This window comes from Crotalus tigris, unplaced genomic scaffold (genome assembly GCF_016545835.1).
Source record: "Crotalus tigris isolate CLP2741 ecotype Arizona unplaced genomic scaffold, ASM1654583v1 scf7180000018544.1747854, whole genome shotgun sequence".
Taxonomy (NCBI): Eukaryota; Metazoa; Chordata; class Lepidosauria; order Squamata; family Viperidae; genus Crotalus; species Crotalus tigris.
This window is the reverse complement of record NW_024097068.1, coordinates 691686-763774: the sequence shown is the minus strand read 5'-3', so window position 1 is coordinate 763774 and position 72089 is coordinate 691686. Positions and strand designations below refer to the sequence as shown.

Genomic DNA, 72089 nt, shown 5'->3' with positions numbered 1-72089 from the left:
AGGGGTGACATAGCAGTGATCCAATATTTGAGGGGCTGCCACAAGGAAAAGGAGGTTAACCTATTCTCTACAGCACGTGAAGGTCGGACAAGAAGCAATGGATGGAAACTAATCTAGGAGAGAATCAACCTAAAACTAAGGACAAATTTCCTGACAGTTAGAACAATTAATCACTGGAATGACTTCCTTCTAGAAGTTGTGAATGCTCCAACACTGGAAGTTTTTAAGAAGAGATTGGACAACCATTTGTCTGAAATGGTATAGGGCAGTGGTTCTCAACCTTTTTAATGCCGCGACCCCAACCGGTCGTAAGACGAGGACTACCCAACTGATCGTAAGTTGAGGACTACCCAACCGGTTGTAAGGACTTTCCCTGCCTGGGAACGCTGTGCATGTGTGGTGCCGCCCCCTGTGCCGGCCGAGGTGTAGCTGGCAAGCGGCAGAGACGGCACATGCCGACCACCAACTGGGCCACCAGCTGGCCCAGCCCAAGGAGGTAAGGCACCCGCCGGGCCCCACGCATGCCAGCAACCCTCCTGCATCCGCTGGTCTCCCACCTCCCACCCCTGGCCCTCTTTTACTTACATTTTTAGTAGTTGCTCAGCAGGGAGGGGTGGAAGCTTCCAGACAGCTCACCTTCGCTTCAGACAACTTGCAGCACCGTTTGCAGAATGGGACTTTTGGCAGGCTCAGCAGGGCAGAGACAGCCTGGACAATTCCTATTGGCTTTCGAAAGCCAATAGAATTAGACTCTATTCAAGAGAGTCTATTCTATTGGCTTTCAAAAGCCAATAGAATAAAAGAGAGTAGCACAGCTAAGGAAAAGGGGGAAAAAATGGTGGACTGCGTTGTTTGGCGACCCCCGTGAAATGGTCATTCGACCCCAAATGGGGTCCCAACCCACAGGTTGAGAACCACTGGTATAGGGTTTCCTGTCCCTTCTAATTCTGTTCTGTTACCTCATATTAATATTGTGAACATTTTATAAAGATCTATTGACTATGCACAGAGTTTCTGCTAATAACAATTTGGAAATACTATTCCCTAAAAATAACATGGTCAAACTATTGCTTATTATAGAGAATCTGGACAAAGAAGTAGCAAAGATCTGGGATCACAAAATCTGGGATCTGAAAAAGGTTCAGGATTAAGAGCTTCAGGCTCTGATGTAAGAGGTACAAAGACTGGCACAGAGACCAGTTCTAGAAAAAGTGAAGCCAGAAACATTGAATCCACTACTGAAGATAAAGGTAAATATTTTCGGAATTCAATATTGCGATTGTTTCTGATTCAATGCAGAGTTTTTGTTCTCTACTTCTATTTCCTCACCACATAAGTGATTTTTTTCTAGAATTCTAAACTGAATAACTCCTTATAGCCTTTCCCAACATGCTAAAATTTGTACAGACCTTATCATCTTTTCTTAAAATGTGATAAATGATCTCTTCTTCCCATATCCCATCTCTTATCTATAAACAAATCCATAAAAACCTTGTTATTTCAGTCCTGATGTCAGCAAGTCTATTAAGGGTTACCAGAGATAACAATCTACTATTTTATCCCCACAATTTGTATTACTTTTTACTGTTGCAATTATAACTGTTAATAAAATTACTATTTAAAAATAGAAATGCCTTATATGGACAGGCTAGTACAGGGGTAGGCAACCTTGGCTCTTTTATGACTCGTGGACTTCAACTCCCAGAATTCCTGAGCCAGCGATGCTGAGGGGAAAAGGAGAGGTTTCCAAGCTGAGCCATGTTGGCTCAGGAATTCTGGGAGTTGAAGTCCACGAGTCATAAAAGAGCCAAGGTTGCCTACCCCTGGGCTAGTATCTAACACACCCTACTTTTGTTAGCAAGACCTGAGTGGTCCTGGAGGGAGGGTTGTTCTCCTTTCAGAAATGTGCCTGTTTGTGTTTTGGGCCTGGCACTAGCCATGACTCCAGGAGAGAGGAAGGATGACAGCAGTTGTTACTAGGGAGGTGTTGTGGGCTTTCAGAGGCTTTGCTCTGCAGATAAACAGATGAAGTTGGCTCTATAGAACAGTTGGGGTTGAAACTCATGTATTGTCTCCAAACTCCTGTTATCATTCATTTGAGTTCCTGTATTCTATTGCAGGACTGGCAACAGAGCTCCCAAGGCTGAAGATGCTTAGCAAAATTATATATGTAGTAACACAGAAAAAAAGCAAGCTTTTAAACATTTTAAGAAAGTTCTTCAATTTCTTCATTTTGCCACCTGGTGGCATTATGTCTGGGGTAGCTCAGGAGCTTGTGGTCTCCATTACAACCATTATGGTCCCCATATATATTAGGGGCTGCACATTAGACCTGTTTTTTGTCTCAGAACAGTTGCAATATGATCTCATTTTGAGGAACACTACCATCTGTCCATTGCCTGGACATGCTCTGGTTGTTTTTCAGCTTGTTTGTGTCATGGGAAGAGAAGGCCTGATGAACCAGCCAGTTCCAGGGGAGCTTGGTGTTTTACCTGGGAATCTAGTGGGGCAGTCCGACTGTTCTCACAGGCCTTGGATTAAGATGGTGGTTGAGCTCTATTCATTTTTTTTCCTCTTTTCTGTTTTGACTTATTTATTTGATAGATTTATATAGGTGCCTAAATCACACATTAGTGACTCTGATCAGTGTACAACATTACAATTAATTTAAAAATGTAAAACCTCAGGAGCAAGGTAGTCTAAGAGCACGTACCCTTTTCTCTCGGATGAGAGACACCAAAGGAAGTGAGGTAATACTGGCAACCACTTCAGTAAAGGTCAGGCACAGTGACAGACAAAGGGGAAGTACAAACAAAATCCTTACATATCCACAGTCTCTCTCTGCTCAATAAGTCATGACATGCTGAAGACTCAGTGTTAATGGATTAATATTTCCAAAATTCATCTTCATGAGTAAATGTTATGCTCTAGCAGTGGAATAATGTAGTGTTTGCATAGCAAATATATCTTTTCCTTCTTTCTGTCCTTCCATTTACCATGTATATTTAACATGTGATAAATAATTATCATGATTTGGGCAATGCATATTTAGTAAATGAACATGAATAGTGTGTGATTGACCCTAATTTAATAATTTGTCTCCCAATTATGAATCCAAAAATCATATTTGTTATTATGAGAATTTAAAGACATAGCAAAATTATATCTGTAGTAACATGGAAAATATGCAAGCTTTTAAACTTCTTAAGAAATTTAGAATAGAATAGAGCTGGAAGGGACCTTGGAGATCTTCTAGTCCAGCCCCCCACACAAGCAAGAAAACCTATACCATCTCCAAAGTGACTGTCCAGTCTCTTCTTAAAAGCCTCCAGTGATGGAGCACCCAGGATTTCTGAAGGCAAGCTGTTCCACTGGTTAATTGTCCTCACTGTTAGGAAGTTTCTCCTTAATTCCAGGTTGCTTCTCTTTAATTTCTTTAAACACAGCTATCTCTCCAAGAAGGTAAGAGATGTAAATTTTGTGTATCATTTTCAAAATGAAATCTCTGAAAAATGTTGCTGTAAAATTATGTAATGTAGCTTCCAGAAATAGTACAGAAACTTCTTTTTTTCTCCAGCATCATTTAGCACAATTGAAAGCATATATCAAAATCCATGGTTTCTAATTTCTTATATCAAAAAAAGAGTTCATTATTTAATTGCTTCAAACAAGAAGAAAAGGCTTCAAAATCTAAGGGATTGGTTTGGACAAAACTCTGCAGCACTTTTTCGTATGGCTGCTGATAAAAACAGGATGGCTAACATGATTGCCAACGTCCGATAATGGATATGGCAGAAGAAGAAGAAGAAGAAGAAGAAGAAGAAGAAGAAGAAGAAGAAGAAGAAGAAGAAGAAGAAGAAGAAGAAGAAGAAGAAGAAGAAGAAGAAGAAGAAGAAGAAGAAGAAGAAGAAAGTTGAAGTGTCTTGTGTACAGCTACAGTCCCTAGACAGCCTGCACCAAATAGGCACAAAACCTAGAAAATAACTCGATTTAAAGAAAGAAATAATTAAAATCAGTTGGGCTTATGGCAGAGCATGTTATATATTTGACAAGTACATTTATATGTTCTGATATAGATATGAAGTTAGAAGCCTAAAAATGTTTTTTCCTATTAATGAAATTTCTTAAGTAAATAATGTTGCCATTTACATTTTTTATATTCTTGCTTTTCTTTCCTTTATTTTATTTTTAGAGATAAAGAAAACCAGAGTAATTAAAACAATCATTGAAGAATTAGATGAATATGGGAGAGTAACTTCCTCCAAAGTCCAATCTGTTGAAGAAACTCAGGGATAAAAAAAAATAGCAAGATTTTTTTCAAAAGCATTTCTTGGTTTCAGGTGATGCTGCAAGCAGAAGAAGAAACATACATTTATATTAGCAGGATAATATCTCAATAGAACTGTTTTCTTTGCTTATTATGTAATCACTTTATAGCTAGCTTATATCAGTATTGCGTTTGACTTTAATTCTGATGAACACTAATCAACTTACTGGCTTCAGGATTATGGAACAGGCAACATCAGATTGAGGAAGGTTATGTTAAATATTCAGATACTTATAGTAGGTTCTTTCTTTAATGTCTGTTGGTTAATGGTGCAATTTCTGCATGTAAAATCACTTGATTATTAATATATAAAGGTATTTCCAATTTAACTTTGCAGTTTGCAACTATTTATCCATTCCCACATACATTTCCAAGGATATCTCTTATTTCAAAAGATTCATATTATTTTCTATTATAATCTAGACTAATTTCATTCTGAGTGAAATTCAGTTTGGTACAGTGGTTAAGGTTTCAGGCTAGGACCCAGGAGACAATGAGTTCTAATTCTGCCTTAAAATGGATGACCTTGAACCAATCACTTTCTCTCAGCCTAAGAAAGAGGCAGTGGCAAACCTCTTCTGAAATCTTGCCAAGCAAAGTACAGGGACCTGTCCAGGCAATCTTTGATTTCTGGGTGAATAACCTATTAACACTATGGAAGAGGACTGATTTAACGCAGCCTTGCTTACTATATGACCACTTTAACCCTACATGTTACTCTACATACTTATTAGGAAGTTATCACTCATTTCTATGAATTGTTATGCCAGTCCAAAAGTCTACAGTATGGCAGTTTCGACAAACTTCCAGTAGGACTTCTGATTTCCAAAGACAAATAATATTTAAGATAGAAGTGGGAATCAACTGCAAATAGGCAACATAGTCAATGCTGTTAGGAATTGTAATTTACAACAGCTGAAAGACTGTAAGTTCTCTGTTTGTAGTCTAACAGAATATCTGAGCAGCAAATTGATATCTTCTCTAAAATACACCTTATGATTTTGTCCACACCAAAGCACAGGAGAGCCTGTAATAATAAAATGTGAAAACAAATATTATTGCAGCAAAATGCACAGAAGTAGTATCCACACACACACAAAGTATTTTTTTTTTATCATTTCCAGATCAGATCCATGCCTGCGTAATCTCACACATACCTGACACCTATTTCCACTTCTAACATTCTTCAGTAGGAAACACTACTGACTACATAGTTATTTCCCTGCAATGACTATGATTTATGCTATGATTTTTCTGCTGTTGCACAAAACTGAGCAAATAATGAAAGGCACCATGGCAGCAAAGCTCCATGGTATTTTTGCAGGGCCCATATAGAGAACATGGAAGATGGCAAGAATTATGCAATTACTATCAGGTAAGCAAAAGGGGCAAAATATTTTTTTTAATGCAGAAAAATAGAATAACATTTGGAAATGGCTGAGGCAGACATTGCCATGATTCACTTGACTTTACGAAGCAGGAAGGAGTACAGCACAGTCAGATCTGCACAATTCTGTTATCAGAGCTAAATCTCAATAAAATTAGTTTTAGCCTTCCTGTAGAGTTGTTTTTGTGGTGTAGTATATCTAGTGGGGTTGACACCCAAATTGCAAGCATTCAGAAGTACTTTTCTTGATTATTTATTTGCATCCAACATCCAGAGAAGTAAGAAACAGAAAAGATAAACAATCAGAGAAGGGAAAAAAATATCAAAATCAAGGAATCATCAGAAAGAAATCATACTGCAACCAAGACTGGCTATCAAGCTGCTGCACAGAACCAACTAGCAAGCTCTTTCACACACTGATGCATCTAGATCAAAAATTAAAGCAAAATAAAAACTATATTAAACTATTAAAGCCAAATACATAAGAACAAAACCTGGTGGCAACCTAGTTTCTGATGTGCAGCCACCATCTTATCCTAACTAGGGGGAGGCAAAGCTGGGCTTTCAGTGCTTTACAGAGACCCATGGAACTTCAGGGGCAAAGTATTCCATAAGGCAAGGGCTGCCACAGATAAGGCATATTTCTTAGTTCCTATCAGATGGCAGTGTCTGAAATAAGGGACTAAGAGTATAACTATCTAATCCATTAGGATGGGCAGATGTCCTTAGAGGCATCTGGCCATGTGCCATATAGTGCTTTAAAGGTGATGGCCAGCACCTTGAATTGCAGCTGAAGCTCACACAACAAATGTATTACTTTGTATTACTAGAGGCACCCACCACACTGACGCATTCCAGATCAGATGAAGTTTGCCATGTAGAGTACACTGCAGTAATCCAAATGGGAGGTGACCAAGACATGAGTAACTATAAGCACGGGCCCCTAGTCCAGGAAAGATTGCAATTAGCACAGTAGACAAATTTGTGCAATGAATAATATAGATTCTTCCAAATCTTAACCACCTCACTAGTTTTGCAAATACCCCTGGGAACTAATTCACATTTACAACATTGCATGCAACCAAAAACTTTATCATTTAGCAATTTATTCAGATATTAGGGACACACATTTACAGAAAATATTTTCTGAAAATAAACAGCTTAATAAAATTCAGTGCATCAATTACACTTGTTGGTGCAAATTGTAGAATAAATTTAACCTCACATAACTTAAGCTTACTATTTCCAAGACCAAACACAGCAAGAAACTTAACATAAATAGTAAACATTTATAATGCATAGATAGATTAATCAGTATATAATTCTCAGCAATTGCATTTTAGTATAGAACAATAGATTGTCAGCAAAAGGCTGAAAGTATACCTAGAACAAATCTAGACAAGGAGAAATAATAATTACTTAGGCATATAGACATTTCTTTGGCCCTTGAGAAAAAAGTATTTTGTTTTACACTCTAAGGCATTCTTTACAAGCAAGTATCATGATGCAACGTGCTACAACTCAACAGTACTGCAATAAAAAAGGGTGTCACTTTCCCCTCTTTGCCTAATGGATACTTGAAATGCTCCTTTGATCTTATGCAGCTGAGAAAAAGTGTTGATAAATGGCCAAGACTGCTTACAAGGAGAGCAGTGAAGTGGGGAAATGCTGTACATGTTTCTAGAATGGACTATTTTTTCCCCAAAAGTGAAGTAAATGGAAAGAGACAAAGAGCTAATTCATTAAAGAGAGCTTCTATCATCTTACTCAAATCCAGTCCTGGCTACTCAATATAAAAAAGAAGAAACTGATTAGAGAGAAGCCAAATGTGATTTCTGAGGCATGGAAAGAAACCAAAAGGAATATAAATCAACTATTATGCAGGCCTCTAACTTTTTTCTTCCACAATGGAAGCAGAAAAAATATGCTGCAAAGATGGGATGCTTCTGAATGAAGTTTTTAAGAGACAATTACCTTGTTTGATTTATCTCCTATATCATCCCATGAGCATGTTTTGTTTACGCCATGGATGAGCCATGTGGCCATCCAACTATTGTTGGATTGCAGCTTGCATCATTCCTCACAATTGACCCTGGTGGCTATAGCTGATATGCATAAGAGTTCAACAAGATATACACTCTCCTGTTGCACATCCCTATCTTAACTGATATCATATTTAGCATATCATTCCTAATATCTCCAGACACAAGCGATACTTCAGAATGTGGAATTTTCAAATCTCAAGGCAAACAGGTTAGAAAACATTTATATCTTTCCAGAGGTTTCTGATTACTTAATTCAAATGTGTAGATATTTTGACTTTTCTTCCTATCCATTTTATTTTGGTAAGCAAATAAACATGGAAAAGGCTAGGAAGACCCTTGATGATTCCTAATGTAAGGTAACAAGATCCAGAAGCTCCTTTAAAGTAAAATGTCATGGCAGTGCTACAACAAAGATCTTATGTAGAAGTACCCATAATGATTAAACTATCTTTAGTATATGCATTTAAACTGTTTTTAACACATGATGTCAGCATTAAGGAAGACACATACCCCTCCTTACGGGTGAGAAGGAGTTTTTTCTTCCTTCCTTTCTTTTTTTTTCTATATATCCCAATTTAGCTTGATTTCAAGAGCAACATAAGAGCTAATATGAAATAAAAAGGAGAAATTTAAGAATAGATGATCTGGGATACAAAGCTTTCTAAAATGTTGGCCAGAACATTAAAACCAAGACACATAACATAGTGAAGCAAAGGAAGAAACTGCAATATTAAAGATGATTTGCTGGAAAATGCTGAAAATAGTATCTGCAGAAGAATTAGTGGAAATAAAATATTGGTGATCCACCATCTAAAATAACTCATTCTGTTCCATCTTAGAGTTACAGTGAGAGAAAAATTCTTGAGTCTATTAATCTCAGTTCCCATCCCATCTCCAAGAACTTGCAAAGACAGGCTGCACATCAAATTATGAATTCCAATATAACATCAAAGATTTTTAATATCAGCTATGAAGGTCTGAGCCAAAGTAATGACAAGGTATTTAAGATCTGTATTTCTGTTAGATTAAAAAAGAAGGGGGAAATAAATCCTTACCAAATGTAATGGAATACTATTGGTGTTGTTCATACACGTTCCTTGAAGCTTTGTTTGGCTTCCTCTTTCAGTTAAAAGAGCTATGCCTTGGGGCTGGAGCTGTTGAGCAGAAATGCAATCTAAAGTTAAAAGAAAGTGTTGCTGAGGAGCAAAAGACAAAAAGAGTAGCTCATCAATTTTAAGGATAAAAAGAAAAGTAAAACAGATCTGGCTTTTTTCCATCCCACTTGATCCAGAAAGCTGGCACAACAAATAACCCAAGGGAACATATTTCTGAAAAGTTGGAGCTGATAACATCACTTTTTAATTAGAAAAAATAATTATCTGGTCATGGACGTTACACTTTTGGCTTGGCAAAAGATCCTTTTTGCTGTGATAGGGTGGAAACAATACACCCCATTAGCTTGATATATAAACTTCAAAAGCCCACCAACCCAAGGCACTCTTTCTAAATCAGCTTGCTTACTGGCACAGCATAGGCCATCCTTCTTGCTCAAGCACTATGGCTCTCTCTGTCCTCACCTCGGGTTCTTCTCGGCAGATTTCGTCCTATAGTATTGGAGGTGGAGGTGGAGGATCTGTTAGACTGTCAAGTGGTGTAGGCTTTAGTGGTGGTTCCAAGTTTGCTGGAGGTTACAGTGGAGGGGGTTTTGGTGGAGGAAGCCTTGCTGGAGGATATGGTGCTGGCATGGGTGGTGGCTTTGCCAGCAGCAGTTTTGTAGGTGGCTTTGGTGGTGGCTTTGGCATGGGAGGAGGAGATGGAGGTCTCCTCACAGGTGATGAGAAGCAAACCATGCAGAATCTTAATGACCGCCTTGCTAACTATTTGGGCAAAGTGCATGCTCTTGAAGAGGCAAATGCTGAGCTAGAACTCAGAATCAAGGAATGGTATGGCAAATTCAGTGCCACGGACACTGATCGTGATTACAGCAAGTATTTTAAAATCATTGAAGATCTTCGGAACCAGGTAAGTAGCTAAAGTACTTTCACAAAGTATTCTGACTTCAGTTGACACTCTTTCCAGACTCAGTAAATAGTCAGTAACTTTCCACAATACCTTTTTACACTTCCTAATTAAGTTACTATAGTAATGGTTCACTTTTGCAGCATGGAATAGCTAGCTAGTAAAGCTTCCTACATCCCTCAAGTAGCCATTTCTTTCAGGCAACAGGAGAATAATACACGATTGAATGCCTGCTGCATTTCATTCACACTCTGTCTTCCTTGGACATTTTAAAATTAAACTTGGTTTTTTGACAATTATGGTGTGAAAATCAAGTTCCAGAATAGATAGATTCATATTCTTATTTTATATATATATTATTTATTATATTTGTGTTACTGACATAAAGTTTATTTTTTATTCTAACTGATATTTAATACCTGTAAATTTCCTAGAGCCTGTGAAAGTTGAAGTGGTAGATTAACTGCACACATCAATTGAGCACACTAAGGGCTAGGTGAAGACAGAATGAGGTCATTTATGATTCAGCCTTTGGTGGGAGTCCAGTTCTTGGTTTAGCATATTTTGATTTAGATTTTTTAATTTAGTTACTGAACTTAACTCCTGAATTGAAATAAGTTAGCTATCCCCATGTATATTTTGTGTGCATGCTGAATTTAAATAACTTAGATAGCAAGAGTAAATATGATTCTTGTGTGTCTATGTCTCTGTATCTGTGTATCTGTGTGTATGCATGTGTATGTATATCTGTGTGCATGCCTATGTTCTTTTATTCTTTCAATCTTAGATGCAAAGTGTTCAGAATTTCAGGGAATGAATGTATTTCTTTTAAACATTTGATTACAGATAAGTCGATATACAGTTGAGAATGCTGGGATTGTATTACAAGTTGATAATGCTCGACTAGCTGCTGATGATTTCAAACTTAAGTAAGTAGAACAATTTTACTCAGGAAAGGAAAAGAAAAGGCATGTATTTAAACAATGCTTTTTTTGTAAAAAAAAAAAAAAAAAAGGTGCTGGAACTCACACACGTCATACAACCTGCCTTGCCTACCCTACAAGGTTCCATCCAAAAAAGGTGCCGGAACTCCGTTCTGGGCGTTCTATGACAAAAAAAGCCCTGTGTTTACCCCAACCTACGACCTATTCAGTTTTTTAAATCGTACTTGATTATAAATCCATCTGTATTCTTTAAATGATGACTATAAATGAAAATGAGCTGTGGTAGTGCAGTGTAGGCTAACTCACTGCCCACTGCCAGGAGTTTGATCCTGACCAGCTGAAGGTTGACTCAGCCTTCCATTCTTCTCAAGGTCGGTAAAATGAGGGCCCAGATTGTTAGGGGCCATACGCTGATTCTGCAAACCGGTCAGAGAGGGCTGTAAAGCACTATGAAGCAGTATATAAGTCTAAGTGCTATTGCTATTGCTAAAATGTCATTCTTCTATCAACTTTAAAGGTATGAAAATGAGTTGTTCCTGCTCCAAAGTGTGGAGAATGATATCAATGGCTTACGCAGAGTCTTGGATGATTTAGCTTTGAATAAAGCAGATCTAGAGTTGCAGGTTGAGAGCCTGTCTGAGGAACTTGTCTACCTGAAGAAGAACCATGAAGAGGTGGGAGAAAGGTTCTTCTAAAGCTTCTGGGAGATATTTTATTGGGGATATATTCCTGACACTGGTGATAGCTGGTGTTAGATTTTAAGTCTAACAGGAACGCTTCCCTTTTGTTGAAAAGGAACAGTGACAGTGTCACTTTCCAGATCTTCCTGCTCATGCAGATGAATTTCTGTCCCCAGCTCTTATCCCAATGATAGGGAGTGATCTCTGGCAACCGGGTTTTGGGGAGAAAGCAGGGAAGTTTTGGTACTGAGTAGAATTTAGTTACAATTCTCCACAAATAATTCTTTTTTATAGCACTATTTCAACACACTGAAACAATGATTAAATGCATATGCCTGAGAAAACTCAAATGCTCAGCACTTTTGCTGCAGCTGCACACACTTGTTGCAGGTTTTCAGGTTTCTGTCTCATGAAGAAGCGAATGCCCTGTGTCCAGGATTTTTCCAAACCTGGAAACGAATCTGCCACTGGCAATACTGCACCCTTGGTAGCAAATGGCATTCACCTCTTGAATTTGGAGAGAAGGGGAAAAGGGGGGAAAGGACTTTTACTAGGCAAGGTGCAAAGTAGATTAATGACAGACAATAAACAGATATTAGTTTTAAGTGTTTATTTAAGAAGATAGTGTACAAAGACATAAAGTGTGTTAATTGTCTTTGCTTCTAAATATGTTCTCAAGGGTTTTCCATGCCAAATGTTGATGCTTTGAAAAATCCTAGTTGTTGAAAAACTACAACCACAATAGAGTGTGTAGATACTAATGTGTTGCTTTGAAATGGTAAATTTATACACTGCTAAAATGAACTGTAGGAGATTCTCATTCTAACCTCTTCTCCCCTTTCTAAAAAGCAATGACAATTCTCTACTCCAGCTTTGCCTGCCATCTAGTGGCTAAATGAAAACATTTTAAAGGAAAATATTTGTAGCACAGAGTAGAAATGAGGGACCTTGGTGCTCTCTGAGCTTTGTTGTTGTTTTTTTCATTATGCAAACTAGGTAACATCATACTGACTAGTTTGTGTAAAGAAATGTCTGCAAGTAAACATCCAAGTCCAGAGAGCACCAAGAACCCCTGAAAACGTTGCTTTGGTTTCCCTCTATAAATCTGCCCTTTCTTTATTCACAGCTTCTATACTCCCTCTCTAGTTATATCACTTAGAACAGTGGTGGGGAACCCATGATCTTCAAATATTACAACAGAATTCAGTCACAGCTTAGATAGATGATAGATGATAGACAGACAGACAGACAGACAGACAGACAGACAGATAGATAGATCCACAAATAAAACCAATGCCTCTTTAGGAATGAATCTTCAAATTCAGTAAAAGTAGAGTCAAATTTTTTACAGGACGGATAGAGAAAACTGTAATTCAGGATCAAAATATTTTCCCTGGTTAAACTATTTTCTTAAGACTGCTGACAGTTCACTGAGAGTATAAAAAAAGAATTCAGTGAAAAACTGAATTGCAAAGCAAAATTCTCCAGTAGTTTCTGCCCATTCCATAATAAATGAGGATTCATTTATCATGCTCCAGATTCCTTAAACAACAGTGTCACACTGGACCCTCAGTGCCTCAGCCCTTCTAGGCCTATTGCCTCTGAACCCTGGAAGGCCAGCTATTTTTTAGGAATCCTGTTCTTCCAGTAGGATCTGGTCCATGGTAATTTGTGAACTCATATGAACTATGAGTTTTGATTTTATTTATTTATTTAGGACTGTTTTTAAATTTAGAATCTTGTCTTAGATCATAATGATTTGGTAGCTTACTAACTGAATAAATAAAAAACCCATAATCATTTAAATGGGTTTTGCTAAACCTAACGTGGCAATTGCCTCAGACAGCAGATGCCAAAAGGTAGCAGTTGCTATTTCCCTCTGTGGTAGGATGTAGCTATATGTGGCACACTGTTAGTACTCTCTAAATTGTTGTTCTTCCATTAGATGCTAGATATCACCCATAGGAAGGAAGATTCATCTAGGAATGTTTTTCTATATATAAAATGGGGAAGATGCATAAGAATAAAAATAGCATTAGAACTATCCAGAATACAACATCTCCTTTGTTGTCCATCAATTCCATCATATAATTGTCACAATGTGACAAATCTACTTATTAAAAATTCCCCACACTTCTCTACCACAGGAATTGAAGAGTTTCCGAGGAGTGGTCAGTGGTGATGTCACTGTGGAAATGGATGCTGCTCCTGGAGTTGATTTGACTAAACTTCTGAATGACATGAGATCCCAATATGAAGAACTTGCAGACAAAAACCGGAGAGAAGCAGAAGAACAGTTCAACAAACAGGCAAGAGCCATCTACTTGAATGTCAAACATGGGAAATGTTCTATCTATCCCACTAAATATTGTTCTCTGACCTCCCTAGGTTGGAGCATTGAGGCAAGAGATATCTGCCAACGTGGACCAATTGAGTTCAGGCAAAAGTGAAATTACTGAACTGAGGCGCACCATGCAAGGCTTGGAACTGGAGCTTCAGGCTCAGATGGCCATGGTAAGTGTACTTCCATACAGCTTGATTTCTTTTTCATGAAAACATTGGAGTGGTACAACTTCTCTGCCTAACCTACAGCCTGGTAGTCCATCTTCCCCCTCAGTTTTCTGGAATTAACCAGAGTTGATTAGCTTAATCAACTACCTGTGGATTATATCCACTTATCTGGAACTAAATCACACTGAAATTAATAAGATTTATTTCCATGTTAACATGAGATTACAGCTTTGTCCTGGTAAATGTCCTTCCAACTGACAAATTATAGATAAGGACATTTTGCATGATTCATTTGAAAGGATGTATATCAATCAAATTTTACTCCAGCCAGAGGCCAGCACACTTAAAAACAAATAAACAGACAAACAAAACATCAGAGTCCTTATGACATATATACCTACAAATTAAAATTTATTATGATTAATTAAGAATGTAAGTAATAATCTTAAAGTTCATGCCAAAGAAGTCGTCATCCACTGTGTTTGAAAAGCTAGCAAGCAAAATTTGGAGATGATATATAAAGTATATAGAGTAGTAATTCCAATTGGCCAAAATAAAAGTTATATAAAATCTGTCCTAGTGGTAGAGTTACTACTAAAGAAAGAAAAATTAGCTTAAAAGTGCAATAGAACATGAATGATTCTTTCAACCACTCACTACCACATAGAATCATAAGTCATAATATTATTTTAAATATTGACTTGCAATCCAGACCTTCCTTCCAATTGTTTATTTCAGTAATTGATGCTTTATTTTTCCTCTGCCTGTCTCTCAACAGAAACAATCTCTTGAAGGCACTTTAGCAGAAACAGAACGAAATTACTGTGATCAGCTTGGCCAAATACAGCTTCAGATCAGTAGTTTTGAAGAACAACTCCTACAGATCCGGTCAGATATGGAAAACCAAAACGCCGAATATCAGCAACTGTTAGGAATAAAGTCACGTCTGGAAAAGGAGATTGAGACCTACCACTGCCTATTGGATGGAGAAGGGGGGTAAGGAGTTTGCAGCATATATAATTGAAAAAAATACATTCTTACATCATAATAGAGTAAAATGTGTGATAGCATCTGGAAAACACATTTATTACGACATTTGATCTCACTATATATAAATACCAGCCCCACCATCTGATTAGTTTCAGAACAAATTTGAAGCTTTGAGCCTGTAGTATGTTCCACGTGACAATTTACACGGTACACATGAATCACTTCTATTTTCTGTAGGAGAAACCCTTTCCAAAATAACTGAAACATGAATAATAAGATGATGATTTATTAGATTTAATATACCCACTCATTCTAATGGACTCCGGATGGCTTACAAAATATAATACTAAATTAAAACAATTAAAACATAAAACAAGGCAGTTCAGATCAAAGAAAACCATTTAAACAAAGCACAACACCCCCACCCCCCACCCCAGACCCAAACATTAACCCTAAGCAGAGACCAATCAGACTATTATAACAGAAAAAGCATGTTTCTTGGGTCCCATAAGATGACAACATTTAATAAATGGGACTTGGAGAGCATCTATTCTGTTCAAATATACTGAATGTACTGGTATAATAATTACTCTCAAAATTTGGTCATAGTAATGTTATTCCTATCTTTAGCTACATGCTGAAAAGCCAAACATAGCATATACAAGAACTCCTACCCTACAGGGGTTATACTTCATCCATCATCATAAAACCGCACTTGCACATTTTAAACACATACAAATCGACCCATTCTGATAGAGAGAGAAGTTCCCGGAGGATGGGCTCCAGCATGGGTCCAAAAGCTCAGAAGACTAAACCTCTGATCCTGGTGAAGAACCCAGATTGGATCCTGCCACATTATCCTGGGACATGTATATTTTGACTTCATTTGTGACAAATCCATCCCTTCGCTACCTCAGAAGGTTAGCTGTTTGTTCTGAGCTGTTGACATGTTTGGAACAAATGCTCCACAGTATAACTTTGCTGTGGTTCCCTCTACCCAATTCATACTTTTTTTCCATAGAGGGGAAGCATAGACTGGTTGACCATACCAAAATTCCCACCTCCCATTTTCCCTGGTGATCTCAAAAGAGTCTCTCTCCCAAAGTTAGTCCCAGGCCTTCCATGATCGGGCAGCTCCAGATCACCTTTTCCCTCTTGCATCTAATCTCAGCTCATAAGTGCCCTAACAATATAATTATCCTGCTATGTCCCTATAGCATGTTCCCAACCCATACGTGAGCAGGCTTAGTTGTACTGTCAATCTTAGCTGTCTGATGCTAAAAAATATTTTCCCTGTTCTTCCAACACCATCCAAAACTCAAGATATAGAAAATCTATTAGGCTTTGTCACCTTAGACAGAAGCAGTAATTAAACTGATTTAAAACAGATGCAATAAGGGCAGAACAGGGATCAGCAATAGGGACAGTCAATGTCAAGCTGATAAGAATTTTCTAGCAATTCAAGATAGTAGATAGTTGGAGAAAAGATAATTGATGAGAATGAATGAGCTTGGAAGAAATGCCAGCACTGTGATATCCACATTTGGAAGTTGACAATGATGAGGATCACACAGGGGAAGAACAAGATTTTTATAAAGCCCAAATGCTTTGCAAAAAAGAGAAAGAGCTATATATTTACAAAAAATAAATTCTTTCTTTACAGAAGATATTCAACAACTGTCTACAGTTCAGGACTTCCTGTGAAAGGTAATGCATATATTTCTATAAAATCTTGCTTGCAGTACTGACTTCCTGCTATTTTCTTTCATATTAACAGTATACTGCCTCTCCTATGCCCAAATACCTTGCAGTATTTTTGTAATTTCCCCTTTCATCTTGATGTTTCCTATTCCAGATCTGCTTTGAATGGAGGCTCTCACACAGTGGAGCTAGGTCCTCCCCCCCCCCCCCAAAGGGTGAAGCTAGGTGTGTTGGAGACCATGGCTGCAAGGAAGCTGGGCATACAGGGGTAACCCCTTTGCTGGCATGACCATGTCATTTAGAAGACCCTAACCTACCCCAGGGAAAAACAATAATTATCAAATTCATACATATTATACTTCTGCCTCTCATCATTACCAAATCATTACCAAATAATAGATGCTTCTCTGTTGAGTATTGAAGCTATGTGTAAAGGAATATGGTACAGAGTTAGCAATGGACATACTAAGGGACTAAACAAGCCACCAAGGAGGTATTAGTAAAATAGAGTATATAATCCTGAGAAGAGAAATTCAAAACAACCCTGCCTTGAGTTTGTTTAGTATAAGATGGGAAGAGAGGAACTAGAACTGGCTTTCAACTCTGGTATTGTATCTTATTAAAATAAAGAGCATTACCTTTACTATGCCTCTTTCCTGATCTGCTCACCTTGGAAAATGGTATAATACCTGTTCCATATACTTGAGACTTATGAAAATACTGCAGATTTGCCCATATTAATGAGTTTGGTTTTAGATACTTTAACTACTCATCCTTATTATTAATGCAATACCAAAACCTATTTTTTTAGTGTTGAATAAAATATTGGCTGAATTACCACATGACACTGAGTCGTCGTTCTTTTTAACTATATCTTGTGGAACAGGATATATTGACCAGATTCACACATAACAGTAATCAAAAATATAAAAGTATATATTATATCTTAATGTTTGAACCTAGCAAAAGCAGAAGTATCCAATTCAAACCAGACGTGGAATTTTTTTTTTAATAGAGTGTAACACATATCCTTGCCTGCATTTTTCTGCAGCTATTTTTCTCCCCAGTGGACTTATTTACACTAACAGAAAAAAGTGGTGGAGAAGTAATTTTTTTTAATATTGGACCCAGTAACTATGACTAATAGCTGTTGATAACCGCTATGACAGCCTTATTCTTTCATTCCTCCACAGTTTCAGGTGGAACTGGCAACCCAGGTCTTATTCACCATAATGAGTCTGCTAATTATCACATATTGTTAGGAGAATTAACCTCTGATATTTGATAATGGTCTATATCTATAGACTGTAAAATGAATATGAAAAAAAAATAAAAGCATGTCATTGTCTAGAGCACCCATATGATTATTTCTGATCAGTTTGCTTCCAAGTCCAATTCAAGGTGTTTTAACCTTTAAAGCCCTACATGATATGGGACTGGGTTGCTTGAGGGACTGCCTCTCCTTGCTTCTATCAACCTACCTCTTTAGATCTTACAGAGAAGGAATGCTGTGGGTACCATCGGCTGCGATCTACATTTAGTGGGTCCCAGGACATGTGCCTTCTCTGCCATGGCACCTGCCTTATAGAACATCTCCCCTACCAAAAAAAAAAAAAAAATTGGCCTCATCTCTTTTGCTATTCCAAAAGGCCCACAATACAGTTATGGGACCATGCCTGGAGCTTCCCACAGAGCTATAGATTGTCTAGAGGCCTCCATTGTTGCGCTATTTTTCATTCTCTCTTCATCTATGGTTTTTATTTTTGGGTTTTATGATATTTATTACTATGGCTTTTATATTTGTTTTTGGTGCTTTTATATTTTCTGTTTTTATCCACTGTTGTCCACTGCCCAGAATTGCCTTTGGTGAGTTATGTGGCTATATAAATTTAATAAAGAAATAAATAACATTGTGCTGTATGTATTTTATTTCAGAGTCAACAAAAACCAGAATGGTTAAGACAATCGTAGAGGAAATGGTCGATGGCAGAGTTGTTTCTTCCCAAGTCAAATCAGTCGAAGAGAAGCCATCTAAATAAATACCAGTAAACTGCAAAAATAACTTTCCATTTTATAAACTTTCTAACACAGAAGTAAGAAAGAGCTTCTTCAAGAGCTAGACGTAGAAATCATTCTTTTTTTAAAAAAGCAATAAGTTTTTTCTTTAAAATTTTCTAATTTCTATCTTCTTTTCTTTTTGCAAGTTTCTGAAGTACACCTCAAACTGTGTTTTCTTTTAGCTTGAGTAGTTTAATAAACTTTTCCACTATTTGCAAATTATAAAAGTGTTGTTATAGTCATTATCAATAATCTCCATTGAAGTCTGCAAACATGTTCCATTTACAGTATTTTAAAATGGCTTCTTTTGATAAATATAGTGATGCTCTATATTTTAGGCCTTCCTATGAAAAAAATAGTTTTTTGCTACAGCAATTAAATTGCATATAATGTGCAGAAGATATCTTGGGGGAAATGTTATATAGTAAAGACTTTTACTTTACAAAAGAGATATATAATCTTTTCAAGACAATAATTTGAGGAGCCATCTCTCTTCCCCTCCACTCCAAATGGACAAAGTGAATCAAAAGTGGACAAAGTCAGAAAGCAGACTCTATTTTACTTAATGTATATTAACTGAGCATTAATTAAATTGAGTTGACATTATTGTTCCCTATATATCACCTTCTATCACTAGTGGCAACTTTTAGATGTACCTCTATTATAGGAAGTGGCATGCCCTAACTTTTGCTTATGCAATCAAGTATGTGTTCAGCAATAGTGATATGTGATGTGCGATCTCAAGCTCAATTAGCTTGCCTCTTTGTAGAAGAGAGATTCTGTAACAAGATCAAACAATGCCATTTAGGTCATTGTTGCATATCTTGTCATATGACATAATAATATGCTATCTTCCACATGTAGTGATAATCTTCAGAATGTGTATCTGCAGGGAATCTCATTCAAAAACTTGCCATACATTTTTCCACATAAATTAAGATTCAAGTTATTGCAATTGCTAGCATGAAACATGGGCCTTACCTACTGTAGGACCTTACCTACTGTATTTATGTAAATGTGAAAACATTAATAAAAGAATAAAACAAAGGCAGCAATTGAATGAAATAAAATTCTACATTCATTTATCTCCAGATTACTGGAGTAAGTGGCTCATAACATTCTCATGTCCAAGTCCTGCTGAAAAAGTCAGCTTTTGGTGGCTTTTCTGAAACCCAGAATGTCCAGATATCAGGGGAATGCTATTCAAAGAAAGGGGACAGCAATTGAAAAAAAAAAAAAACCTGCCTCCGAAGCCCCTGAAATTAACAATGTCTAAATTGTGGGTGTCCAATCTTTTGACTTGCCTATGCCATAACGAGTAAAGAGGAATTGTCTTGGGTTACATATAAAATGGGAATGGGGGAAAGATTAGTATGATGGCTCAGCAGTTAAAAGATGCTGAGCTTGCCAGTTGGAAAGCTGACAGTCCAGGTTTGAGACCCCAGGGCCACACAACAGAGTGAACTCCCATTCCTTGCCTCATCTTCTGCCCACCTAGCAGTTTGAAAGCATGTAAATGCGAGTAGATAAACAAACACCACTTTAATGGGAAGGTAATAGTGTTCTCTGTATCTTGGTGTATAGTCACACTGGCCACATGACCACAGAAATGTCTTCAGACAACGATGACTCCTTTGGCTAAAAAACAGAGCACTGCCCGCTAGAGTCAGAAATGACTGGACGAGGAAAACCTTTAACTTTATATATAAATATATATGATATAGTTAATGTGTGTACATCACATAATAATGATAAATGTTTTGATCTTATGGGGCCACATTACAAACTGTCCAGGACCATACGCAGCCTGCAATCCATAAGTTGGCCACACCTGGTCTAAGTGAAAGGCCATGAAGTGAGCCTACAGAATAGAACTAATTAGGATAAGGCAGTCCCTAATAAACCCAAACCCTGTGTAAGGAATAGCTTTAAAAGACACAACCAGCACCACAACTAGTCATGGAACTCTTCAAGTAGGATCACATGAAATGTGCACCGCTACATGAGCTGCCACTTTCTGGACCAGCTGTACTTTCAAGATAGTTTTAAAATGTCAGCTGCACATGAAGCGTCTTGCACCAGTCCAGGCACAAGGTGACTAAACCAATGAAACTAAGAGAAGGTTGTGTCATTCCAAGAAGGGTTGAAACTGTTGCACCACATTGACAGACATCATCGAAAACACATTCAAATATGCAACAGAATTGTGTTAGGGACCTGTAAATGATATTCTTCACTACTTTAGTAAATACCAGTATACCCATGCTAACTGCTATCACATCATCAACAACAAATTATCTCTAATGTGAAATAGTATCTATATAAGAGTAATAGTCTAGCAAAACCATGTAGCTTTTTAAACTACATGACATTAATGTAAGAGTAAGAGTCTAGTAAAGCCATTAGCTTTTTACTAATATATGGCATTAGTGTAACTGCTCAGTTCAGTAATAGACGTGGAACAAAAATATTTCATCAGCAAACCTACACATTCTTAACATAGAACACCAGAGAATTTCATTTTGAATACATAAATAAATAAAATTATACTGTCAAAACTTGGTAATCAATCAAAATTCTGACCTTCCAATAGTAGCCGTTATAGCACAACTCTAGCACAGGAAGAAAAATCAATAACTGTTCCAAATTTATTGGGCTCTTCAAAAGATCCCAAGAAAATACACTTGAAACATGATTTGGTGGCACGGGAACAACATTCACAGAGCAAGATTGGTATATTCTGAAGAAATACCTTGTTGTTTGTTAATGTAGATATAGTTACTTAAAATGATTTGCTCTCCAGAAGAAAATAAGTCTGAATTAATATTTTTGAACAACATATTTTAAAGAAGTATAGTTTGCAAATTTGAAGTAATGATTAAAGGGCCAGTTATCTTGCAATATGTTTAATTTGTTTTTGCCCATTCAAACAAAACAAATATATATCTTGAAAAAAAAATTACCATACAATTTAAAAATCAGAAGACTGGAAAAAAATAACATGAATGCCTTGTTTGCGTCCTAGTTTCATCTATTTTTGCTTGTCTATATTTTAGCTCCCTCAAATTCTCTCACAGCTAGCAATTGTTGCAACACTCACAGAGAAAGAGAAGTAGATTTATGTAATTAATTATGAACATGCTGCCTACTCATCAGATTCTAGATAATCTCAGTGTTCCTAAAATATGGGTGAACAGTACAAAATGAGTTTGATATCCATATATTAATCTGTAATCTATTTAATAATTATTGTCAAATAGATCAAGCAAAGCATCAAGCAATGAGAAGTTTATGACATCTGGATATGTGTTACTGGAGTAGATGAAGACAAACTCATACTATAGCAGTAGAAATGGAATGTCCATGGTATTGGGTAATGTTTCTCGATCTCGACAATTTTAAAATGTGTTGATTGGCTGTGAATTGAAGTCCACTCATCTAAAGTTCCTGGGACTGAGAAACATCGACACAGAGTGATCACTTTCTAATTTTGTATGGACTGAAAACCAGCCTGAATAAGAGCATACTTTATTTTCTGTACGTATCATTAATTCTGCTCCAATCACAGCTAAAATCTTTTCAAATTTATCATTGAATTATCACAGCATTTCTGCAGCAAATATTAATTTAACCACCAAATTTTTCTAGCTGTCACATTGCCTTCTACAGAGTAAAGTGGGTGCCTGGGTAGGAAATTGAATTTTCTCTTCCCAACAATATCTTCACTGTCACAGAGGAAATGACATTAGGAAAGAGATTAGGATTTTTACATGTATGTTACATTATTAAAATGCCCACCCTCCATATACTGGAAAACAGAAGCAGTTTAAAATAAGCAAATCACTTACTGAAATTACAAGGAATTTAAACTCCTGAACCCATGCCTTGCATTGAAGCAAGGAAATTCTGTAAAACTACATAAAAAAGAACTCTTAAATGCAAAAAAAAAAAAAAAAGACAAATTCTGGAAAAAGTTATACCTGTCTTCAAATAAAATTCAGGAAATTCAGATTTGACTAATTTGTAAGGCAATGAAATGCTGGATGGCAGTACGAAGATTATAGAAGAAAGAGCTTTAGGTAACTCTACATTCATTAACTTAATTTGTTGTTCACTAAAGGATCCTATCCCACAATAAACCTTGAAAAAAAGTCAAAAGCCCAGGAAGGCAGCATGCATTTGAAATGGAGTTGGGAGCAACTAGTAAGTTAAATTTTCATTGAACCTGTGAGATAAACCACAAGCAATTGAACCCATTTCTGGAAAAAACAGGCAAATGTAGCCTTGTATAAATTATTTGCTCACCTAATTAAAATATTTTGGTGCCAAAAAAGTTCAGCTAATTTTGCCATATTACAAGTTCTGAGGAATGATTTGCAATTTCAGTTGCATGTATGTTTAAATGTGCCAATACTGCTCCCTAGTGAATTTACAGAAATGTAATAGCTGAAATTCTCCTCCCTTGCTCTAGGCTTTTTCTCACAGTACAGCCATCCACTTTAAAGAATTATGTTCTGGCTAGATGCCAAGCATTCAGCTTAATCTATAATGATTAAAGTATTATACCATCAACACATAAGTTGAACATGGCTTACCTGCTCTTATCAAACAACCCTGCAAATAAAGTTACCAGGTATCTTGGATTACTATTAAACTCTCTGTAAGAGTATGCACGCACACACACACACACATATTTGTGAGTGCTGAATTCAAAGAAGAAAAACAATCTGGTATAGATGGCATAGACTATAATTCAATTCAATATATATTTATTAATGTGAATTTACAGTTGTCCAGCCTTTTTTTTTTTTCTTGACCCAAAAGCAATTCTATTGCAATGGACTCAACTGATTCAAGATGTTCCCTCCAAAAATCACCCTTGCCCTGAATAAAAAAAAAAAGTGAAGTTCTGTAATGTTACAGTGATGCTACTCAGAAACATGTTGGCCCTAACCATAGTATAGGCATGCTTATAAATGTAAATAAATTTATATCCTATATATTATGCTCTAGTGCACTGGTGTCAAACTCGCCACGTCATGTATCGTGACTTTTTTTGCATTGCCAGAGCTGGGGTGGGCACAGCCTCTGTATGATGCAACCAGCCTGCAGGCCAGCAGTTTGACACCCCTGCTCTAATGCTTTCTTCTCCTTCTCTTTCTTCTCTTTCTCTTCCTCCTCCTCCTCCTCCTCCTCCTCCCCCTCCCACTCCCTCCTCTTGCTCTTGCTCTTTTTCTTCTTCCTTTTCTTCTGACAATACATTCTTTAATTAAAAAATTAGGAAGTAGATTCTTTAATCATACTTCTCATTTGACATTTTTTCTTTTCATAGCTGTGGTTGAATACATAGAAAAATGTGCAGACTGATATACTTAAAATTAAGAGATCCTTGCTGGAGACAGATGCTGGAAATAGGAAAAAGGAAAGGGGCTTATTACAGCCTTCATTTTAAACAAGAAATAATTTTTGGATTCAGAATTGCTACCTGTATATTAAAGAAACTTACTAAGGAACTATTTCACCTAATTAACATTTCCATATATGCTTTACAAATATTCTTTACTTCACAGAATATTCCCATGTGAAATGTGACACCCTATATTAAATGAAACGAAGGAGTTTTATCTCAAATGTGTTGTATGTAAATTTAGGGAAATATATTATTTCAGTACATAGAAACATATTTATTTTGGAAGATTGGTTCTGTCTACAGAACTCCCCCAAATGTTTTGGGATTCCCAACTGTGATTCCTTCTCAGTTTCTGGAATTCTGACCTGGCAATTCAAGATATAACCTGTGAGCATCTCAGGTTTCTCTACCTGTTTATGGTGCCATAATGAACATATATGTCTTCAACAGCTTGAGACACAAGGTAAGCAAAATGCATAGTCTATATTAGTTTCACAGATCCCAATCAGCTATGTAGATAGGGTGGGAAACTATCGCAGGCATTGTGCCAACTCAGAGGAAGATTAGAACTGCTTGAGGTAGAGATTGTGAGAAGCAGCTATGAAGTAGAAAACAGGATTTCTATTCTCTTTCGGCCTGATTTCATCTCTCTGCAAAGAGTTTTTTTCTGATTCAGGTTGATCCACCACCCAATCTTGGGGAACAATTGGCTGCAGAAAGTGCAAACTCAGGTGACAGCAAAGTAGAGAACAGAGTATCAGAGAAACAGAACATCATGTTTATGAGTAATGTTCTGCTCATTTAAGTGAGCAGAAAAAAAATTGGCTACCTGATAATTGAGCCTTGAGGGGGGCTCTGGAATTCAAGTCTTAAACTGCCTTCAATCACTGCCTCCTGGAGCAACATCTGCATACTAGGTCTATTTGTTGCTCATTCTTCACTCTCCACCTGTTATTCTTATGAATTCACTATTTCATCTGTGACTTCACCTGAAGTCTGTTTCTAACTGCTTTTACTCTAATTTAGCACAACTGCTATTTTAGGCTTGGTTTCTGCTAAACCGGTCAACCTTCATCTTAAGCAGGACTTGGCATATTCTGGATACTTGAAGGGCAATCTTCAAGTTCAATTTTCTACCCCACTTAACAAACATTCTGAGAAAAAGTTTAGAAGTGAGGCCAAACTAAAAAGGACCTCAGTCTTGCAAAGCTTTCCAATTCCCCCCCCCCACAAATAGAAACAGACACCTTCATTTTAAAGGTTTCTGCTTCTTGTTTAAAATTCCAGTGAAGCATATTACCCCAAAGGAACAAAGACAATGAAAATGCTGTAACATTTCATGTCTGTGCAAAATGTTATTCCAGCAGCAGAGAGATAACATAAATTGCCAATTGATGCAATGACTTAGGCAAAACAGAATACAGTCTTCTCCTGTGGTCCCATGAGGGCATGACTTTGACGAAACAGAAACAGAGTGCCTGGGAGGAAATGTGCCAACCCATGAAATTTCAAAGTGAGGTAGCATACATATTATATATCTGTACTACCAGTTGGGCCTTTACCCTATTGATCTCAGAGGAGCAAATTCTCAATGAGAAAATGTGACTGTAAGGCAAACAATGAGGTCCTCTATTCCTTCCATTATTCCACTGTGTGAATGAGAAAAGCTCAGAGAGTAATATGATAAATTAATGTTACCTGAAAATTTGCTTTGGAAATAGGAAGAGTAATGCCTGGGGTCTAATAGAAGATGAGGGAAAGAATTACTCACAACTGCAATATCATAATGAATTTTTGACTTTGTTCCTCCCTTCTCCACCCTGAGCATAACAAACACCCTTGGGGCACTAAACTGCAAATGGACATAGGCTGAATCAAATGCTAATGGGGTGTGGGGGGAGGAAGAGAAAACCAGTTGTAGCTTACATCTGCTGAGCAAACAAAAAAAAAATTTCGCCAGAAGTAGGAGGAATTTCAGAAGCAACACCCTAATAATCCTATAAAAGGCAGAGGAAAAGTGCCCTGTTAGCATACTCTCTGCCTTCCCTTTGATTCTGCCTGTTGTATCTGAGCATCTCACTTAACTGCAATGTCTCTTCGAATGTCTACTGCATCTAGGAAAATTTCTTCCTATGAAGGAGGTGCCAAGATGTCAGGCATTGGTGGAGGAAGTCTGTATGGCTTTGGTGGGGGATCTATGGCAGGGTTAGGCAGTAGCTATGGAGGGGCTATGTGCAGTGGTTTTGGTGGATCTGGATTTGGTGGTGGTGTTGGCTTTGGCAGTGCCTCTATGGCAGGTGGTGGTTATGCAGCAAACTATCGCTCCAGCTCATCTGCTTCCATGAGTGGGGCCTATGGAGCTGGTGATAGTGTCTTTTTGGCTGGTGCTGAAAAGGAAACCATGCAGAATTTAAATAGCCGCCTGGCAAACTACCTGGAAAAGGTGCGTTCCCTGGAGGAGGCCAATGCTGAGCTTGAGCGTAAAATTCGCCACTGGTATGAGAAAAATGGACCTGGGGCACCTGGAGTAACTCGTGATTACAGCAAGTATCATCACATGATGGATGAACTACGCAACCAGGTAAGAAAACAAACATTCTCTCAATTTCTGTCTAACATTCTCATGTTTCTCTAATTTCTATAAAAGTACAAAATAAGTTTCTATCTTAGCCTATGCTGCAATGAATGACTCCTTTATCAAGTGCTTAATGTGTTTAATAAAGATTCCAAAAATATTTAGCATAAATGGGAGTTTTCAGTTCAGAAAAAAATACATATTTTAATAGAACTATTTAATAAAAGTAGAGTGTCCAAAGCACTCTGCTTAACTAGATTGGGTGGTCCAATTGATTAGAACCCCAAATGAAGCTCATGTTAAACTGTTGATGTTTCATACACATTAATTTAAAGGAATGTTTCATACACATTAATTTAAACAGAATTTATCACTGTAATTTAAACAGAATTGATCATATTTTCATAAGTTATACATGTAAAAATCTGGTTTAAAAACAAACTTAGTTACCTATCTGAATACTTCATATCTGAAGAAGGAAAAGGTCTAAAACAATATATTGACCACAGTAATTTGGAAAAAATAAGATACAATTCCATATTCATTTAGCTGTTGATAAGTCTGGTAGATTGTTTATATCCTCAGCAAATAAATAAAATTGCACTTGAGGATATTATTTTCTTTACTAGCAATCCCTTATTATATAAAATATTACTAAAAATAACTAAGCAGTATTTTCTACCAGCACATGCACTTATTACTGATTTGCAATAAATGCTGTTCTTTTTAGATTATGAACACAACCGTTGAGAATGCTAATGTAGTCTTACAGATTGACAATGCCAGACTTGCTGCTGATGATTTCCGAATGAAGTAAGTTAAATACATTTTTCAGTTTTGAAACTCCTGAAGGATACAGTTCTTTGCACCTTATCACATCTTCCAGAAATACTGGGGTCATTAAGAGCATAAAGACAAGTGTAACATTTAAAACTCTCTCTACAACTTTAATATTATATTGCAGTAGGAGTTAGATCTGAGTTTAAGTTATAATTAGAAAAAAATCCATTGAAATTATTTAGACTTCATTTAGCAGAATCTTTTTCCAAGTCAATTTAAGTATGGTATCATATTTGTATGTCTTCATTTGGTAGCCATCAAGTTCTGCAAATTGGTAATCTTCAGTTATGTACAAATATAAAGGTATAGTATCATGTCTAGTATTCAGCTATGTACCATCATTATATTAACTGTATTAGCACTATTGTTATTTAAAAAAAAAGATTCAGTGCAAAGATTCATGGTTGTATATATACTATATACTATATACAGTATATATACTGAGAAATCTTACTTCTCAGTTCCACATCCAGACCTTTACCAAATCTGACCATGTATCAACTACAACTTGAACAAATCCTAGTAAGTCATACAATCCAATCTCTAGAAGAGCACAATGTCCTTTCCTGATGATCATTCAACCTTGAAACCTTTGGAAATAACTTTTTTCAAGTTTGTAAGCAGCTATTCGGTTTCTAAGCTACTAAGTAATGGGGTAGAATTAATTAAATCAATTATGTGCCAATGTAATGATCCTCTATTCAGTCAGACATAATCTCTTGAATATGCTGCATTTTATTCTCCATCATTTTTTTTTTCATTTCACCTCCATGTATCAACAATATATTCTTGTGCACTACCCAAGTTGCTTGTGGGGGAAGATACCTATTTTTTATACTTCTGCAACTATTTATGTTCTCAGGAGCTTGATGATACTTTCTGTATGTACCTATGTATAAACTTACATTTTGACCCAAGAATAATGCCATTAGGATATATATTTTATGTTTAAAGCATTTATTACATCTAAAACTGAGGGTCTCCTGATGTTTGTGAGATGGGAAGCAGGGAAATATTACTCAAAATTGAGCTTGGGTTCTATAATAAACTAATTTATAGATATTCATAAAGAAAAAGTTTCCCCTTTCTTCATTCTTTGGTTTCAGCAGTTTCCAATTAATAAGAGTGATATTTTAGGGTCACCAGAAGCTGAATTAGGAAACAGCAAGAAGAACATTTTCCTTCTGTGGATTTCCTTAAATTAGCTTAAATTATGTTCTAAGTCAATACTCACAATTTACTAAGTGCTTTCTAGCTCTGCTTTTATCTTTTCATTGCTAAATATAGCTATTGCTCAATTAATAAATTCATGTATTTTCCCCAGATTTGAAAATGAGCACTTCCTTCGCCAAAGTGTTGAAGGAGACATCAATGGTCTGCGTAGAGTACTTGATGATCTCACCATGAATCGCTCTGACTTAGAAGCACAACTTGAAAGTCTCACAGAGGAGCTGGCATACCTTAGGAAGAATCATGAGGAGGTAAAGGATATTTGCTTTCCATCCTAATCCACAGAACCGACTGCATGGATTTCAAATGCAACAAAAAGGAAATTTGAATTTTGTTGAGTTTCTTTATCAACATTCAAAACAAACCTTTTTTAATTTATATAGTTGTAAGATTCCAGATATAAGACTAATCTTCAAACTCTTTGCCAATACTGGTTGGGAATTCTAGAAGTTTTAATCTAGGGCATCCAGAGAATCCTAAATTGTAGACAATGCAGATAAGTTATAATTTAGTATAATATCTGAATTAAGACACCAGGAGTCTGCAGAATATAGGATAGGGGTCTAGAGCTTCCATAGAATGTTCATTTGGGACAGGGAAAGACCCCAGTTTGAATTTTCATTTATCTATGACACTTATTTGATAACCATAGTAGATAACTTTCAGACAATCATCCTCCAACTGATCTCTCTAACTATTCAGCTTGAGTGATTCATCTAAAACCTCAACAAATTAAGAATATTTAAAAAGAATTCTAATCTTACATAATTTTTATCATTATTTATCGATCAGAATGGTTCCTTTTAACCATTACATTTAGTAGCATTGATGAAAAGAGAGCAGTTCTTTCATTTTCTTTCAATTTTTAATCACTTTTTATAACATTATGAAAAAGTCCACCTGAACAGAAAAAAGAATCTATATCTAACAAGGCAGCTGAATTTTCAGAACATAATAGTCTATCAAAATTAAGGAGGTTAGTTGTGTCATAATTTAATTAGTAGTGTACTTTCATCTGTTGCCTATGTGATATAAAATTATTTCCCAAGACAGATTGGGCTGGGCTTTGTAACTTGGATTGTAAATTCCTCCTAGTATCAATTAGCAGATCAGTATCTTATACCTAGATAAAGTTGGAATATTTAGGTTATTCCCAGATGAAAAGCTTAGTCATCATCATCATTAAAATCTGGCAAATGCTGAGTTAAAAGTACCCAGTTTAGTCCCCATAATTCTAACTTCAAAATTTCACAGGAGTTTTTGATTGGAAGGATAAAGATGGGATGTATTGCTAATGATGTTACATCTTTGTTCAATGGGCCCATTAAAAGACAACTTCCCCTCACTGTTCCTGATCCTCTTATTTGTTACTGTGAAACAAAATAACACCTTTTCAACCTAGGCAGCCAGTTGCTTGAAAGGTACCTTAGGTGGTTTACTTCATTCAAAGTAGGTTTGGCATGCAGAAACCCAAAGGGCAAAAATTAGCATGAATTCCTGTAATAAGCATAGCATGAGAAGAGTATGAAATGTTCCAAGGCTGAAATGATTATGAGCTGAGGCATGTTACTAGGGGAAAAAGAAAGCCAGATTGACTGCAGTTCAAAAAGAAAAAAGAAAATAAAAAGTAATACAAGTAGTAAAACCCAGCATTGGTACTGATTATACCCTAAGTGAGATTGGGGATGGACAGTGCCCCATACAAGTGCTGAAACAAAGCAAGAAGAAAAAATTCCTATTGTAGAACAAATATAAATAACACTGAGTGTACATTCCATTTTTGGAACACGCTACATTAATTTAGTACTGCTATGCCTGATAGATGCTCCAAAGCCAGGCAGGAAGATTGGATCCATTCCAAAGCTCCAAGGCAAGCCTTAATGAGATACACATCATTTTCCATGTTGTCCTGGGGATCCTTCCAACAAATATATTAAGGATTTCTTATCAACATCTGGGAATGCCAATCTTTCACTTAGAGACACATGAAAAGGTTCGCTATAAAGTTATCTATCAAAGTCCAGTTGAGTTGGTTTATTCTGTTAGTGCTTACACAGGAAGGAACTATGTTTACCTGTTTTTCCTCTCCACCTAATAAAAAACTGTGAATTTTACCTAAGTCTACAAAAGTCAATAGAAGGATCAACAGGGGTACTGTGGCTCTTACTATTCTCCATCTCTCACAGGACTGCTTTAAAATGGCTTCATTTCTATCTCTCAGGTAGATTACAAAAAGCACCACAATCACATTTCACTGGTTCTGAAGTGTACAAGTAACCTGCTTCCAATTTTTATATTCAGGAAATAACACTACTGAGGAGCAGTTCTACAGGAGATGTCACGGTGGAAATGAATGCTGCTCCAGGAATAGACTTGACTAAGTTACTGAATGACATGAGAGCACAATATGAAGATCTTGCAGAACAAAACCGTAGAGAAGCGGAAGAACAATTCATCAGAATGGTAAGATGGTACCTTAATTATTATTTTTTTCAAGTCTCCTCCAATTGCACTAAAATGTCAGTTTGATAGCTCACAACAAAAATTTATGTATATGTTGAAATAGTTTTTAATATAAAAATTTAATACAAGAAAAGCCCCCTAAACCCCAGAAAATTCTGAACCCACTGTTGTGTTATAATCTGCCTATATTACACTACTCTTTTCAGAATTGCCTACTTTTGCTCTATATGTTGCTTACAAGTTATATTTTTATTGATCTGTTCCTCCTTCTAGAGCCAGCCACTGCAGCAACAGATCCACGATGATGCCGGTGCTGCAAGCACAGCCAGGAATGAATTAATAGAACTCAAACGGAGTCTTCAGTCCCTGGAAATTGAATTACAATCCCTTTTGGCAAAGGTTTGTGTTTGCTTCCGTTCTCTCAAAAACAGCAGGATGTCAAAAGAAACATCTAGTTCTCTGGTCTGAAAGAGACTTACCCTTTGTTTTCATAAAACTCTGTTTACAAATTCCTAAATTGAAGATTTGCAGGATTCTAGATGAAAATAAAGACCCACGGATGCACTGATGTAAATTCCAAATTCAGACCTCAGATCACAGTTTGTTGTTGTTGTTGTTAATTGTGAAGTTGTGTCCGACCCATCGCGACCCCATGGACAACGTTCCTCCAAGTCTTCCTGTCCTCTACCATCTTCTGGAGTCCATTTAAGTTCACACCTACTGCTTCACTGACTCCATCCAGCCATCTCATTCTCTGTCGTCCCTTTCTTCTATTGCCCTCAATCTTTCCCAGCATTAGGCCCTTCTCCAGTGAGTCCTTCCTTCTCATTAGGCGGCCAAAGTATTTGAGTTTCAACTTCAGGATCTGGCCTTCTAAAGAGCAGTCGGGGTTGATCTCTTCTAGGACTGACCGGTTTGAACGCCTTGCAGTCCAAGGGACTCGCAGGAGTCTTCTCCAGCACCATAGTTCAAAGGCCTCAATTCTTTGGCGCTCAGCCTTTCTTATGGTCCAACTTTTACAGCCATACATTGCAACTGGGAAAACCATGGCCTGGACTATACGCACTTTTGTTGGCAGGGTGATGTCTCTGCTTTTTAGAATGCTGTCTAGATTTGCCATAGCTTTCCTCCCCAGGAGCAAGCGTCTTTTAATTTCTTGGCTGCAGTCCCCATCTGAGGTGATCTTGGAGCCCAGAAAAATAAAATCTGTCACTACCTCCATTTCTTCCCCATCTATTTGCCAGGAATTGAGAGGGCCGGATGCCATGATTTTGGTTTTCTTAATGTTGAGTTTCAAGCCAACTTTTGTACTCTCCTTCTTCACCCGCATCAAGAGGCTCTTTAGTTCCTCTTCACTTTCTGCCATTAGCGTGGTATCATCTGCATATCTTAATCACAGTTAGGATCCTCATAAATTGTAACAATCTGGATTTCCTTGCTGGATTAGAAAGGAATGACTTTACTGACATGAGACTAGCATGGAAACAATGACAATTAGTCCCTGTATTGTTTTTAATGGCTAGTAACTTCTGTAAATTTGTTTATAAGGCTGTATTATAGGCACAATATAAACTGTATTTATGTTTGTTGTGCCAAATTGAAAAAAAAGAAACCAAAATCTGTATGTTGTTAGCAATCCCAGAGTCATGAAATGTGCATAATTTGTATTGGAGGGTGGAAAAATAATACTGAAGGATTCATAACAAACCTTTAATCTGCTTATGTGTATTTCTCCAATTAACAGAAAGCATCTTTGGAAGGAACCTTGACAGAAACTGAAGCGAGCTACAGCACTCAACTTAGTCAGTTACAAATTCAAGTCAGCAGTCTGGAAGAACAGCTGCAGCAGATCAGGGCTGAAACAGAGTGTCAGAATTCAGAGTATCAGCAATTGTTGGGCATCAAGACCCGACTGGAAATGGAAATAGAAACATACAGACGTCTGCTAGATGGGGAAAGGTGAGTAAACATTTTTCAAAACTGGATGAGGCAATAATTACCTAGTGAATGGTGGTAGATTCAGGCTTAGGATATTTATTTACACAAATATCTGCCACTGCATTCATCTCTGCTTGTGGATTTCTCATGTTTTTTGTCACTGTAAGAAAGAATACATTGAGCTACATATGTTCCATACTGGATCAGACCAAAAGATTGTATTTTTAGACAGCTAGATAGAAGTTGGAGCTAACTCTTCCTTTGGATCCATCAGAGGAAAAATATCTACCATGTGTTCAACCACAGTGCCTCTTACTATCTATATGTTGATGAACTGGTAAGAAATGTAGGGAGAAGTGTTGTCAATCTGATTATATAGATCAGTCCTAGTGTGTAAGAAAGAGCATGCACTCTTCCAAATTTATTTTTATCTTTTTTAAGTTCTTTTTACCAATTGTAGAACTGTATTTTTAGACATCAGAATCATGGAACATATTATGTATCAGAAACACATGCAAAACAAAATAATGCTTTTGTTTAAAAACATTAAAGCAAACTATTAAGGATCTCTTGAGGAGGTATTTCTATTTTCTTATTTATTGATTACTCCTGCTAGTTATTCTCTAATTTTACCAAATAACAACTAAAACTCACATTAGTGCTCTCTGCGGAACATTAAAAAAGTAATATATACAACCTTCTCTGATATTATCTAGAAATTCATAGAGTATCCATAAATGATTAATTTACTATATTTCCTTTCTTTAAAAAAAAATCAAAGGCTGAACATCATTATTGAATTGATTTAGTTGACTTCAAAAAATTTATTGATAGGAATAACAAAATTATAAAATGCATGACGCAGAATGTATATCTCTCTCTTTACTCAAATATTTACTGCTCTTAGGCTTTAAAGATTCGTATAAGAATTACAATATTGTTAATACTGTGTTCCTTGTTAACAGTATCCGTGCTGCTTATGAGACAAAAGTTCAAATCAGAGGTAATTATTATTTCAGAAATAATATGCTATTGGTATTGACTTGGTATATCTAAAAATACATCACACAAAATTGGAAATATTTCCTCATGAACAATTTCATTTCATTAAATGAAATGCATGAGTTTAATTATCTTTAATTCCCCCAATAACTTTTATTCCATTTGTTAGCTCAGACACAGATCTGATACCCTCCAGATATATTGAATTATGTCTCTCAGAGTATCCAGGGAAGACAATCAAAAACTACACTAGTTAGGAAGTCAAATGTTAACAAAAGCTATGTCAAATCTTTGACTCTTCCATTCATAACCAAATTGTATGTTTTCCTAATACTTTTAAAATTTGCTAGACCTGTATCACAATCTAAACTGCCACCAGGATTTTGAATTAGGAAGCATCAACCATTAATAGCAAGGGCATAAGGCAAAAATTGATGATACCAGTTTGAGTGGAGAAATGGCCTATTTCACAGCTGACTGGAATAAGGTTGCCTTAATCTACAAATGTATTGATCTAAAACATCCACCATTCCCAGCCAGCATGACTAATACCCATACTAAATGAAAAATATGAGTTGAAATATAAGATTAAGAAATGGGCCCTGGAGACTATTTTACGAGGCTAAAGATATGCTGGCACAATCTATTTTTGTTTCAGCTTGAGAATCACTGCAAAATTTAGAATACTACAAAAGGGAAAGGATTCCATGAACCCTATTATAATTATCATTTTATGATGAGAGCTTTTACCGAATAAAGTGCTGTTTTTAAAACTGGTACTATTAATCAATAACACTACTATAATTTTTCTTTGACAGAACCCACCAAAACCAGGGTAGTTAAAACCATTGTTGAGGAACTGGTGGATGGCAAAGTCATCTCTTCCCAAGTGAAATCGGTGGAAGAAAAGACATCTAAATAAACTCCAAGGAAAAAATCTTTCAAAGCTTGCTTTTGAGGGAAAACTTGGGTAGAAGAAAGCCATCATAATCAATTGTCAATTTGCAGCTTAGCAGCTTTTTGCTAATAAGGGATTGGGATTTAGATTTAGTCATATTCACTTAGAGAAGACTCACTGAAATCAAGGAATGATTAACTATGGAACCAACCCAAGGAATCTAGAGAAAGAAATCCTACACATGCTTTCTTCTAACTTTAAAATACTGATTTAAAAACCATATTCTGTTTTCTGCTACAATGCAATAAATCTTCTGTTTGCAAGTTATTTCTGTCTTAGATTCTTATGTTGTACATTGCATTACATTTTTGTATTGAATAGAAGATTTAAACCCTACTGAAATTGCAGAGTTCTGTAACTACATCTAATTAATATAAATAAAAGTTGAACTGGGTTCACATTAATAATTTAACTATCTGCCTGGAGATTTAGCTCAGCTTATTCCTGAAAAAAATAAAGATTGTGAATGTCTTAGCAGAAAGCTCTGTGAAAAGAAATCCAGATTATCCATGCAAGAAAAATTGAACACAGTTATCAATAGGAGAGTTACTGACAGAGATTACATGTAAAAAAAATATCAGTATTTGAAAATGTAGATTAATGTCTTTGATAACCAGGAGCAAATCAGACCACAGAAACAAAACAAAACAGATACAACCAGTGGAGAATTCTGTGACTGCTTCATTGTGAGGAACATAAGTGTCTTTTTTAAAAATCCTACCACAATCTGTTAGAATTTGGTAATCTATAGTTCTTTCATGCTCCATTGGAACATACTTTCCTTTTTCAACAAGCTCTCATTCAGTTATTAAAAATACAAATTGTCTAATGCCTGAGACAAAAGGAACACCTCTTAATCACCATATCAACATATTCCATTATTCAACTTAGTACAAATCACATTGCTCAAAAGTTCTTCTACTTGATCACCTTGATTATTGTAGCTGAGCTAATTTCTTCTATGGAAGATTCAGTATCTCTTATGTGCAGTGTGGGATTCAAATATGTGAACAACTGGTTCTCTGTGTGGATACCGCTTCAACAAGCCCATTCTGGGTTCTACCGAAGTGGTACGAATGGGCTGAATCCCACCACTGCTTATGTGCATATCACACTTCTATGTTTTTAGGTTCAGAAGAGCACATGTACATACATGAATATACGTATAAAAGACTTATAGTGTAAATATTCTACTCAACATCAGAAATAAATAGTTACACTATAACTCCTTTAGCTAAGACCATTTTACATACCAGAGCATTTAATAATTATTACTATTGTTATATTACTATAATTATAATATTTTATATTACTATAACTAATTATTAATTAGTTGCTAAAGCTGCTATTTTTGCTCGTATATGGCCATTTCATACTGAAAGACTTTGGGTTTAAAATGAAGAAATATGATTATTTATTTATATATTCAATTTATTTATATATTTACCCATCACTTTGGTAATGCCCATTAGCTGATATACTAGCACCCAGGTGGATGACAGTCTAGCCCAGAGGTGTCAAACTCGCAACATCACATGACGTGTCACGACGTATCGTGACGTATCATGACTTTTTCTATTGCTGGCAATGGGGTATATGCAGTTTCAGCATGACACATCTGGCCCGTGGGCCAGCAGTTTTGACACCCCTGGTCTAGCCTCTGAATGATTCAGAGCCTGTGCCCTCTCTGGGAAATCAATTCCACTATCAAACTACACTTGCTAGTAACAGATTTCTTGTAAAACTCAATCAAAATCCAACTTTCAACAACTTAAAACCATTAGTCCATCCCCTGTACCCTGGAATAAAAGGAAACAGGCCTTGATAGTCTTCTACAAGACATCTAATATATGAGAGTTACTGTATCTCCTCCACGTATTTCTTTGGTTGTCTTTTTTTTAAGTTACATGCCCAACTTCTTGAATCTTTTTTCCACAGGGTTTAATTTCTTTCTTTCTTTTTTAAATAAACTTATTTATTTATTTATTTTAACACATTTAAGGAATAAATGACTACAGGAAAAAGAAAGTAGCAAGAAGGATCATAGTGGGTGGACAATAAAATATCATTATTAGAGAATTTCGAATCATCATAAATTTAAAATTCATTATTTCATGTATTTATTTCTAATTCCTGAATCATCTTTGACAGCTTTTTCTGAACCTGCTCCAATTTCTCTCCATATTTTTTTCTAAGTTTGATGTTCTGAGCTGAATTCAGTGGGGAAGCAGGATCTGAGCTAAAAAGAGTAACTTGGATAGATTATTTTACTTGATTTGGAAATAATGCAGCCTAAAATGACATTGCTTTTTTTTTTTTTTTGCAGCCACTCTACATTGCTGACTCCCATTGCAATCACCTATTATTTAGATCTCTCTTGCACACATGTCATTATCAAACCAGGTGTCCCCTACTCTATATCTGTACATTTGACTTGTAAGTTGAAGAACTCTGCACTCTTCCTTGTTATTCATTCTTTTACTTTCAGCCCATACCAAATAGTGTTTTACAGAACTTCAGAATTCTGCAAGGAGATTAATAGGCATTGTGCAAGAGATTGTTGTTGATGATGATGTTATTCATTCAGCCATGTCCAACTCTTGGCAATTTTATGTTCCAGATCCCTCCACATCTTTCAATCTTGCACAACTTCTTTAAGTTTTTCTGTGCTCTGCTGGTATCAAATTTGATGGTGGTCAATCACCATGTTCTTTGACAGCCTCATTTCCTTTTCCATTAACTCTTCCAAATATAATTGCTTTCTCCAGTGAATTTCCCTGCATAGCACGGTCAAAGTAAGTGAGCCACAGTTTTGTGATTTTGCCTTCTAATAAACAAATATTATGTTTTGATCTTTGTGTACCATGAAATGGTGGGAATTTTTAGACATCACAAGCCAGCTTATTGATCACGCTAATGTACTGCAAGGTGTAGATTTATTTAATTATTTTTATGCAGAGATATCTGAGACATAACAATTATTTCAAGAGATCCTATAGGGTAAAAAGATTGAAAAATTCTATTCTATCAAGTTTATTTTGAATTGTATATATCTTCTAAGGCAGGGGTGTCAAACTGCCAGCCTGTAGGCCGGATGCGTCAGGACAAAACAGCGTCCACCCCATTGCCAGCAATAGAAAAAAAGTCATGATAAGTCATGACACGTCACATGATATTGCGAGTTTGATACCCCTGTTCTAAGGTATAAGCTATCCCATCAAATAAGCTATCCCATCTGCAAATTTGATGAGCATTTTTTTCACATTTTCATTGAAATAATTAATGAAAATATTATAATAGAAGATCCCTGACTGACCCCTGTAGCATCCTATATCTCTCCATTTTGATAAAATACCTGGTGAATATTCTTTGTGTATTATTTTTCAGCCACTTTGACAAATAATAATGTGCAAGAGATTCTACCAATAAAATTCTGAATGATTACACTGATTACATTGAATAAGCAAAGATGAGCTGAATTATATTTTCATTATGGAAACATATCACTTAGAGGATTATTTGGGGAAACTCTCAGCCTAATGTGTCATTCAGAAGGTTCCAGTTTTTGACTATTGAAGATCATTTTAATTTTTCACATTAAATAAATCACAAAGTCTGTTTTTTGCTTCAGGTCATTTAATGGCAAGTTTTAGTCTCTGGAAAGTTTCATTGACTATTAATTGAAATTGACATCTAACATACTTAATAAATTGGAGGGTCTTATGGTCCAGTTATTGTAAAAATATCCCATCTCTTTATCTTAGCCTCCAGAAAATGTGACATGCAATAGCATGCTAGCTACAATATTTTGATTATGCTAATTAGCAAAGGGAGAAATCTTTTTGTTGGAAAACCTGTAGAACAGAGGCCCCCAATCTTTTGGGCACCTTTTCATATTTGAGTAATTATTCCATCACTCAGAGATATAATCAAATTTATCTGTGTATATTATTTCATTTTTAATCTTCAGTGTACTTTGTTTCAACATTTTTTCTTTTAAACTTTAACAGACTTATGTCTGTGCCTGTTTATACTATGCATTTAGTTAGCTTACTTAAATGTAAGCTAACTAAATGCATAGTATAAATAGGCACAGACGTAAGACTATTAGTAATTAATATGAATGTAATTGCTCCCTTTGCCTTCTTTTATTTGGTCTCTCTGTGTGTGTATGTGTAAATTAAATCCAGCTAATTATTATTTTGCTATTTCAACTGCATTAAAAAATAAAACAAATTAAAAAACAATACCAAACTACAAACCCAGAAATACCATTTTACAACATTTAAAATATTCTTATTAGCAAATTATTTTATATCTTCGGCTTAAAATAATTAAGGGGTTTTTTTTCTAGAAAAAAACTAGAGGGTTATGGATGTCAAGTAGGGGAGACTATTAGAACAATGTTGATAGTTTTTATAGAAACAAATCAATGCAGCTATCTTATGGAAATTAGAGAGCTATAATATTACATATCAATGTTACAAGTTTGTAGAATGTCTAAGCTTGTATATATTATATTTAGCACCCTTTGAACCAAAGAAACCATGTCATTTAGCTATAGGAAAGCTTAGATGATTACACAATGATTCACAAAGTTGTAATCCTGTATAAACAAATTTTATACTTTATATGATTCATGTGATTTACTTATTATTTTTTTATAACTGGCACTTAAGCCAAAAGGTAGCTTATAGATTACTTTTCCAAAAGAAAAACGAAAGGCAGTCCCTGCCCTCAGGCTTATGTTCCAAAATAATAGCACAAAAGAAATATGGAGGCACCATATTTAATGTTATTCAGTTCTTAACCGGTTCTAGTCTGTGTATTTCTAGTGTAGAAAATAATACAACAGCTAATAAAGGTTCTTATTTTTCTTTCTCCCCTTTTGAAACCATATTTTAAAATATTTAAACAAAAGAAAACTTCCTTTTGATCTTAATGTTTAAATATGAATTTAAAAGAGCATAAGTATTCATATTTTATCCGCCTTTCTTTTATCAAATTTTCAATAATAGCTTGCCCCTTGCATGAACAACATGCTGCTGGATTTATATAATGTTATTTGCTTTTTGATCAATCCTTTGAATTTTAAAAACATTTTCCAGGTTCTTCCTTTTCTTTTTTGAATGTGCTTAAAAAGACTTAACACTAAACAAAATTATCACCTTTTTTTTTCTTGAGTGAACATCCAGTGCCATGAACCAATTTCCCACTACTATGTCAAAGGTCAGCATTTATATTCCATTTGAATTATTTTATTTGATGAGTGAATTAAATCACTTGCAACATAGATTGAATAACTGGTGAAAAAATTAAGTATGTCACAGAATATTTATTTTCATGTTAGAAAAAAACTTGTGGAGGACATATGTATGTCAGGAATAAGCAACTCATGTTTCATTGGTATTCCCACAAGCTTTGCAAGTGATACTTGGGACTGAAACCTATGACACTTATTTCTGATAAACGGTAACATAATAATAGTAAATATCTATTCTTTGCCAAAAGAAGCATATGAGCATGCATGCAAGGTTTCCAGGCAATAATTAAGTCCCACATTTTTAAAAATCATACTGAAATATCTTTCATTTGGCTTGTATACAAAAGCTTTAGGAGCAAGTTTGAAAAGAGCCATGATAACTAATGCTAATCAAAGAATGGGATGCTGCTGCTTTAAAAAAAAATTCTGAGCTTTCCCTTCTGCTCACCCTCCTCTATCTCTCTCCCTCTTATTCCAATTGCAGGCTGGGAATGTTCTGCAGCAGTCTTCTCACCCTATCAATAAGATTCAGTTAGCCAAGGTGGAGGATGGGAGCAGCATGGAACTGTCCCAGCTCCTCAATGAGATCAGGGCAAACTATGAAATGCTCCTCAACCGAGGAGGGACCCAGGTAATGTCCACATACAGACAGGCACCTACTAGAATAAGGAGACAATCCAGTGAGCACTCAATTCCTCTCTCAGCCTCTGTGAGGTACAGTATTTACATTTTCAATGCAGCGGTTTTTTGGGGGGGGAGCAACCATCTCTCTCTCTCTCTCTCTCTCTCTCTCTCTCTCTCTCTCTCTCTCTCTCTCTCTCTCCCTCCCTCCCTCCCTCCCTTCCTCCCTCCCACAACACGTCTAGACTCTGAGATTGGGGAAAAATATGTTGAGGGTTTTTTAAAAAAATGATAAAGTAAAGCTGGGTCACCTTGATGGAGATATTTCTCAAAACAGAATAACAAACCTTCTGCAGCTCCCCTGCTCCATTCATCATTTAGATGTAATTTTCTCTAGGAAGAAAAACATTTAAGATTGGAAAAGAATTTATTTTAAAGATAGGTCAAGAGGAGCCTGTGTTTTACTGTATAGCATCTCTAAAAGAGAAAAGTCAGGATCATACTGTTCTGCAATACTTTGCTTGTCTGGCTTCAGTCTCATGTTTGCTAAAGGTTATCCAATCACAAGGACAGTATTAAAAATTCACTTAGGAAAAAAAATGCCTCTGAATCACAGCCATGAAATGCACCAGACTGCTGATCTGACTATCAGGAATAACATTAAACAGGATGCATTAAACATCCTACTGTGCTTTTGAGTTTGCTGTTTCTGAATGAGTAATATGTTTTGTATCTATGGCTGGCTTGCTTTATGGTTTATTTAAGTATCTAGTCAATCCAGTCCCAAAACCTTCAGAAATGATATAGCTCATCTTTATCTTATGTCATAGATAACTTGCCATAGAGTAACTTGCTGTTTAGTAAGATTCTCAGCAAATTAATATCAGGACTACTTTATTTGGATGGAAAGTCTCCAGGGAATTCTAAAACAAGGCAATGTTTCCAAACTTTCCAAAATGTTGCCAAGAAAATTCCATTACTGTGTCCATGTAATCTCATTCTTTGCTTCAAACCAGTATTTACAACCATTTGTTTAGAGATCATTTTGAAGTTGTAATAGCACTGGAAAGAAGTGACTTTTAATTGATCCTTGCACTTATGACAATTGCAGCATGCCCACAGTTACATAATTGACATTCAGGCACTTGGCAACCAATATGTATTTACCATAGTTGCAGCCTCCCAGAATCTTGTGATCACCATTTGGAACTTTCCTAGCCGGCTTATGACAAGCAAAGTAAATGGGGAAGCCACATTCGCTCAAGGACTGCATGATTCAGTTAACAATCATGGCAAAAAAAGTCATAACATTGGGCATGACTCACTTAACCAAAGCCTTGCTTAGTAACAGAAATTTTGGTCCCATTGCGTTTGTTAAGTCAAGGGCTACCTATGTTAGATTTGTAATAGGACTTTTCTTGTGCTTTGGATTCAAATTTTAAAAAATGCTCTGAAGGACAAGGAAACACAAACATACCACTTGTCTGAAATATCTTAAAGCAGCTGCATCTTTCCTTGGGAATGTGACCTGGGAATTTTTCCAGGATCAAAATTCTCCCCATCAGGCAGGTCCAGCAGTTTTAAAGTTGTATTATGTTTGTTTTTCAATTGATTGCTCTAAACAGTTGAAAGCAGAATTCCATGGGTCTCCCTCCTTCATATTCATTAACATAACCCCAATACTTGTATAGACTATATGAAAATTTGAAATGATGCTAACTAGAATTACATTTATTTCCTCTTTGTTTCCCAAAAACCTGCATCTTTGTGGCACAGCTATCCTCTGCAGCTGCCCTGATATCCCAGGAAAATACACAGCTGCTTTATACTGATGCAGATGAGAGATACCTGCATATTCCATATCACCTTTTAGAGATCAAATTCAAAATGTCCACTGGCTTCTTCAGACAGCCTATATGCAATCATTGAAAATGTGATTTTAAAACTAGTTTTACATACAGTATTCTTGTGAGCAAAGAAATACAAAGGCACAAAAGTGTCAGTGGAGTCTTGTTCAATAAAGTTGCTGGGAATAGGAGAAATGGAAGTTACCTATGTTGTTTGGTCAGGTTTTTCAACCAGTATTTTCAGACTTCCACCATTTGTCAAAAGACAAAGGCAATTATGATGCAAGAGAACTTACTACAGGTTCACTTTCAAATTAAGATAGTTTTAAAGTCTTTAGCACTTCCAACTAACATTCCCTAGAGAGAATTTTTCTCCATTACGACCATATTCAATGCTCCCATATTATAATGTAAATGGCAAAGTCGTGAAACTATCCTGCGGACTTTTCCTTGTCTATATCCCTCAAAGTTTTTACAAAGAAAAATGTAAAACCTTTATTTTACTTGCATTAGAGTTGTTAACATATTTCACTTGACATTTTTTGTTTTGTTTTTAAAGATGCTAAGTTTGATGGTGCCTAACTTAAGCTATGACTGCGCAGATGCTAATTCCATATTTGCATTCCATTAATTCTTTGAAAGGTTATTGTTAGTGAAATGTTTTAATTATAGTTAGTGAAATCATCCTTAATTCAGGAAGAACATTTTTAGCAATAATTTACTTAGTAAAATAAATTTTTCATTCAACTCCCTATGCACATGCCATTCCTTCCTTGAAATCTTGGTTTCAGAAGACCTGATAAGAGTCTGCAACTTCTGGAAATATATGTTTCACCTTGTGTTAATTCAATAATTTAATTCCTTCCTTGAAATCTTGGTTTCAGAAGACCTGATAAGAGTCTGCAACTTCTGGAAATGTATGTTTCACCTTGTGTTAATTCAATAATTTAAATTCTCTCTCTCTCTCTCTCTCTCTCTCTCTCTCTCTCTCTCTCTCTCTCTCTCACACACACACACACACACACACACACACACACACACACACACACACACACCCCTATCTATGGTTTTGTGAATTTTCTTATTCATTGGGTTCTCAGAATATTCTATTTAGGTCTAGCTAGTGTTTTGTTTAGGTCTAGCTCTATCAAGAGGCAGAAAATTCCTTCCACACGTACCTGGAACTGGTACCTCTCGTGGGTAGCAACTATTCAGAATTGATGAGTAGACAAAACCTGCATACTCCTTAAGATAATAATAGTAATAATAATAATAATAATAATAATAATAATAATAATAATAATAGTAATAATAATAATAATAATAATAATAATAGTAATAATAAAGTTGGAAGGGACCGAGCAGGTCATCAAGTCCAACCCCCTATACCATTTCGGACAAACGGCTGTCCAATTTCTTCTTAAAAACTTCCAGTGTTGGAGCATTCACCGCTTCTGGAGGCAGGTTGTTCCACTGGTTAATTGTTCTAACTGACAGGAAGTTTCTCCTTAGTTCTAGGCTGCTTCTCTCCTTGATTAGTTTCCATCCATTGCTTCTTGTCCTGCCTTCAGGCGCTTTGGAAAATAGCTTGACTCCCTCTTCTCTGTGGCAGCCCCTGAGATATTGGAACACTGCTATCATGCCCCCCCTCGTCCTTCTCTTCATTAAACTAGACCTAACCAATTCAATCAACCTTTCCTTATATGTTTTAACCTCCAGTCCACTAATCTCTTCTCTGTACTCTTTCTAGAGTCTCAATATCTTTTTTACATCGTGGTGACCAAGAAGGTACCCTTCTGCCTTCAGATGCACCAAAGGACATTGTTCTGTCACTGGTACTAAACACAATTTAATAACCATTTCTGTTAGCTCTGTATAAATATAGGGAGAAGCTCAATCTTAAATATAATGGGATGTCTTCGAAATGTATGGAGTCTGATCTGCAGCTACTAGTTACTCTGTGTGCTCCTTGAAGTGACATCTGAAGTCCAGTCTCCACTAACCAGGCATGTTTCTAACTGAGTTCAATTCCTGGTGACTTTATGAACACATTCATGCAATTTTCTTGACAATTGTACAAAAATGAACTGCTACTTTTTTCTTCTGGAATGTTTTGTTGACTTCTCAATCTAGCCTATGGTTCACTGAAAGTTTTCCCAAGCTGATCAGTAAGCAGGTTTGATTCTGCTGGGTTTCCTGGTCTGCAGCTTCTGCCATCTTCCAAATCATGCTGGGGTTATATTATGGCATTATTGTCATGAGTTTTTGCTTGTCTTCAACCTCCCTCTTTTGGTCATTTATTCCTCCCCTTATGTAAAATGTATACTGATTCGGGCCAGAAAAAGAAGTATTGATTGCCCTCCTCCCTACAGAAAAGTTATCTAGTTTCTTTTATTTGCCACTTTCAGAAATAGAACAGAATCTTGTAGTGTGTCTGGACCTCCTCCTTAACAACCGATTCACTTCTTTGAGAAAGCAGAAGGATTGCCCATCCCAAGAAGGGAATCCATCAATCACCATAATTCCTATAGCTTTTGTGGATTATTTGGTATGAGTTTCTTTCCAAAACCAATTATTTTATTTGTTGCATTTATAGCTCATCTTTCCTACTACCACACCCTTTACAAATTTCCTCATAATAATCCTATGCCCATATATCAAGCTAGAATATTGTGACTGATCCAACCTACCCACTGAATTTAATGAATTTAATCTATTATACTCTCAGGCAGTGCTTTTTTTGTAAAAAAAAAAAAAAAAAAAAAAAAGGTGCCGGAACTCACACACATCATACAACCCGCCTTGCCTACCCTACAAGGTTCCATCCAAAAAAGGTGCCGGAACTCCAATCTGGGCGTTCTATGAGAAAAAAAGCCCTGCATCTCAGGAAAAATATGACATTATTACAAAGACATATTATTAAATATTCCAACACTAATATTTCTCCCAAGTGTCTCAAATCCACTTTAGTGTATTAATTATTAAGGTTGATTGAATGTGCACAGTGGAGTTTTAGAATCTAATAAATAGAAACTATTTTCCAAACATCAAAATCTTCAAAATTTAGCTGCTAAATGTTTTCCGGTCTAAGGCACAAAATCAGCTGGGTGACTTTGGACTAGTCCTTCTTCCTTATTCCTAGGAAGAAAACAGTAGCAAGCCACTTCCAAGAATGTTACCAAGAAAATAGAAGGACTTGTCCAGGCAGTCATCAGGAATCAAGATTGGCTGGAAGGCATGGGAAAAAAAGAGTTCTTATTCTGACTGCAAGGGAGAGAAAGATTTTGTTTAATATTTTGTTTGTTTTATTTGCTCCTAAGGGCAATGAAAAACAGAATTGTATAGTCATTCCTATGTGGAGTAAGGAAGGATGTCAGAAAAAAAATATTTATAATAAACACATTCAAACATTATGTGCTCCACTCTTTAAATCTATTCTGATTCACAAAGATATATAGTAATCTCAACTCTAGTGGTTTTTTTCTGTATCAGCTTTCAAAGATCATTGAAAGAATGCAGTTAAAGCTTTTCTTTATCTGCCCATTGTGAGAAACTCAATATTGAGTTTCTCTAAAATAATTTCTTAACTTTTTTTTAACAGTGAATAAGTTGTATTTGCTTCAGCTAATTCTTCCTGTATATTAATAACATTCTTAACTGGCCATTTTGCCTCTATGTAAACATACATTTTCAATTGTGTTAAGACAATCCTAATTTTATGATTTAACTTTTTAAATCAAGCTAAAGCTAAATGTCAGATAACTTACAGGTAACAGGTGCAAATATTAATACATAAGTCTAAGGTAAAGAAGCTATCAAGGGACTCCCAATTTCCAATCTTATTTCAACATTCTTAACAAAGCAATCTTAGTACATCCCTTAAAAATTTAGTTATAACATGGGATTATGTTATGTTATGTTATGTTATATTTCTTTCCCATAAAGACCACATGAAGTATTAATACCACTTTACAATGCCTTGGTAAGGCCACGCTTGGAATACTGCATCCAGGTTTGGTCACCACAATGTAAAAAAGATGTTGAGACTCTAGAAAGAGTACAGAGAAGAACAACAAAGACGATTAGGGGACTGGAGGCCAAAGCATATAAGGAAAGGCTGCTGGAATTGGGTATGTCTAGTTTAATGAAGAGAAGGATGAAGGGGGACATGATAGCAGTATTCCAATATCTCAGGAACTGCCACAAAGAAGAGGGAGTCAAGCTATTTTCCAAGGTGCCTGAAGGCAGGACAAGAAGCAACGGATGGAAACTAATCAAGGAGAGAAGCAGCCTAGAACTAAGGAGAAACTTCCTGTCAGTTAGAACAATTAACCAGTGGAACAACCTGCCTCCAGAAGCGGTGAATGCTCCAACACTGGAAGTTTTTAAGAAGAGACTGGACAGCCATTTGTCTGAAATGGTATAGGGTTTCCTGCCTGAGCAGGGGTCGGACTAGATGACCTCCAAGGTCCCTTCCAACTTTATTATTATTATTATTATTATTATTATTATTATTATTATTATTATTATTATTGTTGTTGTTGTTGTTGTTGTTATTGTTATTATTATTAAAGAAAATTTAATGCCATATAATAATCCTGTAATACTTTAAATTTATAAACCATATCTATGGAAGTATATAACCTGACATTCTGTTGTAAAAGAATCAATTGATAACAAAGATATAAAATCCACATCTTGTATAACACAAGTTCAATCTAACAAATAAATGTTTGGGAAAGAATATTGATATAATTAAGTTTACCCAGATGCTAAATGGAGTATCCATCTATCACCAACTTTATTTCTTATGTCCTTTAGAACACCCAACCTTTGTTTTATTACAGTTTATCACTGCTGTAAAATCTGTTGAATATAATAGATGAAAGACTGATACATCATTCTTTGCAAGACATTTTTAGTTTTTGACAGCAGTACGGAATAATCTGTATACATAATATAGGAATTTCCTTCCCTACCAGTTTCAGAGGTGATGTTCCAGAGAGAATTTGAGTTTATATCATTACTCATAGGTTGAACTGGGTGTCAACATGCAACAATGACATTCACTGGGACTGATTTACATAAATTGCCTATTGGACTACAATGCACCTTGAAGGAAGTATTTTTATAGAGGTGCTTTATCGAGAAAAGCAATCTTCTATTCATGACTGTTGTAAGTTTGTCTCAGAATCATTGTTTTAGTAGGGAACTGAAGTCAGATTTAAGTTTACAAACATGACATATATCTTTCCTTTCAAATATCTAAAATATTTCTCTGTCCTAGGTTATAAATCTATTCCCAACTTGAAAATTGAGCAACTGCCTTTAAAGCTACCTTGCTCCGCTGTTATAATACTAGATTCTTTTTCTCAAATTCAAATACGAATCTGGCTTGCTGAAATCTAGTTTCATAATTTAGATCTAATTTGCTGCTCATCAGAAAAAATTTATTTAATTCCACCAACATCCATCAGAAATTAGGAATTGGTTCCGAGGCTAATAGGATTCAAATTTCTCATTTTCCCATTTTAACTGAAGAGACCCACCTGATAACCAGCTTACAGGAAATTTAGGAGAAACAGAATCAAAGAATGTTCAATCATGGTGCAAGAAGAGATGCAGTACATTGGTTTTAAACTGAAAGTTCATTTGTTGACATTCTTGCAGCATTACCTAATTCATCCTATTAAATCTTGCTAAATCAGCATGATGAATGTAGAATCCACTGGATGGGTAGTTTCAGCCCTCCTGCTCAGAAAGAGACTAGGTCAGAACTTTGGCCACGCCTCCCTCTGGGTGTGTCCTCCCAGTTTTGATGAGGCAAAGCATCACTGACATAGTCCGGTGCAAGGCTCCAATTTTTATGCAACACCTGCCTAGACTGCCAGAACTGGAGGGTGTGGATTCTACATCATCATGCTGAGAAAAGGCGTTCAGGTAAGACAACGCCCCTTCTCCAGCATGAAGAATGTAGAATCCACTGGATGGGACATACCAAAGCTGCTCATGTCCCCAAGGGTGGGGAAGTCTAGGCTAGTGTCCCTGAGAAGAAACAACTTGTTGCAGAACTCGTCTGCCAAACGCAGCGTCCGCCGCTGCAAAACTATCTATCTTATAATGCCTAACAAATGCAGAAGGGGATGGGCAAGTTGCAGCCCTACAAATCTCCTCAACCGATGCCTGCTTGGACCAAGCAGCAGACGCAGCAGCACTGCGGGTCGAGTGAGCAGTAATGTGCGTGGGAACTGGAAGTGACTGGGAAATATAAGCCCGAGCAATGCAAGCCCTTATCCACCTACATATGGTGGAAGATGAGACCTTCCGGCCCATGGCAGAGGGTTGAAAGGACACGAACAGGGCTTCCGACTTGCGAAAGGCCGAGGTTCGCTTAACATAGTGGTGCAGGGCTCTGCGCACATCCAATTTATGCCACTGTCATTCTAGTCTATATGAGGGATTTGGACAAAAGTTGGGAAGAACTAGTTCCTGGGACCTGTGAAACGAGGTATTTACTTTTGGAACGAAAGAAGGATCCAATCTGAGGACCACCCTATCCTCGAAAAAGGTACACAAGTCGTCCCTAACTGAAAGTGTGGCCAACTCCGATATTCGCCTAGCTGATGTGATAGCTACCAGGAATGCCACCTTCAAGGACAGAAAGTGTAGAGAACAGGAATTGAGAGGTTCGAAAGGAGGAGAGGTCAAAGCCTGCAACACCTTGGGTAGATCCCAAGACGGATAGCAGTGTACCATGGGTGGCCTGGTATTGACCGCCCCCTTTAGAAAAGCACTAACCACTGGATGTTGCGACAATGGACTCAAATTGTCGCAGGAGAGACAATTAAAAGAGCCGCGATCTGCCTGCGAATGGTACTAGGTGATAAGCCCCTGTTCAAATCCTCCAACAAATAATCTAGGATATTGGGAATCATAACTGAAAACTGGTTGAGGTTTTGTTTGGTACACCACATGCAGAAGTTTCTCCACATGGCATCATAGATCCTATTAGTCGAAGGGCGCCTCGAGGCTTGAATCATCGAGATCACCCGGACAAAAAGGATTGTTTAGCTAAAGCTTCCCGCTCAAGTGCCAGGCAGCCAGCTGGAGCCACTGAGGTTCGGGATGTTGAAGGTTCCCTTGACTGAGAGCCACTCGGTCCAGGGGAATCCTCCATGGTGGTGAGAGTGAGAGATCCACAAGATCGGCAAACCACAGATGCCTTGGCCAATGTGGAGCAATCAAGATTACCTCTGCCCTTTCCTGGATCATTTTGTAACAACAAAGGGGAGGGAAGGCATAGAGCAGGTGTGCCGGCCACTGGCATTGGAGGGTGTCCGTTCCCTCCGCTCCCCATGCCAGGAATCTGGAAAAGAACCTGGGAAGTTGAGTGTTCGATGGGGAGGCAAACAGATCCAGATGAGGATGTCCAAACCTCATTGAAATGTCCCTGAACAGGGCCGGATCCAGTCACCATTCTGAGTGGTCTACCATAGTCCTGCTCAGGGAATCTGCTTGTCGATTTGCCTCCCCCGAAATGTGTTCTGCCCTGATGGACTCTGCCCAGAGTCCCAGATCCAAGGCCTCCTGCATGAGCGCCCAGGACCGAGTCCCTCCCTGTTCGTTGACGTGTGCTTTGGCTGCCACGTTGTCCGTTAGGATGAGGACATGTTGTCCCTTCACCAGGGAGAACTGTAGGAGTGCTAGATGTACGGTCCTGAGTTCGAGCCAATTTATATTGTGGGCTAGGTCCGATCGGGACCACTGCCCCTGGGCCAGCTGAGTTTGGAAATGGGCACCCCAACTGAACAGACTGGCGTCTGAGGTTAGGGTGATCCTGGGAGGCTCCTTGAAAATGGTCCCCCTGGTCATCGCAGATGTGGTCCACCATAGGAGTGATAGCAAAGTGTGGTGGGGAACCCTGACCTTCCTGTTGGATGCATTCAGATTCTGTTTCTGGAAGGGAAGGAGGAACCATTGTAGGAGTCTTGAATGGAGTCTGGCTCAAGGAACGATGCCTGTGCAAGATACCATCTTTCCCAGGAGTTTGGACAACTGTACCAGAGGTACTGTTTTGTCCCTCCAAATCTGATAAACCAGCTTTTGGATGCTAACCCGATGCTCCTGGGAAAGATAAACCCTACACAGGTCCGAGTCATTTTGTGGGAATGGTGTGACTCTTTTTTGAAGTTCACTGAGAACCCGTGCATCTGAAGAGTGTGTATTGTGATTTGTAGATCTGACTGGGCCAACTGAAAGGAGCTGGACTGGACCAGAATGTCATCTAGATAGCACTGCACCCGCACTGGTATCAGCCTGAGATGAGCCGCCAAGACTGCCAAAACCTTTGTGAAAACCCTTGGAGCTGAGGATAGACCGAAGGGAAGTGCTCTGTATTGGTAATGCCAGTGTGCGTAGCAAAACCTGAGGAACTTGCAATGATCCGGATGTATGGGAATATGTAGGTACGTCTCTGTGAGGTCTGTGGATGACAGGAAATCCCCTTTTCTGATGCTGGTGAGTATGGACTTTAGGGTCTGCATCTTGAACCTTCTGTATGTCAAGAAGTGATTCAGACCCTTTAAGTCCAGTATCACCCTCCATCCTCCTGAGGCCTTGGGAACCACAAACAGAATGGAGTAGAACCCCTTTCCTTCCTGACCCCTTGTACAGGTTCTATGGCTTGAATTTCCTCCAGATGGGAGATGGCCATAGTTACCAAGTTTGCCTTGGTTGCGTTTCTTGATATTGGGCATCTTATAAAGCGGTTTGGGGGGTGACACCATACTTGACAGTCTCCTGTACCCAAGAGTCAGAGGTAGTCCTTTCCCAGACGTCGCCGAACCGCTCCAGACGACCCCCGATGAGAAGGCTCTCCTTGGCATTACTTGGACCACCTATATGGACGACCACCTGATCCCCTAAAGGGACGCTTAGACTGGAACTGGCCTTTGGCTCCAGTGTTCTGGTGGTCCTGCAGCCAATCCTGCCTGGAAGGGAAAGATCATGAGCCTCTTGACCAATCCTAGGACTGCCCCACCCGAAAGGGCTGTCTCCACTCCCAGGGACTACTGGGGCGGAAGGCCTGCCTGCAAAACTCCTGCTGGGGCCTCCTATCCGACTGTTTGGAAGGATGAGCGTTTGTCCTTGCCCTCAATAATATGAGGTTCCAGGATCGATCCAAATAACTGTGTCCCACTATATTTGGATGTGGACAGGCACCACTTTGATTTCAAATCAGTTTTCCATTGTTTCAACCAAAGAAGCCTACGAGAGGCAACCGTGGCCGCAATGGACCTAGCAGAATACCTGGTGGAATGCAAAGAGGTATCTGCCACATACGCTGACGTGGTCACTAGGTTTCCCAGGGTCTGGTGTGTTTGAACCTGATCCAGTGGAACGATCACTTGCAGCTCCCTAAGCCACATGATAGAAGCCCTGGCGAAGAAAGAGGATGACGTTGCGGCTTTGATCGCCCAGGCCGAAGCCAGGTGCGCTCAACGGAAAGAGAGTTCAAACTTCTTGTCCTCCACCTTCAAGGCCTCAGCCATATCCCCTGGAATAGCAGATGTGGAGAATAAAGAAGTCAATGGAGTGTCTACAGAAAGTACCTCCAAGAGAGAGGCAAATGAAGGAGAAACATTAAACAATTTCTTCTCTGAACTGTTAGGGGAAGGCGGAGTGGCAAGTGAATTCCACTGTTTCTCCACTGAAGTGCGGAAAACCTGTGGATAAGGAATCTGCATATCCTCCACCATCTTTTCCACAAACAGAGGGTTAGACTTCTGACTGGTAGAGGTAGAAGGATTCTCCTTCTGCACCAAAGTAAGGTTGACAGTGGAAACGGCCTTCAACAGTAAAGACCTGAAAAGAGAAGGGTCAAATAGTCCCGAAGTTGATGCCTGTTCAGGCGCTGCCTCCTCATCCTCTGACATTGGAGTGTCAGCCATCTGCAGGTCAACAGACTCCTTCTCCCCCAGTTGCAAAGAAGTCTCAGAAACACCTGAACCAGGAACAGTAGAGCATTCCACTTGAGAAGGAGGTATAGAAGGAGGTGGAGGTGGATGAAAGGATTGTTGACCCTTAGAAGACATGAATTGCCTGAATGCATTGTGCATGAAGGCCTGAAATTCAGCAGACCACCTCTCCTCCTGTTCCATATGACTAGTACCAGCCTTAGCTGGGATAAACGTGGCCTCATGGCCTTGATCAAAGGATGGAGATGAGGAGCGAGGGGGACCAACCTGCACGGTTTCCCCCTCAGGAGACCAAGCCCTTGTAACATCCTGAGGAGGTGCAAATTGATGCTCAGATGTAGTGTTCAATGGGGCGGGGAAAGCCACTTCAGCCTCACTGGACCTGAGTCTTTGGGCTTTGGAAAATTCTCTTTCCAGTGCCAAATGTCTCCTTGAGGCCTCTCGCTCAGCGGATTTTGAGGGTTCCCTTGGAGAAATATGCTTTGTTTTGGCTTTTTTTCTTTCCCCCCGTGGCCAAATCAGTAAACCTGCACTTTGATTGAGATGGGGGAACAGCGGAACCCTGTGATGTCTGAGGCAAGGCACTGTCTGCCATTGCTATCTAGATATACCGAGTAGGAAATATCCAGAAGTGGGGGGGAGCCCAGAGACACAGATCTAGTTGACAGAGATTGAAAACAATCCTCGCTCTGTACAACAAGCAAGATAGTCAGACAGCTTCCTAGAGCTATCTGCCCAGGCCTGTGGCAAATGCCATACTCTAAATCAAACAGGTGGATAAACAATTCCCCTTTGCTCAACTCACCAAAAAGACAGATATGTGCAAAGGCACAAAAGGAAGATAAGGCAATAAATGTCTTCCAGTAATCAAATCTCAGGTCTGTTGATTCCTATGACACCGAGCTTCCTCCCCCTAGTAAAGTGGCTGACAAGTCAGACCAACAAAAAGGTATTCAAATCTCCGTACCTGCAAGGCACGATGAGGCTCCTCCCAATGGTTGGTGTGTTTGGAATTTGCACAAAAATAGCGACCGACCCAAGGCCATACCCAAAATAGCATCCGGTGCCTTGGACTTTTCAAGATGGCGGCCGCCTGTAAACCATGTGGTCAAAATGGCAGCTGCGCCCTTCTAACCTCCCAACGGGGATTTACTCAGGGAAGGAAGGATTTCAAGATGGCAACCGCCTGCAAAACATGCGGCCAAAATGGCGACCGCGCCCTCCTAAAACCACCTGAGAGGGATTTGCTCAGGGAAGGGAGGATGAAGTGGGAGAAAGCGAGATGAAAGCCAGAATATGGCTATAGGAGAAAAGGTAGAGGAGGAATCCTCCAAATCACTTGCTGTTTGAATGCAAAGTCTCATCAGAATGATGAAGAGAATCCTCGCGTTGACAAAGCCAAGGTAAAAAACGCCGATCAGCCCGCGTTACTGGAGGCTTGAATCGCCAAAAATCAGCTGTTCGGCTGTCCGTTGTCCCACGGGCTGAAGAGAGCTGAAAAAACCTCTAGTCTGGAGACTAGTAGTTTTCAGCCTCCAAGAGGGGCCTATGGCCCAAGGCCAGAGAGCCCAATAACAAGCCTAAATCTGCCTAATCTATCAGTTTGTACTAATTTAGATTAAATACCCAATTAAATATGTTCAATTATGCCTAATCAATTTAGATTCTGTAAAGAAAAAATTATCCTAACTTAATCTAACTGCGGAGCCAAGAAATTTGCACCTAGCTGAGCCAGAGACTAAGTCAAAACTTGGAGGACACACCCAGAGGGAGGCGTGGCCAAAGTTCTGACCTAGTCTCTTTCTGAGCAGGAGGGCTGAAACTACCCATCCAGTGGATTCTACATTCATCATGCTGGAGAAAGAATCATTTTCGGGTCAGGCCAAAAAAGCTGAAAGTAGACATATATTACTTATTTTTAGGCTGTATTATTTTAGAAGGTTTTTTATTTATTTAAAAAAGAAAGAAAGTGGAAGCACTATGCTGTAAAAAAGAATCAACCTCAAGAATAATCTTAATTGTTAAAATGCTTCTAAGCCCCACATATAATCCCAGGGTCTCTTAGAAGATAAAAATGATAAAAAGCTGTAGCCCAGCATTCTATATAAAATCATACACATCTGCCCAGAAGAAAAGACAAAGACAGTTTGGCATAACAGAGAGCATCCAAAAATTAGAGGAGATTATGGGGAGCTATCTTATCCATTTACTTTATACTGAATAGATGTTTTATACCTGGCCAAGACTACCATGGCAACCGTTTTGAGAATATCCACAACATTTTTGAAATTCCAAATGTATCCAAATGGCACTAAATATTTGGAGACCCTTGCCATAACACAGCACCACACTGATTCTGAAAAGTATCTATTTTTATATATCATAACATGCTCTGCAGTAATCTTCTCCAATGTGGTACACTCCAGATGTTTTGGATTCCATGTTCTTGTATATGATAAAGATTTAGACTGAAATGCTGCATATACTAGGTCGTTTCTAGCCAATACATTAACTTTTTGGCATCCACTAATATTTTCTAAATGCCATAGAGGAACTCTTCCAAACAACCAGTGCTTTTTTGTAAAAAAAAAAAAAGGTGCCGGAACTCACACGTCATACAACCCGCCTTGCCTACTATGCAAGGTTCCATCCAAAAAAGGTGCCAGAACTCCGTTCTGGGCATTCTATGACAAAAAAGCCCTGGAAACAATTAAACATTTAATTTTTTGCTTTGTTTCATTTTCCAGTCATCAATAATCTATTCTTTAACAAGAATACTATTTCATCACCCAATGTGGCTGTGTCTTGGAATTAAATTACTTTTATCTGCTTCTCTCCCCAAACTTAATTCAAAAAATCTGAATTTCAGAAACTATATGTCTTCATTCAGCATTTAAAAAACCCTCATAATCAGTTTCCCCATCCTCATTCTGTAACATGGCTGGCACATCTCATGGTCCTATACACCTCCACATGTTAGAAGTGTGTTGGATTCCTCAAACAAGCAAGAATCTCAATCTTTCAAAGTTACAAATCAAACTATCCGCTCAGCCTGGCCATTGAAAGCTGGATGAAATGGTGCAGACGTGGCATGACGGATCATGTTGGCTGTAGAAAAGCTTGAAACTCAGAAGTATTGGGGTCCGTTGTCGGAGACAAGGACATCTGGAAGCCCATGAGAGGCAAAAATCCCTCTCAACACCTGGATGGTCCTGGCAGTAGTAGTGGAGAAGACTGGAACGACCTCTAGCCACTTGGAATGGCTGTCCACGAGGAGAAGGAAGAATTGCCCCTGAAAGGGCCCAGCGTAGTCGATATGAACTCTTGACCAAGGGGCACGTGTCTCCTCCCACCTATGTACAGGGGCCTGAGGCATTTCAGGCCTGGACTGTTGGCAAACAATGCACCCGTGGACCTGGGCCTCAATCTCTTTATCGAGCCCAGGCCACCAAAGATGGCTGCGTGCAACTGCCTTCATCCAGATTATTCCCGGATGTCCCACATGCAGAGAGAGCAAGACTCTAGTCCTCAATGAGGCCAGGATAACTACTCTGCTACCCCATAGGACACAGCCCTTGAAGGTGGATAACTCGGACTTCCTCTTCCAGAAACTCTGGAACTCTATGCCAGGACACGTGTCAGGCCATCATGACAGCACCCATGTCAGCACACGTGTAAGCGTGTGATCAGTGGCTATTTCAGCATTCACGTCCCTAGCATTGAGGGGAGACTCAGGTAATTCCTGAATGGAAATATGTGGTAAGCTGGAGCAGGGTCTGACTCTGCATGGCCCATTTCTTTGCCCAGTTTGTGAACCAGTGTGTAGTCATATGCAGACAAGACAATTGACCATCTCAGCATTCTAGATAATGTGTGGGGTTTGCTTGTTGGTTGTAAACAACCCCAGCAGTGGCTTATGGTCTGTAAAGACCGTGAAATGACGGCCATATAAAAAGTCATGGAACTTTTTTATTCCAGCCACTATGGCCAAGGCTTCCCTATTTATCTGTGCGTAATTATGTTCAGCAGATGATAGGGTCCTAGAATAGTAGGCTACAGGGACTTGTGTCCCATCAGCCTTCAAGTGACTCAACACAGCTCCAATCCCATAAGGGCATGCATCACAGGCTATGCATACAGATAATTGCTCATTGAAATGGGCTAGAACCGCATTTGAGGATAGCAAGACCTTGATCTCTGCAAAACTCCTTTTATGGACTTTTGTCCACAGCCATGGAGCCTGTTTATCCAAGAGACAGTGTAACGGCTCAGCCACTGCAGCCTTGTGAGGGAGGAATGAATGGTAAAAATTGAACAGTCTAGAAAAGCCTAAAGTTCGCTTTTGGACTTGGGACTTGGGGCCTGCTTTAAGCTTAGACTCAGCAAGATGGATGCCTTCAGCATCAATACGGAACCCCAGAAACTCTGTGGAAGTGACTCCAATTTTACATTTGTCTTGCTTTAGTTTCAGCCCCACTTGGCGGAAACGCAGCAAGACAGCTCTAAGCCTTTTAGCCAGATTGTCAGATGATTTCCCAGCGATGAGGACATCATCAAAGTACAGGCAAACACCTGGAATATTGCGGAGCATTCGCTCCATCACACTCTGGAAAATGCCAGGGGCTACATTAACCCCAAACTGCAGCCTTTTAACTTTAAATGCTCCCCTGTGCATTACAATTGTTTGGGCCTCAGCCATTGCCTCATCAACTGGTAATTGTTGATAGGTCTGAGCCAAGTCAAATTTAGCAAAAACACGGCCTCCCTTGAGGGAAGCTAGAATGTGGCTCACCATGGGCACCGGGTACGAGTTCTGCTGCAAGGCTTTGTTAAATGTACACTTATAGTCCGCACAAATTCGGACTTCCCCATTTGCCTTCAGTGGCATTATTATTGGGGTTTCCCAAGGACTGCTGTCTATGGGCTCTAAGATGCCCTGCTGGAGCAGCTTGTCCAGCTCTGCATTAATCTTATTCTTCAACGCGAAGGGCACCCGTCTGGGCTTAATCCCAATGGGTGTGATGGCTGGGTCATAAAGCAATGGGATGCCCCTTGTACGAGCCAAGCTCTGAACTGAACACATCAGCAAACTCCTTGCAAACGTCTCCAAGGCCTGTTGTTTGCAAACTGTGAAGTCCAGTCACTTGGATTTCAAGAGCCTCGAACCAATCAAGTCCTATAAGACTCGTGCGATCACCCCCAACCAGCACCACATCTAGCAACCCTTCAGACTTCCTACGCTGCACCTTGAGCATGGCCTCTCCCTTCACGCTGACACTGGAATTCTGGAAGTCAGTAAGAATTAAATTCGAAGGCCTGAGTTTAACTCGTAGGCCGCTTCTACAGCAAATCTTATTGAAAGTGTCTTGGGAAATGATCGATAAAGCGGACCCTGTGTCCAACTCCATCGATAAGGGAACCCCTTGCAACTTCACGTCAATGTGAAGCTTCTTCCTGAGCGGCCTATGGGCCCGTTTTTAAAATGCTCCTACGGGACGTGCAAAAACCCACCCTGTTTTGGCTGGGGACCCTGGTACCTTTCTGAAGCAATTTTTCCGAAGACCGGTCCTTCTGGCGATCCAAACAGACTGAGACAATGTGGCCTTGCCTACCACATGACCGACAACTGGCAGAGCAGAACTGGCAATCGGAGCACTTGTGGCGTCCTCCACATCCGTAACACTGAGGGAATGAGGTTGCTTTATCTCTGTGCTCTTCAGGTCTCCTCTCCGCTGGCTGTTGTAGTCGGTCCACCTCCACCTCTGGATCCTGTTCAGATTTTTCAAGAGCGACCACTTGATGGATGGAGATTGACGTTGGAGGGATCTTGGCGAGGCGCAAGGCCTTCACAGTTCCACTCGCCACTTCTTTGGCTGAAATTTCTCTAGAATGAGACGTCTTCCTTTGCGAAGATCTTCTGCTGCAACTCACAACTTCTCAGTCCACTAATTAAACAATCCCGAAGTCTCTCTTCTAGGTCCTTGAATTCGCATGGCCTAGTTGCTTGTCGTAACGCAGCAATAAAATCCGCAGACTCACCAGGCCTCTGGTCCCTCTACTCGAACGCATGTCGCCATGCAATCACCGAAACCTTCGATTCAAAATGTTCTCTAAGCTTCTTTTCAGCTCAGTATAAGCAATTAATTCAAGTGGTGCTGGGGCGACCAGATTCTCTACAATATCTAAAGTCTCTTGCCCACAGATATACAGGAGCGTAGCAGCTTTAAGACCATCTTCTCGGATTTGGTTTACCCTAAAGTAGTTCTCCACCCGGGCCACATAAGAGCTCCAGCATTCCAGATGAGCTGTGTCAAATTCAGAGAGACGGCCTAGTTTGGACATCGTTACTGCCCGGTAATCTCATCAACGCTTCATGTTGCAAGGTTTGAGAAGGGGTCCCTTTTGCCGAGCATTCCTCCAGCGTTCTCATACTGGTAGGCAGAGTTGCGATCTTCAGACGCCGAACTTCCCCACGCTTCAGGCCTCTCTTGGTGAGTCAGCCTATCTTCTTTCGTTGTTCCCCTTGCAGCACATCCCATCCTCATCGCCAGTGTTCTGTTTCCAAGTAAAAGGCATTAAGACAAGCAGGAGTAACAGCCTTGTTTTTATTCCATTCACAATAGAATCAAACACAAAATGGCGCAAATTGCTCTTATACCCCTTTGCAGGGACAGCATCAGCCAATCAATGCAAGGCATTTCTCCCGCCTTGTGCATGTGCATAAGGTGGGAAACAGCCTGTCTGGTCCCGGGCATTCATGTGTCTGTCCGGGCCTCTCTGCAACCTCTTGCACCTGCTGAATGACTCAGCAGGCTCAGGACATAACAGAGACCCTGTGTAGGATTACTGAAATTTCAGACTCAGCAAGCTGGCAATACTTCTGCCATTTTGTATTTCTTTAAAAATACTTGTAACCTGTAACCATTTTAAGGCAAGCAAAAGAAATCATAAATAAACCAACTATAAGTAGTCCTCAATTTATGCCTGATTGCTTAACAACCATTCAAAGTTACAACAGACTTCCCTGAGTGGTCAGGTGACTGCATTTGGCAACTACATTTATGGCATTTTGCAGCATTTCATGGTCACATGATTTTATTTTATGACAATTTTGACAAATACTGGAATTTACTTCTGGCTGTTGGCAAGACAGGCCATAGTAAACCATTGATTTGCTTAAAAACTGTGGCATTCATTTAATAAAAACTGCCAAAAAGGTCATAAAATTGAGTTGGTCACATGGGTGATTTGATTTACAACTATCATGACATACACCATGATGGGCAGGCTCTATTGCAGTCATAACTTAAGGGCTATATCCTGCAGAAGTCTTCCCCAATCTGGTGGCATTCATATGTGTTGGACTGCAAATCTTACAATGTTCAACCATATTTTGGAAGTTATTATACTAAAATCATGTTTAGCGTTCAGAAATATGTTTACATTACTGTTTTGACAAGCACTGTATTTTGATTGAAATTCAACATTTACTTTGCTTCAGTTGCAAGGCCAAGCAACATTACAAAGGGAACAAATGAATGATTATTTGTTTCAGAAAGTTGAGGCTTCACACACACAAGCAAAGTTTTAATTTTCATTATTTCTGACAATGTTGATGACCTAGCATTATAAACATTCCCTGCAGCTAGAAAAAGTCACAACTGCAAGAATGAACAAAGATGAGGAAATCTTAAAGGCAGCAAGGGCAGAGCTAAATGAAGCTAGACGCCAGTGGCATCATATGCAAACCGAAATAGACTCTCTTCATGCCATGGTAAGTGTGAGCAAAGAGCTACTCTAAAATTGTTTCCAGAAAGAAAGCATTTGTTCCTCTGTTAACTCACAGGTTTAAACCATCTTTATTACCCCTTCTAACAAGAAGAACAATGTACTGTTCTTTGCAGATTTAAAATAAGGAGACAAAAATGTCCTTCCATATTAAAGTTTTATGGGGGAATTTAAATTAATTCATGAATAGGTCTCATGGGGGAGGGAATTATTAAAAATATAGACATTTTAGTTTAAGAGTTCTTAGCTACTTTTTTCTTCAGAAAACTGATATTGAGAAGTATCAGAAGTATTAGACTGTTACTTTATATTGCAGGTGAGAGCAAAGTATAGTATTTCTTCATAAAATATTCATAAAACATTTTCTTCATTAAATAAAAATCTTATGAGAAAAAAATAAATATAACAAAAAGTAATTTTTTAAAAAATGTCCTTTTATGATGTTTTATAATTTAGAAAATTTATCTGAAAAATTGATTATGTTTTGTTCTAATACTTGTAACAGGGATAATCCATTGCAAGAACTAGACTATTTTTTAAAAAATGAAGTTAAGAAATTAATTAATGGTATAGCTGAGAAGCCCTTTCTTTACTCTGACAATATGCTTTCAATTTCAATATCTTCTACTAACATTAAAAGTAAAGCCAAAGATTCTCCAGACTAGCACACCAATATAGCTTAACACCGAATAAGCCAGATTTATATCATGAATGCTCTACTTGCAGGGCTTTTCAACCCATGGTACACGTACCACCAGTGGTACTTTAGCACCTGGCTGGTGGTATGCGAGCCCTAGCTAATCGTAGTGGGGGAGGGAACCAGTTAAAGTGGAGCTGCACAAACCTGGAGGAGATCAGCTGGAGCTGCAGAGCTTGGCAGAATCCCCAGGATCTGCCACATGGCGACATAGTAATTGGAACTTCTGGTACACCCGGAAGAGAAAGGAAAGAGGAGGGCAGAGAGAAGGTATAAAAGGGGCAGACCAAGAAGACACTTTTCTTACTGAAGCAGTGAGGAGCAAGCGGCCTGTTTTCGAAGGAACAGTGAGAGAGCAGCCTGTTTTCAGAGGACGGGTGAATGAGCAAGTGGCATGTTTTTGGGGGAAGGGCAAGCAAACGAACGGCGTGTTTAGCAAACACGTGCTTTCAGGCGAAGGTTGAGTTAGTGAGTGGCAGGTTTAGCAAGCATGTGTTTTCAGGCGAAGGTTGAGTTGGTTGAATTAGTTAGTAGCATGTTTAGCAAGCACGTATTTTCAGGCAAACATTGAGTTAGCAAGCAAGTAAGCTGGGCAGGAGCCTAGGAGCACAGCTACAGTTGAGCTGCGCTTCTGCTGAGCCACCCAGAAGCACAGATCATCTGTAGCCCGGCGCTGATCCTGGGGCTTCACTTAGCAAGCAGCATGTTTTCAGGTGAAGCACAAGCAAGTGAGCTGGGTAAAAGCCTACGACCAGCGTGTGTAGCTCCAGCTGATTGGGGATGGCAGGCAGCCTTGCGCAGTCTTCAGGCAGTGATACAGCTGGAGCTGCGAGAGGGATTGCCTGCCTGGGTCCTGCTGAAGGGGAGAAAAGAGATGATATTAAAGGGGGTGAGGGAAGAGATGTTATTAAAGGGGGTGAGGGAAGAGATGATATGAAAAGGAATGGGGGAAGAGATGATATTAAAGGGGGTGAGGGAAGAGATGATATTAAAGGGAGTGAGAGAGGACTGCCTGTACTTTATCACTTTTTCCTGGGTTTTTTGGGGGGGGTCATCAAGTTTTTGACACCTTGCTAGGCGACTGGTGGTACTTGATTATTGCAATATTCTAAAAGTGGTACAATCGGTTAAAAGGTTGAAAAGCCCTGCTCTACTGCACTCTAAACCTGAGACAACTGAACCCTCTACTGACTCTTTCCAAATTGTTCCGAAGATTTCACCCTCTCTAAAGACAGAAGGGAATCCATCCAACCTATATTTTCCAGCCAGGTCATCTTTCATAAGCTTATATTTGCTACCACATAATTATATATTTCTATGCAGTCTTCCCTCATTCTGTATAATTCACAACTATATTAAACTCCAAAATTGTTAACAGAGATACTATTGTTTTCTTGCTAAAGACTGCCTGCACATCTCTCATGTTTTTTTATAAACTTTCACAGTTGTAGGATACTACCAAATATTCTGATTCACTGTATCAGTTAATTTGTTGGTGGGGTTTTTTGTTGTTGTTGTTTTGGAAAGGCATTTTTAACAATATATAAATTTGCTCCTGTTTTTAATCTTTTTTAGGCATTTTATGCAAATGAAAACCACTCTGGGAACACTTGAGATCAAATATGTATGATAAAAATAATTTAAATAAATATAATACATATATTTATGTTAACCAGAAATTTTAACCAGGACTATCACAATCTAAAAAAAAAACCAACAACAATCAATGATATTTTGAAAAATTTTACCAGAACTACATGATTCAAAAATGTAGTCAGGAAGTTGGAGAAAATAAATTTCAGAAATTTTTCCTCAGATCACTTGTATAAGTCCCCTGACTTCCTCTTGCCTACCTGATCTCATGGGGGTCACATCGAGGAAATAAAATGCTTAACTCTGATACAAGCATATTCTTCTAGTCAATTGTACAAGTCAATTGTTTTATATGGTTTATGAGGTAAGACACTGATTAAATACAGATTGCATTATATTTAATAGAAATTTTATTTTAAAAAATCAATTTTAGATTTGGAATTTTCTGAAAATAAGTTGTTGCTAATTGTTTTTAAATGGTTTTGTTTGGAAGTGCACCTTGGCATTTTAATCAGAAACTTCATATAATAGGAAAGGGGGTTGGAGAATTCGCTACGGGCCACAGAACTACGATACCAAACACAGCTCAAGCACTTAGAAACAGAGATTGAAGATCTGGAGAAGGAACTCCAAGAAGTGCGGCAGGACATCGAAAAACAGCTCCAGCAACATGAAATATTATTGAATTCCAAGATGAGACTTGAGCAGGAAATAGCTACCTATCGTAGTCTGCTGGAGAAGGAAGAGAAAAGGTACCTCTGCCTAAATCAAAGTTCTTAAAGTGACTGAGGTTGTTTACATTGCATTAGTTGCAAAGAGCCATGGTGGTGCAGTGGTTAAAATGCAGTACTGCAGTCTAACTCACTGCTCACTCCAGGAGTTTGATTCCCACTAGCTCAAGGTTGACTCAGCCTTCCATCCTTCCAAGGTCAGTAAAATTAGGATCCAGATTGTTGGGGGCAACATGCTAATTCTGTAAAACTGCTTAGAGAGGAACTGTAAAGCACTGTGAAGTGGTATATAAGTATAAACCACTTCACAGTGCTTTACAGCCCTCTATGACTGTCCTCTCTAAGCAATCATAATTGCACTATGATTCAAGGATGCATTCAACACTAGGATTCATTTGATGTTATGATTTGTAGAACTACAGTAGCTTGGATTCATACATAAAACTAACCCAGAATGAGAGAGTTCATGTATATCAAGGCAAAATCAAGTCAACCACATTATGCCTTTCTGTTGCATAAGAATCAGATCAGTGAAATGAACAAAAATATCTTATTGCCTAATAATGAATTGAGAAAATTTTTGATTGGAATAGAATTTCTGGGAGCGTTGAACCCTGAGATGGGCGAGATGATTTGAAATGTTTATTTATTAACATTTATTTATTAATCAAATTTATATAGCTACCCAGAGTCAGGTATTGATATGGGCAGCTACAGATAATCCTCGACTTAAAACTGCAATTTCCATTGCTAAGCAAGATAGTTCTTGAGTTTTGCCCCATTTTGCAACCTTGGGCCCCTCATAAATATGAGTCAAGTGTCTACATTTTGATCACATCACCATGGAGATGCTGCAATGATCATAAGTGTGAAAAATGGTCATGAGTCACTTTTTTCATGCTATTGTAACTTCGAATGGTCATTAAACAAATTGTTGAAAGTTGAGGACTACCTGTATATAAATTTAATTAATTAATAAAAAAATTAATTGTTGGACATCAGCACCTGGTATAAGCTATGAGGATATCACATGTGTCATAGCATCATACATACTATATGAATTATTATTATTTTTATTAAAAAGTTTTATAAAAATTACAATATAACCCACCCAAGACCCCCCCTCCCTCCCCAACTTCCCAGAGCTGAGTACAGGGTTACAAATATGATAATCATAATCTAACTAACATTAACCAACTATATAAATAACCAAGTCCATAATGCACTTTAACTCCCCTTTAGCATAAATATAAACAAATTAAAAATAAACATAATAATAATGAAAACATAAACAAATTAATATCCTAATTATTAAACAATACAATCTCCAAATTGTTAAACAATACTAATACTAATACTAATAATAATATCATAATAATACTCTAAAATTCACTCATACGCTAAATGAAACTTTTTAGTCCCATATTTATTCTAAATATAATTTATCCATCTTCTCCAAACTGAAATATATCTTTCTTGTGAGTGATCCTTCAAGTAAGCAGAGATCTTAGCCATTTCTGCTAAATTTGACACTTTAAGCATCCATTCTTCTATAGTAGGCAAGCAATCCTTCTTCCAATATTGTCCTATTAGTAACCTTGCAACTGTTATCAAATTCAACATCAAATTAATTTCTTTAATATCACAATCTATAATAACACCCAATAAAGATAATTGTGGGGTAAACTTTATCTTTCTCTTGAAAATCTGTTGAATGTTCCACCAAATCTTAATCCAAAAGGCTTTTATATTTCTACAAGTCCACCATATATGAAAATAAATGGCATCCAACTTACCACATCTCCAATATTTGGGCTGTAAATTAGGATACATACAAGACAACTTTTTAGGATCCAGATGCCATCTATAAAACATTTTATAAAAATTTTCTCTTAAATTTTGTGCCTGGGTAAATTTTACATTTCTAACCCAAATTACCTCCCATGTATCCAATGGAATCGGTTTTTGAATATTTTGAGCCCACTTTACCATACAATCTTTAACTAATTCCATTTCCAAATCCATTTCTATTAAAACATTATAAATTCTCTTTATATGCGCTCGGTTTTGATCTTTAATCTGTTTTACCAAATTCTCGTCCATTAAAGTAATATCAACCTTTTGATCTAACTTCCACCTAACCAACAATTGATTATACTGAAACCAAGACTGTACAATATTTTCTTGCTTTAACTCAGCTAACAATTTTAATGCCAATCATTCCCTACCAATCTAAGTAATTCCTTATAAGAAATCCTATCCAAATTCACACCCCTAGATACCCCCTCTATCGCGTGTCCAGGAATCCCCCAAATTGGTGTTTTATAATTTAACGTATAATAATACTTCTTCCAGACATGCAATAAAGCACTTCTTAAAATATGGGATTTAAAAACCTGATCCACCTTTTTATCATAAATTAAATATGCATGCCATCCATATAGTAAACATACTATATGAATTATTAATGTACATAATTTTTATTATAATATCATGGCATGCTATCAGTTGCTCCCAATAATACCCATGTGGGAAGAAAAAGAACAGTTAGACAATTAGAAAACAGTTGATTGGGAACTGGAGAGGCTTAGATTTAGATTGTATGCTATAATCAGTATTCAAACATGTTTTTGAGGTTAGGAAGAAACCCAAATTGTTCTTTTTCCTCCTTTTTTGTGTTCTGTTACTTTATGAGATAATAAAGTAGAACCACGCTAAAAATTGAAACAACATACCATAGTGTGTTCTTTTAGCATGGCATAGTTTATCTTCCAGAGTATTAAAGAAAAAACATGATTAGTTATTAAAAGAAAATGTCTGCAAGAACTTCAAGCTATTTATTTATTTGTATTTATTTATTTGATTTGTGAGTTGTCTATCTTGCCTTAGAGGTGACCCTGGGCAACGTATAAACATTAAAAACTGATAAACATTAAAACAAACAATAAGTAACATAATGATAATTCACAACTGAAAGATGGGGATGAGAAGGAACAGATGGGGTCTTCCTAATCCAATAGCCACCTCCAAAGTGGTGCACCTCACTGGGATCCCAGGCCAACTGGCAGAGCCAGGTCTTCAGATCCTTATGGAAAATCAGGAGGGTGGATGCAGAACTCACCTCAGGAAGGGGGGGTTCAATGTTCCAAGTTCATCCATTTCCCACCCACCCCCTTTTCCACTGAATGAAGAGTTTAAAAAGTGGTCACTTTCAACTTTGTACTAACCATAGCCATTGCTCATTGCTTTGGAACTTAAGAAAATGTCATAAAACAAAACCAAGAATGTCTCTTTTAGTATCTATAATACAATTCAATCAAAGTGGAAGTTTAGGATCATCTCTTATTCATGGACAAAAGTAGATTCAAGAAATAGATTCATGGAAGTACATTCTCATATCAAACATAGTTTACTGAAACTATGAAACCATCAATTGATCAAGTTCAGAGGTAACATATTACAGCGTATTATACAATTATGTTGAGTTTTGTGTCTAGAGAATTAGTTCTTTCCTTGGCATGTCATAACAGAAGAACCAGAAAGCTGTTATTAGGTGCTGATACTAGATTCCCAATTCAAACATCAAGAACTATCCATAAACTTCAACATGAATGGTTCAATAAGAAAGATTATGTCTGAACTGTTTGCAGGGATGAGGAACTGGTTTTCTATGTAGGGCCATAACCCTATAGAACAGTGGTTCTCAATCTTTTTATACTGGCGACCCCAGTCATAAGGAGGGGGCGCGCATGCGCGCCGCTGCCCCCTGCACGGTGCGCAGGCGCGGCACCGCCCCCTGCGCCGCCCCCTGTGCGGCGCACATGCGCGGTGCCGCCCCCTGCACCGGCTGAGGAAAAAAATGGCGGATCGCGTTGTTTGGCGGCCCCCGTGAAATGGTCGTTCGACCCCACAGGTTGAGAACCGCTGCCATAGAAAGTCAACTGGAGGGTATACTCAGTGATGGACAGATCTGAAATCAGAGGTATATATCATCTTTTTCCTTTCTGTGTTTCTGCCAGTCTCATTCTCTGCCCAATTTTTCCCCTCTGATATCTATATTCAAGGTAATACATGTGAATAACCCTAACAACTTGTAGACTGTTGAGAGTATCTCAGCAGCATCCCAAAACCTACAGTATACTTAGAAAAGAAACCAATAAAACCTGATATTGATGCAGACATTGTCCTGAATGCAGACATTGTCCTGAATAAAGGCAAATTGTATTATACAGTCAACAAGAACACTGAGCATTAATAGACACTCTACACAACCCACAGAATTCAAGATTGTACTCAGAAGACATAACACTCCTATTTTACTCTCTATCTTTTTCCTCTCTTTTCAGGTTTCATTATTCAAAACACGAAGAAACAAAAGATGTCAGAAAACCTACTACCAGCCGAATAGCATTTATTTTACCTTCATGTGAGTTTATTTAACACTAGAAAATGAATGAATCCACTATTTTATACAAATTTGACTTAAAATGGGACTCAGTTCATTTAAATTCAACTGGAAATATTGCCTCCAATAGGATTTCTACACACAAAGGATATTCTGTAATATCAGAGTTGGCAAAGTCATTTCAAGCTGTAAGAGATTCTGATTTTTTAATGTTAGACAAAATCTTCTTAACAGTAGAGAAATGAAACTAGACAAAGAGCTAGAGTAGACTGTTTCTCTCATCAGTGTTAAATTTCTTCAAGCAGGCAATAAATCACTTTTTTAGTGAAGAAAAAATGAAAAACCCTTGTGCTTAATAAATATGTATGCATACCACCGTAAATAGGTTTAGCCTATTGGAGAAGAGGAATGTACCACTAGAAATAGAGTTGGGAAGAGAAAGAGTGAGATACAGCATAACCCAACATTAACAACGCTTATAAAACACTTGATAAAGGTAAAGGTTTCCTTGTCCAGTCATGTGCATGGTGCTCATCTAAATTTCGTGGCTGAGGGAGCCAGTGTTGTCTGAAGACATTTTCCATGGTCATGTGGCCAGCATGGCTATATGCCAAAGGCCCACAGAACCCTGCTACTTTCCCACCAAAGTGGAACCTATTTATCTACTCGCATTTGCATGCTTTCAAACTGCTAAGTGGGCAGGAGCTGGGGCAGCAACGGGAGCTCACCCAGTTGTATGGCGCTCAGGTCTCAAACCCGGGCTGTCTGCTTTCTGGTTGACAAGCTCAGCATCTTTAACTGCTGAGCAATCATGCTCCCTTATAAAACACTACAGTTACAAAATTGCAATCAGAGCAGACAAGTCATATTAACATATAGGCTTAGTAACTAAATTGCATACACAGTACTTGTGGGACAGATTTATGTTCAAAAGTGTGGTTTCCTGATATAAATGATTTAAAAGATGCTGAAAATAAACCTGGTACATATTCTGAAATACAGAATATTTCTTCTGCATCTTATAAAACTGTATATTTTAATATATTTTGAATTTTTTTTATCTACATAGCAAGCAAGCTAAAAAAACATGAAATTGAAAAAGTGGAAATATTGTCAAAGCAAGCAGTCTTAAATGGAGGTATTGCAAAGGATAGCACAGACACTCATAGTACAATACAGTAAGTTAAATATGTGTATGTATGTATAGTTATAATATCTAATTCATAAAAATATGCCCAAAGTAGGTGTAGCCTAGAATTCACGGACTCCTCAACTGAAGATCATAACTGAGATCATAATTTCCACTGCTAAGCAGGGAGTCATTAAGTGACTTGCACCAATGTAGTTTCTCCTATTGCTTGACAGAAGCTGGCTGGAAAGGTTGTAAATGCAATCACATGACCCCAGGATGCTGCAGCCATTGTAAATATATGTCCATTGCCAAATGCCCAAATTTGGATCAAATTACTATAGGGATGCTGTAATTGTTATAAGTGTGAGAACAGGTCATAAATCACTTTTTTCAGTACTGTTGTAATTTAGATTGACACTAAATGAATGCTGTTAAGTTAAGGACTGCCTTTCTAGACTATATATCTTATTAAGGAAAACAATAGAAAAAGTATATGTTGCAACACTATTGCCTTGTAATACATGTCTTTCATAGAAAACAAAAGCAGAAATCTTTCAAGCCTGTTTGTTAGAAATAGAGATAAATGGAAGGATAGATAAATATAGAACAGATGTTCATATAGCCTCTTTGTTTCACCAAAATAAACATATTTCTGAGTATAAACTTGTCTTGAAATCCTAGCCTGAGGACATGTTTTGCATGAATACCTATACATAATAATCTATTTATTGTTTCAGGACAGAAAAAGTAGATGAAGTGATTAAAGAGTGGGAAGGCTCTTTCTTCAAGGATAACCCTCACTTAAGAAAAAAGTCTGTTTCTTTGCGCTTTGATCTTCACTTGGCAGCTACAGATGAAGATTGTTTACATATGAAACAGAAAAGTCTGCCTGATATTGAAGTGAGATTGATTATGAGAAGGTCTTGCAGCATCCCATCAATGAAAACTTAAATCAGCGTCAATTCAGAAATTGAACAAGTGTTCAGTTAATTCTTTAAAGCAATGGTTCTTTGGTTTTTTTTAAATAGGATTAATCATTATAAAAAATCGAATAACCCTTGAGTTTTTCGCAATAGAATTGTCCTTTATACAAAAACCATAGTGCTCATGCTTGCAAATATGTGAAAAACAGAATTGTATGGAATTGGCATTAAAAATATTGCATTTCAAATCTCAATTATTTTAATTTTGTGAAGGAGCTTTGTAGTCTCATTGAATACATGTCAATGCTAAACACTTGTGGCAGCTAGCTAAATAAAAATTGATCTACGAAAAATTGTCCCTCCATATTTCTTTCCTTAGAATTTGCTGATGAATGCAAAAATTCAAGAGCAAAACAGGATTTTGGTGGTGCAGTTTCAGGTCTAGTTAGCAGGTTTTAAGAGTGAGAAAGCAAACTGTTTGTCTTCCCTTTCCCCCTCAAAAATCATAGCCATCTTTTTGTTGGTATCATAATGTCACTGGATCATAATATGTGCCCTTCAAATGGTTAGTTAGGAGGGCAAATTGTGGTCTCTGCCTCTCCAAATATTATGTATCTCATGTTCTACTTTATCAAAATTTCAAAGTCTAATCTCATTAAGAATGACATATTTAGTGCGGATAATATTCATTTGATCCATTGTTTTTGTTCTGAAGTCTGACTCTAATCTGATTAATTTGAAAACTATTGCTTTTATTAAAATCTAGTCAACTAGCAAACAAAATACAAAATGTCAAAGAAACAGTAGCTCTACAAAAAATTAGTTGCTTCCCAAAACTATAATTGTATTTATAGTTTAATCTCTGAGCTTGAAGCCGAGATCAAAAATAGCTATTATCATTATCCAAAACAAAAAAAATCATGGTACCTTTTAATTATCTTTCAATTATGCCACCCATCTCGCCTAGAGGCAACTGTAGACAACTTACAATCAATTAAAAATATTAAAACAAGGGATATTAACACTAAAATTTAGTTAAGATGACGGAAGGGAAGGAAGCAAGATGCACATAGAAAAGGTGGGGATTATCAAAAGCAGTGGACAATTAATTTGTAAAAGATTAAGATAAATTCATACACTAAATAAAATTTAACATTAGGTCTTTGTTGCCATATAATGCTCACCCTGAATTTTGCAACCATCTGACGAGCCTTAGGCAAAGGTAAACTCCAAATCTTTTATACTTATAGTTAAAGACAACAAGCATTGATTTTGTATTTTAAAAGAATGATTTAGATTTACCTGGGGCAACCTATTCACTGTACCAGTCCAACAAATAAGTAGGAATAGTGAAATAGGCTAGAGCATGCCCATGTTACACCACTTTTATGAAAGCCACACTCATTGACAGTTTGCTTCCAGGTCCAATTCAAGATGTTGGTTCTTACCTTTAAAGTCCTTCATGGCATGAATCCAGGTTGCCTAAAGAACAGCCTCACTTCAGTGGAATTAGCCTGTCTCACCCATGCTGGCAGAAGGGGCATGCTGCAGACCTGATCGGTTAAGGAATTCCAGCGGGTGGGGTTCAGAGTAGGAGCTTTTTCTGTCCTGATTCCCACCCTCTGGAACATTGTGCCACCTCCAAAGTGAGATCTGCACCCACTCTTTTAGCCTTTCAAAAGGGTCTGAAGACCTCTGCCAATTGGCTTGGGTCCCTGATGAGAGCTTGTTAAACTGAAGGTGATTAATGGACTGACATAAGACCTCACCTCTCCCTGCAATCTTCTTTACCCCCTTCGTTAAGTCTTGTCAATTTTGGTGCTAATATTTATTAATGTTTTACTGGTTGTAAGTTGTTTAGCATCATTTCTAGGTCAAATAGACATCATATGTTTAATAAGTAAATAAATATACATATTAGAACACAAATATATTATTTAAAAAATAAAAATTCAAACCCGCTTAAGTTTATACAAGATTTTGCACAAATATAACAAGGCCTCACAATCTATCAAGTCACTGATAAGTAATTTT

At 37.8% G+C, this 72089-nt stretch overlaps 3 protein-coding genes across 7 annotated transcripts in view; all 3 read left to right on the top strand.

Moving 5' to 3' along the window:
- Nucleotides 1–18889, top strand: part of LOC120312785 (keratin, type I cytoskeletal 24-like) — a 28317-nt gene extending 9428 nt beyond the window's left edge. The window contains exons 7-16 of the mRNA XM_039353969.1: nucleotides 1081–1250; nucleotides 4193–4251; nucleotides 9233–9781; nucleotides 10625–10707; nucleotides 11240–11396; nucleotides 13550–13711; nucleotides 13791–13916; nucleotides 14692–14909; nucleotides 16567–16610; nucleotides 18540–18889. Coding sequence (XP_039209903.1) covers nucleotides 1081–1250; nucleotides 4193–4251; nucleotides 9233–9781; nucleotides 10625–10707; nucleotides 11240–11396; nucleotides 13550–13711; nucleotides 13791–13916; nucleotides 14692–14909; nucleotides 16567–16610; nucleotides 18540–18643 — 1672 coding nt within the window. The 3' untranslated portion in view covers nucleotides 18644–18889. The remainder of the gene's footprint in view (nucleotides 1–1080; nucleotides 1251–4192; nucleotides 4252–9232; nucleotides 9782–10624; nucleotides 10708–11239; nucleotides 11397–13549; nucleotides 13712–13790; nucleotides 13917–14691; nucleotides 14910–16566; nucleotides 16611–18539) is intronic.
- A 7272-nt stretch (nucleotides 18890–26161) lies between these two features.
- Nucleotides 26162–35345, top strand: LOC120312796 (keratin, type I cytoskeletal 24-like). The gene is made up of 8 exons (XM_039353989.1): nucleotides 26162–26653; nucleotides 27378–27460; nucleotides 28812–28968; nucleotides 31019–31180; nucleotides 31454–31579; nucleotides 32925–33139; nucleotides 34084–34121; nucleotides 34939–35345. The coding sequence occupies exons 1-8, from the start codon at nucleotides 26162–26164 to the stop codon at nucleotides 35040–35042; spliced, it is 1377 nt and encodes a 458-aa protein (XP_039209923.1). The 3' UTR covers nucleotides 35043–35345.
- A 5502-nt stretch (nucleotides 35346–40847) lies between these two features.
- Nucleotides 40848–70398, top strand: KRT222 (keratin 222). 5 transcript variants are annotated; one of them, XM_039353997.1, is made up of 7 exons: nucleotides 40854–41055; nucleotides 58989–59277; nucleotides 60432–60560; nucleotides 63396–63616; nucleotides 67942–68021; nucleotides 69070–69178; nucleotides 69870–70398. In XM_039353997.1, exons 3-7 carry the CDS (start codon nucleotides 60456–60458, stop codon nucleotides 70081–70083), a joined length of 729 nt encoding a protein of 242 aa, XP_039209931.1. In that variant the 5' UTR covers nucleotides 40854–41055; nucleotides 58989–59277; nucleotides 60432–60455; the 3' UTR covers nucleotides 70084–70398. The 5 variants fall into 5 exon arrangements, with proteins under 5 accessions (XP_039209928.1, XP_039209931.1, XP_039209930.1 ...); XM_039353998.1 differs by lacking the exon at nucleotides 40854–41055 and adding an exon at nucleotides 51149–51274; XM_039353994.1 differs by lacking the exon at nucleotides 58989–59277 and having other exon boundaries at nucleotides 40848–40972.
- Nucleotides 70399–72089: the final 1691 nt, after the last annotated feature.

Excerpts from the sequence above, each read along its gene's own strand:
- LOC120312796 (XM_039353989.1), top strand. The coding sequence starts at position 26,162 with ATGTCTCTTCGAATGTCTACTGCATCTAGGAAAATTTCTTCCTATGAA. Across the intron at positions 33,140-34,083 it reads CGTCTGCTAGATGGGGAAAG|TATCCGTGCTGCTTATGAGA; the intron begins GTGAGTAAACAT and ends CCTTGTTAACAG. Across the intron at positions 34,122-34,938 it reads GACAAAAGTTCAAATCAGAG|AACCCACCAAAACCAGGGTA; the intron begins GTAATTATTATT and ends TTTCTTTGACAG.
- KRT222 (XM_039353994.1), top strand. The coding sequence starts at position 40,901 with ATGGAACTGTCCCAGCTCCTCAATGAGATCAGGGCAAACTATGAAATG. Across the intron at positions 60,561-63,395 it reads TAGACTCTCTTCATGCCATG|GAAAGGGGGTTGGAGAATTC; the intron begins GTAAGTGTGAGC and ends TTCATATAATAG. Across the intron at positions 68,022-69,069 it reads AGCATTTATTTTACCTTCAT|CAAGCAAGCTAAAAAAACAT; the intron begins GTGAGTTTATTT and ends TTATCTACATAG.